Source organism: Lathyrus oleraceus, chromosome 6 (genome assembly GCF_024323335.1).
Source record: "Lathyrus oleraceus cultivar Zhongwan6 chromosome 6, CAAS_Psat_ZW6_1.0, whole genome shotgun sequence".
Lineage (NCBI taxonomy): Eukaryota > Viridiplantae > Streptophyta > Magnoliopsida > Fabales > Fabaceae > Lathyrus > Lathyrus oleraceus.
The window spans coordinates 16,132,383-16,204,471 of record NC_066584.1 but is presented as its reverse complement, the minus strand read 5'-3'; the positions used below and the strand labels follow the sequence as shown (position 1 = coordinate 16,204,471).

The window sequence follows — 72,089 nt, the reverse complement described above, 5'->3', positions numbered from 1 at the left end:
TATATTATTTGCTTGAGATGAATCTGTTTATGCATGATAATTATTTAAGTTTGTTTAGCATGTCTGGCTAATTTATTTAGTATCGGTATGTAAAGTAAGCGGAATGAAGGAATCAAAACCAAATTGGTTTAATTAAGTTTAAAATTAAAATCACTCTTTTTACGGTCTCAATTTACAGGTTTAATAACAAGGTTTTTGTACGAAAGTAAAAGACATAAAGAAGTTAAAAGCAATAGAACGAGAGTTTGAATTTTTGACTGGACAGTGTAAATTGGACATTAATTCTAGATCAGGGCGAGAGCAATTTTTAGAGTTAATTAAATTCTAATATTTTTCAAAAAGTATTTTTAAAGATTGAATGTGAGGACGAGAGTTAAGCATTTGAATTTAATTATATAACCTAAGTCAACAGAGCGAGAGTTTGAGATAAGGGTGTTTAAACGATTAGTGTTTTCTTAAAAAGAGTTTCTACGGATTCTATTGTTTTCAAAAAGTGGTTTTTGACTTAACTATAAGTGACAGTTACGTTAATATAAAATCATAGTTTATTCAACAGAGCGAGAGTTTGAGATAAGACTTTTAATCAATAGTATCTACTGAAAAGATTTATTTTAAAAACCAAGAAACCAACGAAGATTTGATTCCCTAATTACGACGAACTACATACCGATATCCGCTTATTAGATATTTATTTTAGATCTTATTTTAGTTTTAGTTTTTCCCCCAAACAATCAAAGTATTACCTGCCTTAGCTTTACGAAGTAACCTTAGATAACGGTATATCGATTCATAAGTCCCTGTGGGATCGATATCTTTTAAAACTACGCGATAGAATTGTGCACTTGCAGTTTGTACCCCAATTCGACTCATAAAGTCGCGATCACTTTTGTAGTCTTTTAAATAGATTTTGAAGAATTGTGCAAAATATCTATTTATGTTGAGATCACTCTAACCACACAAATCTGCAGTATTTTTGTTATAGAAGTTATTGTGACGAGAACGGAGAATACTTAGACATAAGAATTGAAAGAAAGGAATAAAAATGAATAATTTGAAATTTTTCATGAAGCTGATCTAACTTATGAGTCATTCAAAAAAAAATTGCGCACCCTTTACTGCAACGCATCACGTTGTGGGAAAAGTTATAAAGCTACATAAGTAAAACCTCTATAACATGGTGTGATGGATGAGTAGCTAAACAAGTTTGCGCGAGTTTTGGATTTCTCTATAAATAGGAAAACTCATTCAATTATTAAAGTTCTAAATTTTATCACAAAAAATGTATGTTTTTAGAGCCTTGAGTCGGGAGTTAAATATCATTCATCAAGAGAGTCATTCATTTTGATTTTAATGTTATTTTGATTTATCTTTATCTCATTTGTCATGATTTATAATATAATGATTAACTAGTTTCTTTAGGTTAGGCCCATTTAGATGAACTTGCCCTAGATTAATGTAAGACATGTATATGGAGCTACCACACAAAGTGTTGGGTTTGAGCTCCCTTCTTATATGGAGAAATGCTCAAATATGATTAGTCTATTTTTCTCATTTATTTAAGTGGAGAATATTAATTTAGGGTTGAGAGAGATAGAGAGAAAATAAGGATTCAAAAGAGAGAAAAAGATGAGAGAAACTCATTTCTATTTTTCTGCAACAAGTCTCACTAAATCAATGATCTCCAATTTGTTAACTGTCGGATCGAGCTCAAATTTGGATGGAAGATTCGTAACACATATATCTAATTTTTCACGATTCAGAATTTCAAAACAACGTCTGAGGTGAGAGTTATCTACTACTCACTGAAGCTGTAGATTTGAAAATGTTTTCAGTTTTTTTATTCTTATTTGTGAGCTAGTTTTCTTTGTGATTTGCGGTTGTTAGTACTAGTTTATGAATCACTTTAAGACTCTCTTGTACCATTAATTGATTATAGCGGAGTCATTTATTTGGTCTGGATGACTCGTGGTTTTTACTCTCATATTGAGGGATTTTCCACGTTAAAAATATCGGTGTTTTTTAGCCTTTATTTGTTCGATTTGTCGTGTTATATTTGTTGTTGATCCTCATGGTTCCTACAAGTTTGGGGAATTTTATATCCACTGTGTATTGGTCTGTTATTGTGTCTTAATTTCTCATCAGTATGGTATCAGAGCGGTTGGTTAAGGGCTATTTTACTTGTTTGAATGATGGAGTCAAATACAAAGATGAATATGATATTGTTGGATGGTTATAATTACCATTTATGGAAGGTCAAGATGAAAAACTTACTATTTATGAAGAAATTGCATTTATCGGTTTTTAGTTCCGTAAAACCGGATTCTGTGTCTGATGAAGAATGGGAGTTTAAACATCAACAAGTATGTGGTTTTATTCGATAATATGTATAAGATAATGTTTATAATCATATTTCTAATAAGACACATAAAAAAATTTGTGGGAGAAGATAAAGTCCTTGTATCTAAATCAGGGAATAATAAATTGTTATTGTTGAATAATTTCATAAGTTTGAAGTATAAGGAGAGGACTTCTATTTCAGATCACTTAGGGAATTCCAAGGGCTCCTTGATCAGATGTCAAGAATGAGTATCAAATTTGATGATGAACTTTTGGGACTATTTCTATTGCTATCTTTACTAGAGTCTTGGGAGACATTTTGGGTTTCTATCACAAGTTCTGCTCCTAGAGGTGTTGTTTCTTTGGAAACGGCTAACAGTGGTATTCTTAATAAGGAGATGAGAAGGGAGGCACATGGTTCTTCATCTCAATCTGGGGTAATTGTCATTGAAAATAGTGGGAGAAGTCATAAAAAGGAACCAAATGATGGTAGATAGAATAGCATAAGCAAGTTCAAGTCACGATACAAGGATCTGGAGTGTCATTATTGTCACAAAATAGGACGCACGTAGAAGTATTCACTACTATAGAAAACACCTATTACAACGGTTGGAAAAGGGATGTCACCATGTTGGACTAACCGTTGTGAGGTAAGGTGTGATTGTATATATGACGCTTTCCATCATGGTCGTACGATCGTGATTATAAGTCAAGTAGCACACTACCTACCACAACAATTACTTTAAATAATCGTTATTGTATGTCTTTTAATAAAAAATGCAGTAGTAGAACAACAACAACAAGAATAAGAAGAACATAAACAAGAACGACAAGAACTATGACAAGAACAACAAGAAAAAGAACAACAACAATAACAACAACAAGAACAATAAGAACAACAACAACAAAAATAAGAACAATAAGAACAACAATAAAAACAACAAGAGTAACAACATGAACAACAACAACAACAACAACAACAAAAAGAACAAAAACAACTAACGTTTCTAACTTGAATCCATATTTTCCTTGTCTCATTCAAGTTGGAGAAGAGGTGATGGAGTTCTGGAATTTGTTAATGAAAGAAATGGTGTTTTTCAGTTTTGTTCATGAAAGAAATTATGTTTTTGAGTTTGGTTTAGTGGAGAAATAGAGAGTCGTAAATGGAAGAAGATGTTTGGAGGTAGAAGATGAAGTTCGTCTAATTTGGAAGTTCATCTAAGTTTTAGGTTTCACGCAGATCACTAATAGTAGTGTCTTGAGCATAGATACTCACTAAATGGACGTAAAAAATTTGTTTAAGAACGATGAAGAAACTCAATAAACACACTTACTTTAATAAATGAAAACTTGTACTTATCACAACGGTTACTTTAAACAACCTTTTTTGTATGTCTTTTAATAAATAAATAAAAATAAAATTGTAGGTTCTAGGATTCGAACTAATGACCAGGCTCCACTTTTCACGACGATTGGAAGTTCCAACCGTGGTGAAAAGTGGCTTAAAGATAAATAAAAACAAAACTGTAGGTGCTAGGATTCGAACTCATGAAGACTGTTAACAGGAAGACTGTTGTAAAATGAGTGTTATGAAAGGTCTATTTTGTAGTAGTGATTGTTATCAGTAGAAAAGAGATAACAAAGGCAAGAAGGTTAAGTATAAACAAAGAGACCATAAATATTATGATGATAATCATGTTACTACTGCTACTAATTATGATCTTGTTATTCTTCATGATCATAAGTTTGTTAATCTTGTATCAAACGAGAGCATGTGGATAGTTGACAGTGGTGTTTCATTGCATGTTACACCAAGGAAGGATTTCTTCATATATTATACTTTTGGTGATTTTGGAGTGTTGAATACGGGTAATGATGGTGTATCTAAGGTAATTGGTGTTGGTGATGTTTGCTTACAAATCAACATGGGAATGCAATTGTTGCTTAGAGGTGTCAAAATGCTCCAAATGATCGCTTTAATTTGATCTCTATGCATATGCTAGATGATTGTGGTTATGATAATCACTTTGGTTTTTGAAAGTGGAAACTAAACAAAGGTAAATTGGTTGTGGCTAGAGGGGAAAATCTTTCTAAACTATAATCTACAAAAGTTTTGGTTGCTAGGGACAGTGTGAATGCTATCGACATTGAAGCATCTTTATGGCACCGAAGACTTGGTCATATTAGTGAAAAGGGGCTGAATATTTTGGCTAAAAAGGATGTTATTCCTAGATTAAAGAATGTAGATTTGGAGAAGTATTCTCATTGCATGGCTGGTAAATAGACAAGAGTATCTTTCAAGAGACATATTCCCTAAAGGAAGTTAAAGTTGCTTCAATTGGTACATTCTGATGTTTGCGGTTCATTAAAGGTAAAAATCCTTTAATGGTGTACTTTATTTTGTTACCTTTATTAATGATTGCTCTAAGAAACTATGGTTTTATTCCTTGAAGACAAAATACCAAGTGTTGGAAAAGTTGAAAGAATTCAATGCTTTGGTTGAGAGGCATACAGGCGAGAAGCTGAAATGTGTTTGTTCAGACAATGGTGAAGAGTATTGTGGATCATTTGATTCCTATTGTGAGCAGCATGGTATTGCACATGAAAAGACTCCTCTTAAAACTCATCAATTGAATGGTTTAGTAGAGAGGATGAATCAAACACTAGTTGAGAGAGTAAGATGTATGCTCTAAGAAGTTAAGTTGCCTAATCATTATTAGGAAGAGGCACTTTACACGATAATGCATGTTCTTAATCTCACTCCTTTTGTTGCTTTGAACAATGAAGTTCGAGATAAAATTTGGTTTGGAAAGAATGTCAAGTATGATCATTTGAGAGTCTTTGGCTGTAAGGCTTTTGTGCATATTCTAAAGGATGAAAGATCCAAGTTGGATGCAAAGTCAAAATAATGTATCTTCATCAGTTGTAGGCAAGATGAGTTTGGTTATAGGTTGTATGATCCCGTAGGGAATAAGCTTTTTCGAAGTCGCGATGTGGTGTTTATGAAAGACAAAACTATTGAAGACATTGATAAGGTAGAGAAGGCTACACCCAAGAAAGATATTAGTTTGTATAATGTTGATCAAGTTCAGTTACCTAGTCATAATATGGATGTTATTGATGGTGATGATAACAATGGTGAGCCATATAATTATGTTGATGATCAACAACTTGGAGATGAGGTAAATATTCCAACTAATGATGGTGAAGGGGAGAGCGATATATCACAGGATGAGAATCTTGGTGAAAATCCAGATTCATCTCAAGTTCAACTTATGAGGTCTAACAGGCAGAGACAACCTTCTACAAAGTATAATTCTGATGAGTATGTGACCTTGACTAATGAGGGGGAACCCGAGTGTTTTCAAGAGGCCATGGAAAGTGATGAAAATAAAAAGTAGATGGATACAATACATGATGAGATGAAATCATTGCATGATAATCACACTTATGGTTTAGTGAAGCTGCCTACAGGTAAAAGGGATTTGGAAAACAAATGGATTTATAGAGTTAAACATGAGAGCAATTATAAGTCTCCAAGATATAAAGCCAGATTAGTTGTGAAAGGGTTCCGTTAAAGAAAGAGTGTTGATTTTAAAGATATTTTCTCACTTGTTGTAAAGATGTCATTAATTAGAGCAATATTGAGTTTGGCTGCTAGTCTTGATTTAGAGGTTGAGCAAATGGATGTGAAAACAAATTTCCTTCATGGTGATTTAGAGGAATAGATCTACATGAAACAACCCGATGGTTTTAAAGTAAAAGGTAAATAAGATCATGTGTGTAGATTGAGAAAGAGTTTATATGGGATGAAGCAAGCTCCAACACAATGGTAAAAGAAGTTTGAGTTTGCTATGTTTGGTCAAGGATACCAGAAGACTACTTCAGATCATTGTGTCTTTGCTAAAAAATTCTAACGATGACTTCATTATCCTGTTGTTATATGTTGATGATATGCTTATTATAGGGAAAAGTATTTCTAACATTAACAAGTTAAAGAAGCAATTGGGAGAGTCATTTTCCATGAAAGACATGGGATCAACTAAACAAATTCTTGGCATTAGAATCATGCATGAAAAAATAGAGAAGAAGCTTTGGATGTCACAAGAATATTATATCGAAAGAGTGTTGCAAAGATTTAAAATGGAAAGTTCTAAGGCGGTAAGCACTCCTCTCGCTACTCATTTTAAGTTTAGTTATAATCAAAGTCCTTCAAGTGAAGATGAATCATTTGATATGAAACATGTTCCTTATGCGTCTGTTGTGAGTAGTTTGATGTATGCAATGGTGTGTACAAGACAAGATATAACACATATTGTTGGTACAGTCAGTAGATTTTTGTCAAATCCAAGTAGAGACCATTGGAATGTTGTAAAATGGATTTTAAGGTATCTTCGCGGTACTACTTCTGCGAGGCTTTATTTTTTAGGAGATAAACCCACTCTAATGGGGTACTCTGACTCTGATATGGCTGTAGACATTGATTCCAAAAATTCCACTTCGAGGTACATGATTAAATTTGTAGGGGGAAATGTGGCTTGACAATCGAAATTGCAAAAGTGTATACTACTATCTACTACAGAGGTTGAGTTCATTGTAACTATCGAAGCATGCAAAGAGTTACTATGGTTGAAGAATTTTTTGCAGGAGCTTGGTTTTGTTTAAGAAAAATATGTGTTATTTGTTGATAGTCAAAGCGCTATTCATCTTGGTAAGAATCTGACTTTTTATAATAGGTCCAAATACATCTATGTGAGATATCACTGGATACATGATATTTTGGATGCTAAGTTGTTGGAGTTAATTAAAGTTCATACATCTGATATTGGTTATGATATGATGACTAAAGCATTACCAAGAGGGAAATTTGAAATTTGTTGTGATATTGTCAGTTTGGTGATTTCCTCCATATAGTTGTGAGAGGGAAATTTGTTGGGTTTGTGCTCCTTTCCTATGTGGAGAAAGGCCTAAATATGATTAGATCACTTGTCTCACTTGTTTAAATGGAGAGGATCACTTTAGGTTGAGAGATATTGAGAGAAAATAAGGATTCAAAAGAGAGAAAATGGGAGAGAAACTCATTCTCTTTTTTCTGCAATCAGTCTCGCTAAATCGATGATTCCCGATTTGTCAACCATCAGATCGAGCTCAAATTTGGAGGGTAGGTTCATAACACATATATCTAACTTTTGGATGTTCAGAATTTCAAAACAATGTCTGAGATTAGAGTTATCGGCTTCACACTGAAGCTGCATGTTTGATAAATTTTTGAGTTTTTTTATTCTTATTTGTAAGCTAGTTTGCTTTGTGAATTGCGGTTGTTAACACTAATTTGTGAATTGCGGTTGTTAACACTAATTTGTGAATCACATTAAGACTCTCTTTTACCATTAATTGATTATAGTGGAGTCATTTCTTTGGTCTTGACGACTCGTGGTTTTTACTCTCATATTGAGGGGTTCTCCACGTTAAAAATATCGGTGTTCTTTTGTGCATTTATTTGTTCAATTTATCGTCTTATATTTGTTGTTGATCCTCAAGATTCCTACAAATATAAAAAAATTTATATCTATTGCGTATTAATTTGTTATTGTATCTTAATTTTCTATCACAAAGATGGACAAATGATCCAAAATGGGACCTAATCATTTTTCTCATTAGATTTTATAAACGTGTTAGTTTTTAACTTTATGCAATTTTACGCATTCTTTCACAAACCAATCAATTTGCTACGCATGCCCCTCCCCCTTTCTTTTTTTTCATGAAACACAAGTATGATTCCCTTAGTTATTTTGAAATTATAACAATCACTGCCGAGACGATAAGTATGATTCCCTTAGTCATTCTAAAGTACCATTTCTTACTCTAAAAAGGGACTTAATTTACAATAAGTAATGTACACTTTTTAACAACTTATACCCATACAGTAGAAAATAAGAGGGGTCAACATTTCCAAGGCTTATTTATCATTGAAATTATCAGCAAAACCCAAATCAATAATTTATATAATTTGTTCCAACTTATCACTCATGACAGACAATTATTAAATCATTTACCAATATTTAAACTTGTCTTCTTAAGGTGAAGTCTTAGAATCACCTCCAGAGATAACTTATCCAACACCCCATATTTTTTAACAAGAACTTTGAACCAAAAAACTTTTGGACTAAACCTTAAGATCGAACACTATTTAATAAAAATAGAAATTTTAAACTCTTTCACCGTACAAACACCTAAACCATTGTTATTGAAGATGGACATATCTTGTGTTATTGCCACTAATGAACCTTGAAAACCTCACCATCAATCTCCTAAAAAAATATTTGAAAACATATTTGATCAAAGAAATAATAGATGAAGTATACTTAAAAAAAAGAAACTAAACAAGATGATGGGACAAGGAAGATTTTTATAAGGAGAAGTCTCTCATGTTTTCAATCAAAGAGCTTCTTGTTTATTCTTTCAACCAATGACCCCCAAAATGAATAACTTGAGTATTATCATCAATAGAAAGTCCAAAATGTTTAAACAGATATTTCCTAAACTTACATTGTAACATCGGGTGGATCCCTCTAACAAATAACTAGTCACATTGTCACAATGAATAAACTATTATAAAAATCCATTTTTAGACTTTATATCAATACACACAAAATAAAAAAAATATTCAAAGGCATGAATGTTGTATAAACTTTCCTTGCCCGTTATTAAGGTGACGTCTGGAAATAACAAATCGATCACCTAAAATCAGGATTATCATCAAATTTAAAAATAAATATTATAAAAATAAATCTTTAAAATACACATTTTTTTCTAAATGAGACCTAATCTGATCTCATGACCTTAGAGGTTGAAAAAAAGTAGTTTACCACTTAACCAACACAAATACTTTACTAACATTTCACATGACATATATTTAAATATAACTTTTAATCAAAAAAAAATTGTATAGTATATGATAAGTGTAAATATTACGTAAAATACATAAACACTTATTAACTTGATTCGCAAGTAACCAGTGGAAACCCCTCAAATTATCATTAAAACAAGATAAAACACTTGTATAAATTTTTTAATTGTGTATTCTCTAAGTACAGGTAAAAAGAACCAAGAAAACAACAAAACAGTAATCAAAGATCTCTCCAAAGCACTTTCCAAGAAGATATGCTCTCTAAGCGAAGAACAGTTTAAGCAAAACGGGCAATGACGGAACAAATATGTCTTTAGATCCAAGTTACATCAAAGTTAAGCATAAAACTCGATAAGTGAAGTATAAAACTTGCTAAGTGATTTATAGTGGACGATGTTTTTAGATCCAAGTTACTACTATCTCCAATGTTATGTTAGTTGAAGGTCTTAAACATAATCTCCTTAGCATTAGTCAACTATGTGACAAGGGATTTAAAGTTACTTTTACAAATATTTGTTGCTTGTTTGAACATAATCTAAAAGAAAGATTATATGTTTAAAGGCTTGAGGGTTAATAACACCTATATGATTAACTTAGATGATGTATTCTTGATAGGAAGTAAGTGTCTAGTGGCCATGAATGAAGACTTTTGATTATGGCATAGACGCCTAGCTCATGTCAACTTTGATTTACTAAACAAAGTGACTTCAAAATATTTAGTAATCGGTCTACCAAAAATAAAGTTTTCAAAATACCATATATGCGATGCATGCCAAATGGGTAAGCAAATAAGAGTCTTGTTTAAATCGAAAAACATTGTTTCAACTTCGAAACTTCTTGAGCTTCTTCATATGGATATATTTGGTCCCTCAAGGACCAAAAGAATAGGTGGTAATTACTATGGTTTTGTGATAGTAGACGATTACTCGAGATTTTGTTGGGTCACATTTTTATATAGCAAAGATCATACTTTTTCAGCTTTCACACAATTTGCAAAGTTATCCCAAAATAAGACGAATTTAAAAATAGTTGTTATCCGAAGCGATCATGGAGGTGAATTTGAAAACCGTCTCTTTGAGAATTATTGTGATCAACATGGCGTTGAGCATAATTTTTCCGCTCCAAGAACTCCACAATAAAACGATGTTGTGGAGCGCAAAAATCGTGTTTTAGAGGAGTTGGCCAGAACTAGGCTCAATAAGGGCAATCTACCTAAGTATTTCTGGGCCGATGCCATTACCACGACATGTTATGTATTAGATAAGATGCTAATACATCTTGTTTTAGACAAAACTCCCTATGAACTACTAAAGGGTAGAAAACCAAATTCATCGCATTTTCACGTTTTCGGATGCAAATTTTTTATTTTAAACAATGGAAATGATAATCTTAGAAAGTTTGATGTGAAAGCCGATGAAGGTAACTTCCTTTGATACTCTCAATTGAGAAAATCTTATAGGGTTTATAACAAAAGTTTACTTATTGTTGAAGAGTCGGTACACGTCACTTTTGATGAATCTCATCCGAGAAATGTCGGGAAAGGTGTTTCTTTTCATGATGTAGGTGTATCTTCACAAGACATTCTCAAAGTATCCGAAAAAGGAATTGATCAGCCTAAAACAATGGAACATTAGAAATAATAAGATAATGATTGTAAAAAAGAGAATGATGAAAATCCAGCTACAGTGGACGATCTTCCTTTGGCTTGGAGAACCTCCAAAGATCATCCAATCGACAACATACTTTGAGACATCACCAAAGGCATGACAACACGCTCCAAGATAAGTAATTTTTGTTATCACTTTGCATTTGTTTCACAAGTTGAACCTAAAAACGCAAAAGATGCCTTACTTGATGAGCATTGGATTATGGTCATGCAATATAAATTAAACTAGTTTAAAAGAAATGATGTTTGGGACCTTGTCCCTCATCCAAGAAATCATCAAGTTATTGGCACCAAATGGGATTTTAGAAATAAACTCGGTGAAAAATAGAGTGATAACTAGGAACAAATCTCGACTAGTGGATCAAGTTTATAACCAAGAAGAGGGCATTGATTATGAGGAAATTTATGCTTTGGTTGTTCGCCTCGAGGCTATACGCCTTTTACTAGATTATGCTTGCTCCAAAGATCGCAAGTTATTTCAAATGGATGTGAAAAGTGTTTTCTTTAATGGATATATTAATGAGGAAGTGTATGTTTCTCAACCTTCTGATTTTGAAAATCATGAGTATCTTAATCATGTTTATAAACTAAAACAAGCATTGTATGGTCTCAAACAAGCCCCTAGGGCTTGGTATGAGCGGCTTAGTAAGTTTTTAATCGATCAAGAATACTCTAGAGGGAAGATAGATACTACACTTTTCATTAAACATTGAGTAAAACATACTCTTCTTGGTCAAGTTTATGTTGATGATATCATATTTGGTTCCACTAACATGCAATTAGTCAAGGAGTTTTCTAAGCTAATGCAGGGTGAGTTTGAGATGAGTCTCATGAGGGAGTTGAACTACTTCCTTGGTCTTCAAATCAAGCAACTCAATAAAGGGACGTTCGTGTGTCAAACAAAATATTGCAGCGAATTGCTAAAGAAATCTGGTATGGAAGATGTAAAATCGATTGACACTCCAATACCCACAAATGGAAACTTGGAAAAAGATGAAAATGGTAAGGATGTTTATGTCAAAAAAGTATAGAGATATGATTGGATCTATTTTATATCTTATTGCATCTAACTCGTATATTATGTTTAATGTATGTATGTGCGCTTGTTATCAATCGGCTCATACGAAATCACATTTAAAAGCCATAAAACGCATCCTTAGATACCTTCATGGTACATAAAAGTATAGACTTTGGTATTCCAAGGGAAGAAATTGTAATTTGGTTGGTTATATCGATTTCGATTTTTCCGATTGCAAATCGGATAGGAAAAGTACTAGTAGAACTTGCCTCATGTTTTCAAACTCCTTAGTAAGTTGGCATAGCAAGAAACAGGTTTTCATTTCTTTGTCAACTACTGAGACGGAATACATCCTAGCCGATAGTTTTTATGCTCAAATATTGTGGCTCAAACAACAATTACTTGATTTTAATATTAAACTACAATGTATTTCTATCATGTGCGACAACACTAGTGTTATTAATCTAACCAAAAATCCGATGTTACACTCTCTCACTAAACATATTGAGATACGTTACCACCTCCTACGTGACCATGTTGAAAAAGGAGATGTCGTATTTGAGCATGTTGATAGCAAAAATCAACTTGCAAATATCTTTACAAAACCTCTTGCGACTTAATCGTTTTTCAACATTCTAAGGGAATTAGGTATACTAGATATCTTAAATCTTGCCTAAATATGATTTGTTGCATGCACTTTATATATTTTTTCTCTAACTTTCCTTGGAAGTTCAATCACATATGAGTGCATCCCTCATCAATTCATACACGAGGTAATATTGTTCATTTTTTCCTCTTTGAAAATAAGCCTTTTACTTTTGCATGTTGTTTATGTTCCAAATGCTTGATATGCTTGATGTATGAAATATTTCATGAATGTTCACTTCCAAAAAGTTTAATTGATGTATTTTAATTTATATGCTTATAGTGACTTCATGTTATTCTTCTTCCATACTTGAAATATGTTCTTTGTGTATAAGCATGTTATCTATTATTAGTTCTTGCGTGATATATGTGAGATTGTTATTTATCTATTCCGGCATGAAATATGTTTGAACATGTTATAATGTCAATAAAATTCTTGTAGTGTGTCATGGTTATGATAACATTTCCGTTTTTGGTTCGAGTGGTGATAAATCTAAATAATCTCCTTGCTAAATCACATGCATGTGCAACATTCGGGAGCACCAAAGGTATATGTCACATAAATGTGTCGCTTTTATAGCAACTCAAGAGTTTTTATTGCATTGTATCCTTCATCTTTCATGTTTATTGTTATGTTATTTGGAATGATTTGTGGCAACTATGTCATATTGTTGCTTAAATTGCTTTTATTTACGTTTAGGCATTTTCAATATTTACATCATTTTATATGAATGTGTGTTATACTGGTTTATGTGTGATATAAGATACTTCTCATGGATTGCTTTGTCTCTTTTTGATATTGTCAAAGGGGGAGAAGCATCTGCAAGATGAAGTTGGGATGCATACATTCAGGGGGAGCCTTCATGAAGACATGAATGCATCATCTAAAGTTTTGTCATCATTAAAAAGGGGGAGTATGCGAGTGCAACTTTCAGCTAGATATATTTTGTATGATGTCAAAACTAGGATACTTTAGCGTTTATATATATTGGACGGTATCTCTTTGAGTCTTAATGTGCATCTTAACATTATGAAACATAAAAACATTTTGAAATAATTTAGAAAAGGTTTCATGCATTAAAAACACGTTTTTATGGGAAAAACAATCTATGTTCAGACACATACATGCTATAGGTAGACACATAAAAGAAAACATTTCCTATGAGTTGACACATACAAACTCTTAAATCTTTAATAAATGGCATTAAATAAATATTTATTTCGTTCCCTGGTCGTTTTGGACCTGAAATCATCATTGATAACAACATATATTTGCGCTTCATGCACAACCACGAAGATAGGTTGTAAATAATGACAAGAATTGGCTATGAAGTATGATTAGTACTCATATTACCAAACATGTTCATTTTGTTAGTGGCAAGTCCAGGCCTAAGGTTCCTTGGCTCAAGGGGAAAATCTGGAAACAACAAATCAATTTTCTTTCATTGCAATGAATCAGCTACATGACAAAATTTTCCATCACATACTCTTTCATCTACATGCCATCTAGCATTCTTTGTGTCATTTACATTAGCCAACAATTTCTTGAACCTTTGAATTATCGGTATGTACCACATCACCTATGTAGGAACACCCTTTATAGTTACACCATCATTCTTTTCAACACCATTGTCCTTCTTCTTATAGTGTGACTCCCCACACTTTGGGCTCTCCTTCAAGTTTTCATACTCTTTCTTGTATAATATGTAATCATTACGACATGCATGTATTTTGACATGGTATAAACTCATTGGACACAACATCTTTTTTGACTTATAACCACGATTTGGCAACGTGTTACCTTCTGGAAGCATTTCTTGCAACAATTCAAGCAATTAAATTAAACTTTAATATGTCCACACACCTCATGCCTTAAGATTAAATAGTCTTAACACAGCTGACAATCTTGTAAATTTTCTGCATCTCGCATATAATTAATCTTCCATGTCTCTTTGCAAAGTATCTTCCACATGGGCTTTCTTAAAATCATCTACTCCAATACCACAAATCATATATTCTAGAGTATCATTCATAAATTCATCAACTTCAACTTTATGTGACGCATGTCTTTTTTTGTCACTTCACTATGTCATACCCATTTCGTGTAATTTTGAATAATTTCATCACAACCTAGACGATTGAATATATTATCATTTTAATGTTTTTGCATATTTCGACATTTTTTACAATGACAAAAAAATATAATTATTGTTAGGAATGTCTTTCCCACGAATTCAATAAATTGAATCACTCATTCTCATACTCTTTACTTAATCTATTGGCTTTCATCCAATTACGATCCATAATCATATACAACTTCTGAAAATAAAATAAAAATTATACACAACCAAAAAAAATGAATATTTCGTCTCAATAAAACAACAAATACAATAAACAACAACTACTACAAATAACTGAAAAACAACACTACATTATACCCTAAGTCTCAAAAACCATAACAATAACAACAACAACAACGACAACGACAACAACAACAACAACAATAACATTATTGGTATATTCATAGAGAAATTTTTACATACTGGAAACTTGACGAGAGAGTCAAAGAAAAGTGTTGGTTTGAGGTTTGAGCTTCTTTCCTCCTTGGAGAAGATGAAGAATGATGTTTCAGTTTGTTAGGTGGAGAAGATGAAAAATGAGGTTTCAGTATGTTAGGTGGAGAATATGAAGAATGGCGTTTGTTTTGTTTGCTAGGGCACAAAAAGTTTATGAGACATAATGAAAAGTGAATGGGACTTAACATTCTGATGATTGAATAAAATATTGCTTAAAGTTTATATCTCAGTTTTTAGAAAAAACCGAGGGAACACAATTGATGTAAAAGTTGAGTTCAATTTAATCAAATAAAACATTAATCAACATTTTATGTCAGTTTTCTAAAAAACCGAGGAATAAGAAAATTTATAAAATAAGGGTGTCATTTTGATTCTTAATAAAGCAAAAAATTACAGGAGCTTGGAATCGAAACTCAAACCTTGATTTTCTGTCAGTTTTCTAAAAAACAGAGAGATGAGATTTATTAGGCATAATTAGTCACCAAATCCTTTAACTTAATTTAATATTTCGCTTTAGTAGTTTAACTACAAATGTTACACTTTAGTCCCTTAAAATCACTTATGTTAGCCGATTTGGTTCTTTCCGTTAAATTTTGTCAAAGATCATTAAGTTTTGTTGACGTGACTTTAAGGATCAAGGTACAAATCTGACCCAGCGTATCTATTATAAATTTGATTTAAACTACATGGATTTTGCTTTCGGAGGTTAAAAGTTCATGTAAATCATTAATAATGTGTTAAAAATATATATAACTCAACCAAAGTTTACATTTTTTGAGATATCTTCTCCATTAGCAATATACTGGTGCAAGGTTAACAGAATAAATCAGTCACTGCACCAAATTCTTTAATGTTATTAAGTACTTCAGATGCTACAGTTGTCGAAGTGTCATCATGTAAAGAAAGTGATGTCCTAGAAACCATTCTAGTGCCTACAAAGATTAATTCATACTTAATGTTAAAACAAAGACAATCATACACGAATACAAAAAATTATAGTAGGAAAAAGATAATGGTTGAAGCATTTTGATGTATTAAAATTCTATTGCATAATTCACCAAACTTCAAACCAATCTATAAAAAAAAGGAAACAATCACAAGTTTATCTTTTCTCCTACAAGTAAAAAAAGAAGACAAATTATATTCTTTATCTAAACTTCCTCCTCCTTGGATTTTAGGGTTGATTTTTCAAAGAAGCTAGATTAAAAACATTATTGATGGGAGTACATATATGTGGATTTCTATATGATAACATGTAAATGAGAATGAGTTTGCAACGAAAAGATATTCTATAGAATTTATATTTTAAGGTTATTAAGTTCTTATTGGAGGAAACTTAACATTCTCAAGTGGTAAGAAGTAAGGTGTGACAAGTCAAGTGCAAAAGAGAAATATCAAACTATGGTATTGGAAATTGTGACCTCCTTGTATCCTTGGAAAAGAAAAATAGAAGCAAATTTTTTCAAGTGAAAATTTCAACCTAATCTTCTGTGAGATTTTTGAATACATGTACATAGAGTATCATTTCATCCAAGAGAATATTTTATCTAATTATGCCACTACTAATTAGTCAACTCACATGACCAACTATTATGTATTGACCAATTCATTTCAAAAATCTATCATAATTGAATACAAAAAATCCATTTGATATTAGAAAGCTAACAGACAGCGTTCCAGTTCACAACAGGCAAATGAAAAAAGATGATGTTATTACTGATTAACAAGTCAGCCAACAAGAAATATCCCAATTTCTTAACATCTACTAAGAAAACAAAAAGACGATTTTTGAATTTAGACATGTAATTTTCTAACTTGTAATATTCTAGAAGGTATCAGATCTTTTCCACAATGATGATCAAAATATAACTGCAAAGTTCCTGAATACCTCCAGATCTAGATCTAGAACCATAGCTTTGAGAAGATACGAAACTATGTCTTTAAGATTGAGTTCGCTCGTTTTTTGGGCTTTGGCTAGGGCTTCGTTAGCGAGGTTGTTGATGGCGGATCTGGATTTGTTTTTGAAAGATCTAGCTTGCATGAGAAGTTGAACACCTCTTATGAGTATTAGGTTGAAGACAAAAGTTAAGAGATAGAAGATGAAGGAGGTGAAGAAATGGATGAAATGATTCAGAAAAGTTATCAAAGGTGAATGTGGAGAGTTCATGGATGAGGAGAAAGAGAAAGAAGGTGGCAGATAGGGTTTTAGGAAGGGAGGAGAGAAAGAGATGAATGATATAAAAAAAGTCACATAGATAATAGTTTAAAAAATTTCATAGGTAAAAATAAATCCAACTAGATTGTCATGTGGGTAAAAGTTAACATATTTTTTAACAAAATTTAATAAAAATAATCAATTAAACTAACATAACCATATTTAAATGATATGTAATATTTTTTAGTTAAACAACTAAAAATACATTAAATTAAATTAAATTAAATGATTAAAAGATGTAATAACCTTGGTTTTTAATTAATTGAGATAAAAGTTGTATCAATGTATTATCCGTGGTGAGAACAAACTCAAACATCAATTGAAATAAAAGTCACAAAGTTGTATCAATGTATTACAACGCATCAAAAATTGTCAAAGGCCATTAGATTCTCTAAAATTCTCGAACTAATAACCTATTTTTAGCCAAAAGAAATTGCCAAAATTTATGCAACCGACAAGTGAAGATGTAAATGAAGTTAAAAAATAATATCTTAAAATTGATCTTTAATTTTATTTTCATTTTATATTTTGGTTAATTTGGGTTCATCTATATGTATGTATGCATTGTATCACATCAGTTTTAAGTCTCATACATATATTGAATATATTTTATAAAAGGTATATAATGATTAGTCAAGACAAAACAAAGAAGAAAAAACATAATTAGTGACTATAGTTAATTTTGTGCAGCCTTATATGAACAATATCCCTTATTTTTGTCTATATTGATTAGATAATATATATACATTACTTCAAACAGAATGTCCCAATTTTCTTATTCATAAAAATACGGCCTGCTTTGACAAAACTTAATTATTTAATTATTTAAACTTTGATTTGCTAATAAAATACATACACGACTAATGGAGGAGGCATTTCTATAGTCTATACAATACAAAACTAATAGACGTGAAATATTGAAAAAATTTCACTATGAAAATGACATAAAATATATTAATATGTATTAACAATTATAAATTTTTTTTATCTTAAGTGGATCTAAACTTTATTTAATTAAGTTTAATGATCAAATTAATTTTTTTATCAAGATTATAGTGGTGTTTGATTATTTATATTTTTTTAAAGTAGGTTAGGTTCTTATTTTAATGAAGATATAGATTATGTGGTTGATGACTTAAGACCAAGTCATCCATTATAAGGTCTTGTTTTATATTCCAACTCAACATCATTGGTTTCTTTCTATTCATCCAAATGGCAAAGTGACCAAGTCAACCATTATAACATAGCCTTAATTTTCCAACTCCTTTGTTTTCTTCCAACAAATTTTCTATACTCATGTTTTATGTGTTTGTCCAATACTAAAAGATAGTATATAATTTAATTTGGAATTATTATAAAGTGGAACAAATGTATATAAAGGCTAAGGTAGCTAGTACTATGTAGAATGATATAACTAAAACTCTAAGAGGATGATGAGTCAACCACTAGCAAGAAAGATATCATTCTCATGGGAAAAGAAACCAGGTATCTCCAAGGAAAGTTTTAGTACTCAAAGAGAGAAAGAATCTTTGGCTAAGTTACCACTTCCTCCAATTTCATTAGATGGATCAACTACTCCTAGGAATCATGTTCATGATATTCAAATTCCACTTCCTCCTTGTGCTTTTCAACCTCCTTATTATAGAACTTGTTCTAAAAAGGGGCTTGATGATGATCCTTTTTTGGCAGCTTATAAAGAGTGTACCAAGAGTAAGAAAAGTGGTAAGAGGGACAAAAAGTTGAGTAAAGGTGGTGGTAGTTTTTGTGAATTTAGGTTGGTGAAAAACTTGTCTTTTTTCTCATGTAAGAGATCTTGCAATGTTTATGACAATAATTTGGGTAGGATCTCTCATCACTCCCCACAAAACATAGATTAAGGTTGACATGTGTGGTTTATTTGTTCACATATTTAGAACTAGTCAAACTATAGTGTTATGTTCTAAGTGTGTCAATAATACTACTTTCTCCTTATGTAATTAATCTTCATCAAAGTGAGAACAAAGGGGTGGGATATTTGGAGTTAGGCCAATTTAAGCCCTTATAGACAAAAAGGTGTGAAATTTCTTTCCATACATTTCTCACAAAAAGAAATTGCTGTTTGGATTCTAAAATTTAGGACGTAGTTTTAATTTTTAGATGATAAAATTTCAGTATACTATAAATCTAGAAAATAATATATATATATATATATATATATATATATATATATATATATATATATATATATATATATATATATATATATATATATATATATATATATATATATATATATATATATATATATATATATATATATATCAAAGATAATAATTAAACACAAAAAAAAAAATAATATTAACCAAACTATATTATTATAGGATTTAATCATGCACGACTTTATCAAATGTCATGAGACAAATTAAATTGAACATATAGCATGAACAAATTTCATTAGAGTAACATCTAATTCCATAGTTTTCTTAAAATAATACTCACTAAATATAGAAAACATGATTTTTCCATCATTATTGTTAAAATTTACATGTTAAAGACCCATCATCAAACAAACATATTATTTTATAAGGTTGGTGAGGGACTTTTTTCTGTTCTTCTCTGATATTGAATAATATTTGGATTATATTTAAATTTCATTTTTTTAAAATTTATTTGTTCAAATTTTAAAATCTAAAAAATAATTAAAGTGATACATAAAATCGACAGGCATGCACTTTTAAGGTTAGTCAAAAATATCACACTTGAGATAAGGTTAAGCAAATATAAACACAACTAAACATGAGTCAACATAATCTTTCTCAACTCTACCTATGTATATTGTGGTCCGAAAGACTATATACTAAATCAAAATTATAATAGAAGTAGATAATTTGATTTTATGGTCAAGTTCCATATTTGTATAACCATTAACCAAGAGGGAGAAGATTATGGAACCATGATATGAAAAAGGTTCTCTTATATGGACAAAGCCAATGGGATATACTAAAAAGTATAAGACACAAAGTCGAACGCGGGACACTACATGTCTTGAAATAGAAGGGTCACCACACATTACTTGTGTAAATAGCCATCACAATGTTATGAACTATAAGATAGTTTTCTCTCTAAATACCACACTTTTAACATTATTTACACATCCAATCAATCAAGTTATTTTATGAACTTATTTATTATTTATCTTAATTTTTTATGCAATTTTTAGTCTAATAGTTCAACTTCTCACGTCAGTACTTAATGTTATTTGGAGTAGTTAAGGAATCCACAACTAAGGGATTGAGTTCCTTCCTCGGCGTAATCGCTTAAAGAAAAAGAGAATCATTGTTAAGAGATATAATTTGAATCTTGTTTAAACTTTATTAGTTCAACAAACATTTGACATGTTTAATGTGACACTACAACCAATACCACTAGAAGTTTTAAATCACTGGGTCACGACTATCCTTGGCATTCCACCTACGATGTGGAAAAAACCTCGACAACATGTGTTATAGGTGGGATAAAGATGCACTAAGAGTGTCTCAATTTATAGGCTTGGCCTGAAAAAGGGTGTGCACAAGCATGTCCTCCTTCTTCTTCATCTCGATTGTTGACTACATCCAATGATAAAGGCTGCACACAAGCCCGAAAAAAGATGGATAAAGGTTCACTTATTGGCACTGCATAAAAGCATGTCCTCCTTCTTCATATTGATTGTTGATTACATCCAACGACTATCTTCACACCATGTCATAAAATTCATAGATGGTTCTAAACATCTCTTTTATATAAGTGTACCAAGTTCAACAGCCATATTTGATATATGATCAAAGATTATATCTAACAGCTGAGATAAAATCTCAACCCCATAACTGCTCATGAGTACACCTATGTGTATCACCTTCTTACCTTGTGTATAAGGTGCATGTGGAGTCCTCTTCCATAATAATGTTACGTCTACATAATGAGTATTTAATGTACATGTTCCAAATAACAATTACCCTCACTCGGTGCCAATACAAAGATCTTTATTCTTGGAGAAACTTCTCAGCAGACAAAGATCTCTCAATTATACATATTCTCATAACGGTCTCAGTGATTCCTACTTCAACACTTCTTGCTTTAAAGATGATAGCAAGAACTTGAGGGAAAATTTTTGAGTTGGTCAAATACCCATTAAGATCTGCATTATTCATAGGCCTAAATAAAAAAAAGTGTTCCATTCACTAACACACAGGTGGATCTTCACTTATAGACACTACATAGGAGCACAACCTCCTCCTTCGTATCAAATGTTGATTACATCCAACAATTGTCTGCACTCCATACTAAATAAATCGTGGATAGCTCTAATTGTCTCCATTATATAAGTATGACCCAAAGTCAAGCACATGTATTCCTTTTATACATATTTTCACAATTTCACATTATTAAAACACTAACTTGAGTGTTGGAGTACTAATATTTTATAAGCATGCTCTCTGTTCACTATCGCGATGCAAAAAATAACCATGGGCGTTAGCACGCTCGAGATGATAATAGAGTCACCATCGAACTTTATTTATTCTAAACGAAAAGGGAAAATATCAATAAACTCTTAAAAGAAAAAGAAAATGGGTGTCGCAACCAAATTTGGGTTCAGGAATCAATTATGAAAAAGGAAGGTATTAACACCCCTTGCATCCGTTGTACTCAACGAGAACCATTTAGTTATATTTGCAAATAGAATCTTAGCTTTCGTTATTTGTTTTCTTCTGTTTATTTAAAGTTTAAAAGGAAAAGGGAAAAGGTCGCAAAAAAGTTTTTGTTATGGTGTTTGACGAGATTGTGAGTCTTGCTCATGTGTATTCTCACGTGCGATGAGGAATTCAAAGTTACGTAGTTCTGGTCAGATATTTTTGAGTTTTTTGTTTTAGTGCTTGACTAGACATTGAGTCTCACTCTTACGTATCCCCATGTGCTATGGAGAACTCAAAGTTACGGAGTTCTTGGTAGAAACCCACGTATTTGTTGGTTGATTTCATTGAATGAATGTTTAGGTTTAGTTTTAGCAATTTAAACGTTGCTTATATGCTCGCGCATGGGAGACTTAAGTGTTTATTTGTATCGCGTTAGAAAGGATCATGTTTGATCGCATTCTAGCAGTTAAACGTTGCTTGTATGCTCGTGCATGAGAGACTTAAAAGTTTATTTGTATCGTGGTAGAACAAAAAAAACATTATTCGTTTGTGAAAAGGTTTTCGATCGCGCGGGGGAGAGAAAATATAAGTTTGATTGGTTGAGTATGTTTTGAGTGGATGATGAGTGCTCGGATAGTCAAACTATACACCAGATATCAAAATACTCGGGGAAAAGAGGGGTATAAGCCTAACTAGTCCTTTTTCATCCAAATTATTTGTGAAAATCATTTAATTATAAATTATAATCCTTTAATGATGACAAGTACTTTGACGACAAGTTATACAATAGGCGCCCAAGCACTCGGGGAAAAGGGAAGCATACGCCAAACTATTCCTTTTTCAACTGATTTATTGCAAAAATATTTTGGCGTGAAACAAATGAGAATATTTTGAGGATGACGAGTACTCGGATAGTCAAGCTATACAACAGGTATCCAAATACTCGGGTAAAAGAGAAGCATACATCAAACTATTCCTTTTTCATCTTATTTATGAAAAAATGTTTGAAATGATTAAGTTTTTTTTATTTTATTTAGAAATGAACTTGATAAGATTAAGCGTTTGATTGGTATTTGTAATGCAAAAAGGTTTTTATTAAATATGGAACAATTAATGTACACGAAAGCATAACGCAAGTGCGCGAATTGAGTTGGCATGCATGAATTGTAACACAAGTTCGCGAGTTCTGATGCTAGGTAGAGAATTGTAACGCGATGACGTAAATTCTAACACGGGGTGTGAATTCTAACGTCACGAAACTTAACTCCCGAATTGAGATAATGCAATAAAATTTTAATGAGCGAATAAAGACGAAAAGCAAGTATGTGTGACGAAACGTGAAACAAATGCAACATTACATAACGAAAACGCAAAGTGAATACACGAAACGCAACACACGAAAACAATGCAACGAAATGTAAAAAAAAATCAACATGCATACCATAATCATAATTGGCATGCATAGATAGAATTCAAATCAAGAAACATATAAAATGTAATGCGCATATTGAGTTAATGTAACAAAGAGAAAGTTAACGTAACGTAACGAAAAGTAACGCGGTGACACGAAAGTTAACACGCGAATTGTAATGTAACACAACTTTACTGTTAAATATAATGCCTAACGCAACCAAACAACATGCATATGCATCATATATCCCATCAAAAATAGAAATCCAGCAAAGTTACAACATACAAATCATGTCGAATGTACAGGACAATCTGGATTCGATCTCAATACAATGAAAATAAAAACAACACACACAGTCCCAAATTATTTACATGATTACAAAGTTATAATCAAAATAGTTCAACAAAGATATTAAACGAACACAATCGAAATTCTTTACATCACTTAAATCCGCATTATAGAATCAAAAAATTCTAGCAGATCCACAATAAACATAATTGCATGCAAACAACATATGAATTTAAAAACACAATAAACATCAGATACACGAAAACACCTCAAAATGTTCGATTCAGATTGTTACCAAACATTGTATTACAATGTTGTTGTCGGTTCTATTATAGTGTTGAACTGAGAGTACCCGTTGTGCGTGATTTATCAATACTATTGGTGGACGAGAATAAGGATATAGTGGATGAGATGATGATGAAAGAGTGACCGGAGTGACATTTATTTTGTTGCGAAAGTGAGATTGTTTTTCGTTGTGGTGGAGGAACAAATTTTAATAGGAATGGAAGTTGTGTGCTGGTGAGTGTGGTTGTGTCATCGGAGTTGGTTTCACGGTAGGGGTTTAAAGGTGATACAACGGATGGAAAATTGAGAGATGGAGGTGATATATAGGTTTTATGGTGAACCAAGAAGTTGGCGCAAAAGTGGTGGCCGGAGGGAGTAAATTTGTCAGAGGTATGGAGGGGTGGATGGAGGAAGGAGATCGAAGAAGTTCTTTTAGGTGAGGTCGGTTAGATGGTTGTGAGTTTTGTTATGGAGGTTGACGATCATGGCTAAGGTGATTAGAACAGAGGGATGAGCAAGGAGTGGGAAAATGTTCTGGCCGGAAATTCTGAAAAGGTGGTTGAAGGTACTTTGTCGGTGGTTATTTGATCGGGTCACCGGAAGTGGTGGTTGTGAAGGAAAGAGGGTGGAGCAAGGAGGAAGTATGAAGGAGGTGAGATTTTTTCTTTGGAGGGAGTTAAAGAAGTTTGGAGATACAGGGGTCGGTGGTGAATGGTGGCGTCGAGGGAGGTTTTATGAGAGAGACAGGGAGTAAAGGTTTGGAGTGAAAAAACGGTGTGATGCTGAGTGAAGGTAAAGAAACAGCGAAGTCACTAAGAGAATAAGAAGATGAACTTCTTCATATCTTCTTTTATTTTTGTGGTTGTTGAATACAATCATGTTGTGTTCTATATAGTCATGTAATCAGAAGCAACCATATTATTGTGTCGTCCCAAGTTGTGATACTTATATAAAATAAGAATTGGGATGTACACACTGATACTTCACTCAACCAAATGGGTTAGAGAGCCATAAAGCGGTGGACCTCAAAGTGGGTTAGAGTCTCATACGAGGAAAAGGATCGAAATGGGTTTGGAGTCCCATAGGGAGCGATGATTCTTGAAGCAGGTTGTTATCACTTAGAATATGAAATCCATAAGAAAGTTGAAGTGTTATACAAGGATTTGTGACCCGGGTGGATAATCCTAGACGTAGGTTTGTCCGGGTAAAGTTACCTTGGTATGGTTTTCGATTAATGATTGTTTGAGTTAGATGAACTCAAAAGGCATGTTTCCATACATTGCAAGAACTTCTTGTTACTTAAGTCTTATTTTTTTCCCTTTTTGACTTGAGTTAGGATTTGATTAGAAACCCTGTAGAGCCGAGTGGACCCATAAGATAGAGAATCCATTTTGATTATTATCTCACCCAATATTTGTTGATATTTTTTCAGGAAGTTTTATGCATGTAAAGGATAAGGACGAGATGACTTGATGTCCTTGATGACTCGATGTTTTGGATGGCATCTCCGTTGTGTAGATATCTATTTTGAGATCATTCAGAGAATGATCTAGCTCTTAGTTTTTTTTGGCACCTTTATATATATTGTGCCAAAGTTGTAGTTCTTTTTGGGCATATAAATATGTACGATGTTACCAATATGTGCTTATGTATTCCAGTATCAGTATTACACTATGTACAATATGCCTTTCTATGAATATATTATATGAGGGTGTTACAATTGGTATCAGAGCGGGTTAAATCCTCGACCTAGCCATGAAATATTATGAGTTATTCTTTCTGCCTCATTTGTGTATTGTCATCAGTATTCTCAATGTCATATTCATATTATTGAGCCTAATCAACTTAATTCTATTTGTATGACATTTAAGATCATGGCTGACAGACGCAGAGGTCCTGGTAGGCCCAGAACTCGGTATTCAGACCCAGAACCAGCAGTTAGGAGTGATGGTGTTTAGTGGCCTCAATTTGTGCAACAGATGCAACAACAACAAAAATAATTCATGCAGCAGATGATGCAACAATTAAATGGTGCTCTTCACCCTTAAGTGATTCCACAAGAACATACAAATGGTAATTTTCGAGACTTCTTTCGTATGAATCCTCCCGAGTTTCATGGTGGATTGGATTCTGTGAAAGCCCATGAGTGGATAACCAACTTAGAGAGAATCTTTTAGATAATGCACTGTGGTGAAGAGAATAAGGTGGTGTTTGCTTCTCACATGATGATGGGTCCTGCTGTTAGATGGTGGGAAAGTGCTTCAACTTTTATGACTAATCAAGGAGTTCCCAAGGATTGGGAACATTTTAAGACTACCTTCCTAGACAAGTATTTTCCTAGCACTTTGAGAACTCAAAAAGAGTTTGAATTCTAGAAGCTTAGGAAGGGTGTTATGTATGCTAAAAAGTTTAAAGACATGGCTGCTTACTCTAGGCGGGCTATGTATGCACTAGACGAGAAATGGAAAATTGATCAGTTTATATTTGTTTTAAGGGGTGAAATATATCATAGTGTCTCTTGGAGGGAGTTCACTTCTTATGTAGAATTGTTGAGACAATGTTATGTGACTGAGAATAGTTTGAAGAAAGTTTAAGAGGAAAGGGATCGGTATAGAGTTGGCCAAAAGTACCACGGAAGACCAAGTCATCAGTTTAGGCATAGACCTCGACCTTTTAAAGGGAAACAAGTGCAAAATGCAAAATCTACCCCTCATCCTTTTTGCCAAAGGTGTAAGAAGACTCATCATGGAAGATGTGTCTTCAGAGGGTTGAGATGTTATCAGTGTTAGGGAGAAGGTCATATGGCTAAGTATTATCCTCATAATAAGATTCAGATGCAGGGGAAGAGTATTGGTCAAGTTTATACCTCGGATGCAAAGAAGGCTAGGGGTAACAATGCTTTGATTGCTGGTATGTGTCACGTAAATGATCATCCTAGTTTTGTATTCTTTGATTGTGTAATAACACAATCTTTTGTATCGATTGAATGTATGAAGCATTTTGGTTTGAAAGCAATTCCCTTGTCTCCTCCTATGGTGGTAACTACCGTCATGGATAACATTGTAGAGACACCGTTAATTTGTGAAAATTGTTCATGGTCGGTGAATGGTAGAGTTTTTTAGATTAATTTTATATCTTTATCACTTAAGAAGGTTGATATAGTCTTGGGGTTGGATTGGATTTCTGCCGATTTGGTGTTTATTGGGTGTGAAGAGAAGTTAATTATCATCACATCTAGTGAAGCTATTCTAAAGGATGTACTAACCTACGTTGTCAAAAGCGACCCCCATAAAACTTGGGAAAGTATTCGCATTAGACAAAGGTTTTATGGTGCACAAATGAAAATACTATTTTACTAAATGCAGTTACCCAATAAACTGATCACCAAGTAACATGCTTTGTCTGAAGCGACCTTCTAGAGAATCTCAGGAAATATAATCATAACTGAAAAATGTTTTATGACGCATAAAACTAGACTAATTACCAAAATTAATTATGTCATGTTGCTATCAATAATAACGATCCCACAATATTATTTATCGAATGTGCAAATCTTCAGTTAGATCTCAGCTATCATATAAATAAATTTTACCAATTTCATAAATATGAGAAAATATTAAACTCATATAAACTCATAATTTATCAAACAAAGATTCATTACATAGACAATCAAGAAAGATTATATTGTTTCACATTATAAGGATAAAATTATCTAAGGGAAATAGAAATCTAATCTAAGAAAACTAGTCACTTATCCTTAAGGAATTCATGTCTATTACAAGTGAAAAAAACAAGAAGTATAACTTACAAGGATTATGGATGGTTCCCTAATGATTTTTAATTGATTTTTACCATAGTGTCTCATTGAGCATTTTGAATTTGTTGTCAAACATAAAGGTTAGTTAAAATATCGACTAATAACTCTCAATTGTGATTCTCTTTCGATTCAAGCAATTAAGTAGAGGAAGAAACTCCGTCCTCAAAATGTAGGTTCCTTAACTTCTCTAAAGAATGTTAATTACAAAGTTGAGTAATTTTTGAGCTGCCGAAGTAAGAAATACATAAGTGTAAAGTAAGCATAAAGATAAACGAATAGTATTCATAAATAATTTGTTTGACCAAGCATATTATGAAGAAAAAATACAAGTGTGATATTTATAGACAAACACTCATCCGATTAAGAAAAATATCACGCTTTACATAATATAGCCTTGTCTGATTATTAACACAGGAAGTGCATGATTCTTTTATTATAGGGAATACATGATATACGATGTTTGACTTGATATTCTCCTTTGTGACACTTTTCATTTAATCTATTCACACATGCATTTTCTCCTTAGAACACGCCTCTTTGTAACATATACAAACACCTAAATAATTACAAAAAGATTGGAACACAAAAATTGATAAACAAAGTTTGTATTCGAAAATGAAAGAGAAACAAAAAAAATTAATATTGTATTAAGGATGAACATCAAGGTAAAAAATAAAGGAAGACGAGAAAGAAAGACTATCGTAAACATATGTAATTATTAAATATTTGAAAAATGAGTAAATATATTTTAGTCAATTCTAACTATAACTAAAAATGAGAAATGTAAGAACATGATACCTGTTTGAATTTTTAAAATAGATTTAATTTAACTTTTATGTTATTGTATTTTTCAATTATTTACATAACTCAACTATATCTTTTAAATATTCATATAATTCATAAAAAAACTTTAAAATAGACACTATTAGATATTATAATATATACAAAAAAAAATTTTATATATATATATATACATTACAATAATTTTGAAAAAAAAAAGACATAATTTCTTAAATTATTACCTTCAGTGTGAAGAGTGAATCTCTCATGTTTTATTTCTATATGCATATGGAGTTACTAACTTGTAAGAACGTTTCCAAAACAAGATCAAATGAAGAATTGTATAACCCTATTATTTTCAGAGAGCAAGACAAGAGAAGAATCTCATCAATAGTAAAAGAAATAGAAAAACACGAACCCTTATATAATTGTTTCATACACACGAACCAGAACTAGCAAAACACACAAAAATAACAATGGATTCTTCGAAATGGAGACATTACCTTTGATGAATCAAAAACCCTTGAACTCCTTCGAAATGAAGTTCAAGGGTTTCATGTATTCAATTTATTCTGGGTTCGATTTGAAACGGACACATAAACAACTCAAAAGAGTCCGTTAATGGAGTCATAAACCCTTGGAGCAATGGAAAGAGTTTGAAACATAAATGTATTCAATTGATTCTGGGTTCGATTTGAAAGGGAAACATAAACAGATTAGGGTTTGTTAGGAAACATGAACACAATTGATTATGGGTTTTGATTGAACTCGATTTTACACATAGGTAGGGTTTTGGATGAAATCAGTTTTACTTGTCTTTTGGATTAAATCCATTACACATACATGTAGGATTTTGGATGAAACTCTTTAGAGGAAATGTGTTTTAGCGTAAAATGAAAATAGGGAAGCTGAAAAGTAACGAGGGAAAAGGGGAAAAAAGAAGGGGATAAATGAAAAGTATCAAAAATCTTTTTAAATATAATAAGATAACAACAATTTTCACCTATATTGTTGTAATTTAGTGGTTAACAAAAATTTGGAGAATCTCTAGTCTGACTCTACTTAAATAAATAAATATTATGTAAAGAAAATAAAAATCGTAGCCTCGACTAGGCTAGTTTTAAATAAATAAAAAATTAATAAAACATGTATATTATTAGATAGAGTCAGTCCAACTCTAAATAATCAAACAATATTTATTTAAAGATAATATGTAGCCTTAGCTAGGCCGACTCTAATACTATTTTAATTATACATTATGACAAAATGTCTTGTAGTGTGGGCTTAGCCAACACTATTTAGTGTCAGTGGCCGACACTAAAATAGAAGGCTAAAATGCATTTTTTTCTCTTGACAACACATTAGTATTTTTTAACACATTAATTTTGACTTTCTAATATTTGTGAAAAAATTAAGTAAATTTTATTTTTGTAATTTATTGTTAAAATTTAATTTATTGGTTAACTCTTATTTACATAAATATCATCAAATATAAATTATTTTATTTTCAATAAAACTAAGTTTAAAAAATTATTTTTTTATCATAATAATAAAACATAAATATAAAAGAAAGAAGACAATTGTGAGTAAAAAAAACACACACTTGAAAGGATATGTTTGACTATTATTTCATAACATAGTGGAATGAAACAAATGAGAAAAATATTTCATTTTAGAAATTTTTGGATGGAATCAAATAAGTTGTCATTTTTATTCGATCGGAAGAGAAGGAATTGTTAGAGGAGTTTTTCACTAAGGAGCATTGAACATTGTGTGACTTCTTCTTTTAGAGCAACACATTTGTAAGAGACACACCACTTATTCACCTAAAACCTTAAGGTGATAGGTGCGTGAGTTCTCTCACTCACTTATAAGTCTCTATATTTTCAACAAATGTGTGACTATTACCCATAATACTCACACTTGACACATTCTCAACAGAAATATGATGATAATTGATAAGGGTGTTCAAATCCAAAACAATCCAAATAAAAATCATAAATTAATTTTAAAAAATTAAAAATTCCAAAAACTGAATATTATTGGATGTTATTTTGTAAATATCACTCAGTTCAGATCAATTTTTGAATTGAGTTTTCAAAATCCATCCAAAACGAATCGAACCATATATATATATATATATATATATATATATATATATATATATATATATATATATATTATTTTAATATGATACAATGTCATTTATTTTTTTAATACTATTTATTAGCTTAATTTAATCTATTTTTTTATATTATTTTATTTGTTTCAACGATAACTGATCATTCTTATTTTGTAATATTAATTTTTGATATATTATAATTTATATATTATATCAAATATATTATTTATCAGCATTTTTATAATCTTAATAAAAAATATAATTTGTAACTTGAATAATAAAAAATCGATCAAAATTAAAGCCCATGAAATTGGATTGGATGAGATCAAATTTTTTAATTAATCATCCAAAACTGAACCGAACCGCGAGTAAAATTGTATTTGGATCAGATGAGTTTTTTCTTCAAAATCTATCCAAACCGCACCGCGAACACCATATAGCAATTGATGGAATAAAATGGAATACATACCGCTTCATTATGCTTCGCTCCATCCAATTTTAAATGAACATACTTGTTGTACCCCTAAATTTGCCCTCCCTTTTCTCGCCTGTGCATCCAATCCCTTGATCGGGAGAAGACTTGTATACATTCATAATTCATCCACATGCATCATTCATCATGGATTCAGAAGAAACTTGGACTCATAAAGCTAGGGTTTGCATAAATATCAAAGTTCTAGGGCATGGTCTAATCACAACATCAGCACAGGGGATGAGAAACCCTAATGATGGTGGTGAAGGTTGATTTCAATAAAGGGATGGCCAGACAGTCTAGGGCCTTCAAAGCCCTAATTCCTCAAGGCATGACTTTATGGAGCTTCCCCCAGGCCTTATCTTGGTCTCCAAAGCCCTAATAAGAAGATGAGAATCAAATGGACTTGGTGACTCCATTGTGCATTCATGACCCTTCAATCTTTACCCTTTGTCAGTTTTGCTTGGCCTAACCCTTCTTAGAGCATTGGTCTTGGTCCCAAGTCAATGATGTTATCCATATGGTTGGGGATATGCCTTTGGTCCTGACCATCTGAATATTCAAATTCCTTGTGTTTCAAGCCACTTGTTGGTCATGCCATTGGTGCATGGGCATTATGTCAAAACCTTAATCTTATGGTCTCAGTCAGGTTATTTTTCAAAATTCCAAGTCATAAAACAAAACAATTTGGAAATCAATTTCAAACCATTTGTCAATCCATTTCATGTCATTTTAAACCATTACATGTGATTTTACATAAGAAAATACAAAAATTGACCAATTGTTGACTTTGGTCAACAGTTGACTTTTTGGTCAACTTTGACCAAAGTCAACCCAAGACCCTAATACCCTAAATTCCATCATGATCATCAATCCATTGTCCATTTACAAAGAAAATACCAAAAAAATGAAGTTTTGACCTATTGTTGACTTTGGTCAACAGTTGACTTTTTGGTCAACATTTGACTTTTTGGTCAACTTTGACCAAAGTCAACCTCCCTTTTTTTTACCATTAAAAACCTAACCTAACCTAATTTGCCTTGATTCTTCATCCAATCTTCATGCTTGGTAGTGTTTTCTCTTGATTGCTTCTATTACAAGTAAGTGACTTTGTGCACACCATGTTATTTGGACATTTTGGAATCAATAACCATTGGTCTTGGTCTGTCCCAAACCAGTTCCAAAGAGTTCTCTAACAACACAACATTATCCCTTGCTTATCACTCATGGCTCTAACCAAACAAACAATACACCAAACCATGTGACCTAGCCAATGGAAACCCTATGCCAGCCCTGCTACTGCAGCAGCTCATATTACAACATGTTGCACACACTTTGCCTTGCCCAATATCTTGCAGCAGCACCATAAGCATATAACCAGCTGAACCTACACTTGGCCTTGAGTTTGTGATGGTGATAATGGCTCATGGAAGCTGCATGGAAATCTCCCTGCATAAATGGTCCAGCATAACCAAACTCAGGAAACTTCATACCAACCCAAGGCCAAATGTAGACCTTAGCCACCCTGCTGCACCAAGCCTAAAGGCAAATCTCCATCATGCTACAAACTAGCCTGTGCAAAATCACCATGCCTTGCAGCCTGTACAACATCAGACCATGACCTTGCAGTGAATGTACACCAACACAATAATTTGTCAGCATCATGGCCAAGCATTAATTCTGCAGTGAATATTATGGTTCAGAACAAGGACCAATTGCAGAACCCTCATGCAGCAGTTGGAAAACCATATCATTGCATCATCAGGTGATGGCCTTTTAATCATAAGCCTAACAATCCAATTCAGCTAACCAATGCTAACATACATTGGTGCAAAAGCCTAATAGGGAGTTAAGACGGTAAAGGTCCAAACACTCTTGCATCAAGCCAAGGCAACACAAATTACCCAACCTGCAGCAGGACACAAGCATGAGCCAAGTGAAAACCTATATCAAAACCAACAGCAGAGGCATACACAGTCAATTAGCAAGCAACATACTTCATTCATCAAACACCTGTAGGATCAAGCCAAGAGTTATGCCATGACACACCACACATATGAACACCTGCAGACACAAAACCAGCACCCATGTTCTCATCGACCAAGCACAAACATTGTCCAAACATCCTACAAGGGAAAGGCAAAAGCATCATCAGCACTAGCTAAACATAGGCCAACAGAATCATCAAGGCAACAAAACTGGAACTAAACCACACATCATTAACTCAACTCAACCTGCCAAAGCATTATGACTGAGCAAAACTAAAGTTGAACCTACCATTCACCATATCAATGTGACAAGCAATGTCAAAAACCATGCAAACTCTCACCTGCTACAGAGCCAAAGCATACACACCCACAGGATAAAACACCAAAACCTGTCATCAAGCAATGCATAACAATCATCATAACATGACCCAAGCTAATTCATTAACCCAGTTTTCATAACCAATGCTCATTGGTGAAGGTCCACTGATCAGTGCATTTTGATGCACGTTCTTCCATGTTTGTACTTAAGCATTTCTTCGGTTTGCTTTGATTATTTTTATGTTTTAATGTGTTTTCATAATTTATTTTATTTTTGCACTTATTTAATTTTCGTATTTAATTTTCAGCATTAGCAGCTTTCGCGAGAAAAATCATATCTTGAGCTAGGAGTATTGGATTGAGACGTGCTACCAGTCGATGAAAAGCTAAGAAAAAGATCTACAACTTTTGTTCAGAAGTCGAGAGCTGAATCAGCCTGTAGCAGGGCCAGAAAGTCTGTTGAAGTTGCATAATTTTATTTGTATTTTTGTTGGGTCATTTGTAGTGGGCTGGGTCGACCCAGTTGAGTTGTAAAACGGGTCTTTGTTTTCCTCTAGGTCTAGCAGCCGTACACCATTGGGAATTGGACGGGAAAATTACTATTCACGAAATACTTGAAAGCTTTGGCAAGAATTCTCATGAAGAACTAATCGATCCAAACAATTTGCTGTATTCGGGTTCCGATACCTTGAGATTTTAGTAATTCTTATTCAGGTTTTTTATTCCTTTCAATATTAATATATGTATTTTGTTTGCTTAATCCGATTTACATATGCTATATTGATTTAATCCGATTGATTGTGTGATCCTAACTATAGTCACGATTTCGTTTGCTTAATTCGTTATCGAGTTCGTTTAATTCATGTTTGCTTAATTCATGAAACTTAATCCCGTTTGCTTAATTCGGATAATAGGAACATACAACTTATACTATCAATTGCGCTTGTCAGTTGATATTATAATCGAATAGGAATAGTTAATCTGCGGTTGGAATTACGATAGTCAATGATAGGCAAAGACTGAATCAGTAAATTGTTGCTACAACTTATTTCAATAATCACTTATTTTAATCTAATTTGTAATTGAATCCTAAACCAACCAAAACCCCATTAATCGTTACTATCATTGGTTAATTCATTCAAGAACCCTTGTGAGAACGATAATCCGAGTAAATTTGTCGCTAAACTATATTTTTGTAAAAAATACTCGTTTTTGATCCGCGCGCGACAGCGGATTAAATTGACACCGTTGCCGGGGATTCTTGTCGAATTAGCCAATAGTCATAGGTGTTGTTTCCAAGCTAACATCAAAACATAAGCCCAAAATGGAGAAAGGCACACCATGATACTAGTACAAACACATGCTACACATTGCCAGCACGGATCAATACAAGAAAAGAGTTACCTACATGATGACACTCTCCAACACAACATGCACATCAGATTCCAGCTGGTGGATGAAAGATACATCTTGTTCCCTAGAAGCAACAACTATTAAGCCTCATGATCCATAGGACAAAAAGAATAAGAAATGGGGCAGAGGGCACAACAGACCAAGGAGAATGCAGTCATGTGCAAGGAAACATCTGGTATGAGGTATCTCACTTTCCTGCATCAACCATACATCATGCAGTCAAATGCAGTCCATGTTGAAATTAGAGTATGCATATTGAAGAAGGTGGAGACCTAAAAATCCATTAACAACCTAGCACATCAACCAACACATATCCACATCAGTGCAAGTAAGACCTGCAGTGAAAAAAACCAAGTTAAAACCATTCACCAAGCCATTGATCCACCTGCTGCACTATCCAACCAGATGAGCCATGAAATACACAATGCAATCTACAGCAAATCAATAGCTTCACAACATAACAAGTCACCAACTCAGTCAACCACATCACTAATCATAACTCAATTTAATAGAGGTTGATTCAGCTCACTAACCTAATGCCATGTTGTTTAACTGAAACTAACCCACTTATCAGTGTCACATACTAAAATGCCACCTGCAACAGTTTCAGCAGGTGACCAACCTAATTCCATGTAATGGCAGTTCAACATAACCCTGCATAAACCAACTCATTAATCACTAAGAGAAAAACCTGCTCAGCAGGTCATCAATCATATTAAGTTCAGCTCCACTTAAACCAACCTGTGATAACCAGTAAGAGGAAAACAAATTCAAGTCATTAACAACTCCTAACTAACTGAGTTAACTACTAACTCAGTGAGCCAATGCTAACCAACTCCGAGCCTCATCTAACTAACTCCAGACCTCAATCCAAAGCTACCAAATTCCCAAACCTAAGCTCTATTTAAGAAACTCACCTTTCTCATTTTCAGCACCCTTGGAACCTTGGCATTTGCGTGAATTCACTCTCTCTGCAATATTTTCCTCACCCTCACCAAAGCTCTCTCTCTCTCTCCCTCTTTCTCTCTCTCTTTCTCTCTCTCTCTCTCTCTCTCTCTCTCTCTCTCTCTCTCTCTCTCTCTCTCTCTCTCTCTCTCTCTCTCTCTCTCTCTCTCTCTCTCTCTCTCTCTCTCTCTCTCAAAAAGCCATTGAAGCTTCACATTGAAGCTTCAATTTAGCTTGAGCTTAACCACTGCTTTGCTCACCATTCTCAATCCAGAAGAAGAAGAAGAAAGAGGAAGAAGGAACGTGTAAAACGAGATCAAGAACTAACCTATTGAAGTTTCCGATCGTCTTCTCCGGTAAGTCCATCTATCTTCTGTAAGGTTTTCTTACATTGAGCATACCGGAGTGTAGCTTTGAGGCTAGGGAGTGAAAGCCCTGTGGTTGTGAGGTTTGGTTAGAGTCATTTGCTGTTTAATTTAGCTATTAGACTTTAGGGTTCTTCCCTTCAAAGGCGCGATATAGCCAGGGCAAGGAGTGTCTCTCTGATTCACATCCATTTTCGTATTCAGTGTGGCGTGAAGTTTCGAATGAGGTAGATTTTAAGGCCTTAGGCTGTCACCGTCGCCGGTGCGATGAGTCATGATGACCAGAGAAGGCGCGCGTTTGGCATAAGGTTTGAAACCTGATGACTTGTACAAGTCAACAGGGTTGAGTGTGTTGGCTCGACCTTGGAGGCCCATGACATTTTACTCCATATACCTCTGTGTTCCTAATGCACCCCTAACGGCTTTGGAATGAAATTGAAACGGGCTTCACTAAGCCCATTAACAACCTACTAATTCACCCTGTTTTTTAGTATAGACCCCCCTGTTTGGAGTGTTTATGGAGCTTTTGGGCTCAAGCAGCCCATTTCCTTGTTGCTATACGCACACCCCTGTCTGGAATTTTGTTGAAGCATTGGGCTCAGCAGCCCATTCCCATTTTTCTTCATGCACCATCCAATTTTTGGAATTTTTCTTCCTGCAAAAAGCAGCAGTGGGCTCACTTTACAACCGACGAATTATGGTTCAGTCTACACCACTCTTATTCATTTCACACCCCCCATTTAAATTGCTTTTTAATTCCTTTTAATTGTTTGTTTACAATTTAAATAGGTTAATTAGTAATATGATTATATCAATTAGGATATAAATTGACAATTAGAATTTAAATTTTGATTTTATTTAGCATATTATGATTAACTATTATTTCCTTTAAAATTTAATTAGGACTGTTCTTTAAAAATTTTAATTAGGGTTTAGATTCTAATTAGAAATGATTTAGCTTTTGATTAAATTGAGAATTACACCATTTTAACATTAGGTTAAGACTCACTTTAGGATTTGGTCAACTTTGGGCCATGAATAAAATTTGACATATTTTGATAAATGACCATTTTGCCCTTAATGAGCTTATTTTGGTATTGTTGCATGATCCCTTAGGGTAGTTTCTAACAATCACTAACTTCAATTAGATTCAAACTTAGTTCCCTAAAAACAAAACAAAACCCATGATTAAATTAATCAAAAGCAATTTTGATTAATTAAATCCTTTGAACTTGTATAATCCCACAGTCTAAATTGAATGACCAAAAGACCCTTGGTCACTTAATAAGATTTTTGTTCCAAGCTGTGGAGCTCAAGGCCTCAACTCAAGATCTTCAATCAAGGCATCCTCAGTCACACCAAGCAGCGGATTATACAAGACAAATCAAAGGTCAACACTTGGTAAATACGATTCAAATGGTACGAAACAAGCCTTAAGTAATGAGGAATGATAAGAGGGAGTCTCTCCTACCCTTGTCTAGAGCGACTTTGTGTATGGGGCGTATGCCCCAAATATTCAAAGTGTTCACCCTTATTCATAGACTTTAGTACAATACGAATCGATTAAACTACCAAGTCTTCTTCATACAAGTTCAACCTCAATACAAGGATCAACGACAAAGGTTCTTCACCAACAACTTGTCAGTCAAGAGAAGTATCATTCACTTCGAGTCTTAAGTAATGAGGAATGATGAGAGGGAGTCTCTCCTACCCTTGTTTATAGCGACTTTGCGTATGGGGCGTATGCCCCAAATATTCAAAGCGTTCGCCCTTATTCATAGACTTTAGTGTGATTCCCATCAATCGACTATCAAGTCTCTTGTCACTTCACTTTCCAAATCAATTCAATCTTAATCATTCATTTCTTTTGCCTCCATCATCTTGTTTTCAACCCTAGTGGGCTGAACTACGAAAGCTCTGATTTCCTTATTGCACTATAAGGATACGTAGGCAGGAGAACCCAGTTTCTTCACGAGCTATCTTATTTATCAATCTACCTTCTCTATCCCATGGATCACTCTCCATTCATGCAATCTATACCATCATTTTGAGATTGATCATATTGCTCATTGGACTCCTTGTCCATCCTTTTAGGACGTCCTGATGACAGTCCATCTCTTCAATCGAGAGTTGTTTGACTCTCACCCCAAACACTTAATTCAGTCTTTCTTTTTGGCTTTACCTTATAGTGGCGGCCTGCTAGTCCACGTATTGGTAAATGCCTACCTTGCTCTTCGATTGAGAGTCTATCCTTCTCTTGGATCCAAGCTATTATCCTGATTTGATCTCGAATTGTTGATTCCCCAGCAAGTGATACACTACTCCTTGCGTTCCAATACTACAATCCTTCACTGACTTGGTGTTTGTCTTGTGAGACCCTATTGCTTAGACAAACATCTCTCTCTCTATTCTCGTAGTTCCGAACTACGATTACTCTGATTTTCTCATTTCACAATAAGAATACGTAGGCACGAGGATGCGAATCCTTGACGAGGATACTTCTAATTATCCCTCCTTCGCCTTATGGCATCATTCATATCTTTCACTATTCATTACCTACCTTCGATCACAAATCGTTCATCTAGTGACATACTGTCTCTTTGACATCGAAATACACTCTCTTTGGAATTCCATATACGCCCTTTTAGGACACCTAATGTAGTCCATATTTCTGTTGGTGTAAGCCCTAAAGGCCAATACTTTTGGTACTTGTATCGAATTGTTTATTAATAATAAAAGGCTTTTTCTTTATTATGTTTGTTTAATAAAGTCTCTGGAATAGATAGTCCGTTTAATGTATCAAGTGTGACTTAATCATGAGATCACATTAAACATAAGGACATTATTCTTAAAGTATTCGTAGTCGAGCTTTATTGTGAAGTGGGATAACATTAAAGCATGAAGACTATTATGTTTATAGACTGATGATCACATCTCATGGATCATGGATAAGGAGTTATCAAGTCTCAAACATAGGTATGAATATTAAGAGTAATATTTATACTAGATTGACCCGCTATGAGAATACTATATAGAATGTTATGCAAAGTGTCATAAGTTATTCTCATGGTGATAATGGTGTATACCGCCCTTCGACCTGAAACCACTATGGACCCTAGATGTAGAGTCGAGTGCCTTATTGCTGATCAAACGTTGTCCGTAACTGGATGACCATAAAGACAGTTGATGGGTACTCCACGAAGCATGCTAAGGGACATGAGTGACCTAGATGGAATTTGCCCATCCTGCGTAACAGGATAAATGTTTATGGGCCCAATATTGAACTGGACAAGGATGACACAATATATGCCTTGTGTTCAATATAGACATAAGGGCAAAAGGATAATTATACACATAATTATTATCACAGAAGGATTTGTCAGATCACATGACATTTTCGTGTCTTGGGTAGCCGTGATGTGTTGCTAGATACCGCTCACTGTTTATTATGTTAAATACGTGATTTAATATAATTGTCAATGCCGCGAAAACCTATAGGGCCACACACAAAGGACGAATTGATGAGAGATAAAGTAATTAAGGAATATTGTAATGTACGGTGCCCTTAAGTGAATTATAGAACATCGTAAGGTACAATGTACTTAAGTAGAATATGAAATATGGTAAGGTACCACGCGCTTAAGTGATTTTGGCATATTATAAGATATGGGCCATATACACTTGAGTGGGCTTTTTAGCTTGCAGCCCACACAAGTGGTTCTATAAATAGAACCCTTGTGTAGAAGCATTGTCACACTTGCAATTTCGTTTCTCTCTCTCTCTCTCTCTCTCTCTCACACACACACACACTCAAAGCCTTCATTCGTAGCAGCTAGCACTGAGATTGAAGGAATCCGTTCGTGTGGACTGAGTAAAGGCGTTGCCATCGTTCAACATTCGTGATCGCCACAAGAGGTAACGATTCTATCACTGATCATGCCCATTCGTAAGGATCAATAAAGGAGAAATTTTAAATTCCGTTGCGTTTTGGATCGCAATTCTCCTTCAATTTCTACCTAAAGTTGTTTGGGCAAACAATCCCAAACACTTAATTCCTCCCTTTTTTAGCCAAAAACCTACAGTGGCGGCTTGCTAGTCCACGTATCGGTTAACGCTGTTTCCCTCTATGGTAGAAATCCCATTTCTCTTATGGATTCCAATACACTTTCACCTTTCGATTTCGAACAATACTTATTCAGTCACTTGTCACCAGATACTCTATTATGTAACTTCGGTCACTTCACTCCGTCCATCTCCATGATACACTCGTATACTACCTCCTTTCACTCCATGTGATATACTTATTCTTTGAGCCAAATACATTATACCTTTGCACTCCTTCTTGCACCACCTTGTGAACCAAGAAATGTTTGGGACCGCACCCAAACACTTATTTCTTCGTCTTTTCGACTTTATCTTATAGTGACGGCCTGCTAGTCCACATATTGGTAATAGCCACCTTACTCTTGGGTTCATCTTTTCACCTTTTTTGGAGTTCAAACAACAATATTCTTTGGTTCAGACCATACTTCTATCACACTCCTTTCCACCTATCACTTTTAGTTCCTTGAACTACGAAGCTCTGAATTCCTCATTGCACTATGAGGATACATAGGCATGAGGGCCCCAATCCTCACCGAGCACTCTATCTATTTCCTTTCCTTTCCCCTTATTCTTTTGCGAGTAATCTTTAGCTAACACCTATTCAAGCGAGAACAATCAAAACGATTCCCATGGAGTACCATGGATGTTTGGGGTGCTAATACCTTCCCCTTGCATAACCGTCTTCCTTACCCAGTATATCTCTTTCCCCCGGGTTTTATCGATGTTTTCCCTTCCCTTTGGGGATAAATAAAGTTCGATGGCGACTCTGTTGTATGTTCGAGCGTGCGATACGTTCGAGTATATTTCCGCTAGCTTCAATACTATCATTTCAATTCATCTCATTCCGCTCCACTCCATCTGAACTCATTAAGGCAATTTTTTAATGCACCATATGTATTACTAGGGCACCACGTAAAAATACAAAAATGCCCCCAAAATCCGGAGATGCATCTCCGAACGCACCCTAAGTCAATAGAAGTATGACTTAATGTGAAAAAACTACGCAGATGTATCTTTGTAAATATTACGGAGATGCATCTAAGTAAACATTACATAGATGCATCTCCGAGCGTTGCTTGTACATAACACACTCGAACCATTCTTCTTCCTCACTTGTTAAAAAAACTAATTTTTTCACTAAAACTCTCTCAAAATCACATTGTCTCAAAATCAATTAAGCAACATCAAAGCTTCTTCGATAATCACCGAACGACATAAAAAAGATCATTCATCTACATAAACTTTAAAGATTGTAAGTTTTTTATTATTGTAAATATTCTTGAGTTTTTGTATAAATTTATAGAAATTAATGATTAGGTGTTGAAATACATAGTTTATGCATGTTTGATAGTTGATATATTATGAGAAATGTGTTTCATAGTTAAAAATAATAATCAATGCCTTATTTTTGGGGTCTTGGTGGTCTACATTAGCGCCATTGATGAAAATAAAAGTTGCAGGAAAACTCAGAGATGCAGGACCATGATCTGCTAAAATTCATTAACCATGGACGAAAGACTACGGACTTGCGACATCCTACTAACGAGTGGTTTCAGACTGCTTTACAACTATATGGGATGAAAGACTTATCCAAGACCGATCATGTTACGGTGAACCACTGGATACTTAATGCATTTATAGAAAGATGGCATACTGAGACCTCATCATTTCATATACCACTCGGTGAGATGTCTATCACACTCGAGGATGTGTCATGTCTGTTGCATCTTTCGATTTAGGGGAATCTTTTAGATCATTAAAGGATTAATAAAGATAAGGCACGTGAGTTAATGGTAGGTTATCTGAGAGTTGAACGAGACAATGCCTTGAGGGAATTTGAAAAAACCAGAGGGGCTCATGCTTGGTTTGAATTCTTGAAAAAAAGGTATATACAAATGAGCTGGTTAGAGCAAAACATAATGCTGATAATGAGGAGTAGCTGGAGCAGCATAGAGCGTATGCTATGAGAGCATACATGCTATATTTGATTGGCACTACCATCTTTGGGGACAAAAGTGCCACTTATGTGGATGTCCCCTACCTAAGTTATCTGAGGGTTGTGGGTGAAAGACGAAGCACATGACATGAAGCTTCACACTTTTGACGGTAACATATATTTGTCTTTTAGTGTTTGTGTGTCATTTTGATTACATTTTTGCAACACCCTTACTAATGATTAGTGTTTCAACACTTTTCAGGCTTAGATCCTCCAGCACCTACCACGCATCTCCGACTGGTCGTATGTACCGACCTATATTGAGAATATGTCGCGTGCTTCCGCATATGCCCCGCTCAGAGGGAAATAAGCTATATAGTTGTTTCGAGTGTATATTGACTGCCTGGTAGCAGAGGATATGCACTTTAACACATATGTTGATCACCGTGAGACGCCATTTGCCGACATAGTCTTATACTCATGATGGTTGGCTTGCGGTTCACATCTGACATTTCCTCATTTGCCTGAGCGCGTCATGCGGAAGTTCGGCTACACCAGACTATTCCTAGACACCCTGTTGTCTTTTCTCCTCCCGCCATGACACGCAAAGATATGAGTGCCATATTTGATGATTATCTTAGTCATCTGGTACCAAAGGAGGCTGAGGATCACGAAGAGTTCGATTCTGACATACACAATAGTTGACAATATTTGTAGTTTGGATTTATGTTCAGTTGTATTTTATTTTTACTTATTTCGACTTCACTGTTTACTTTGACTTTATGAGTTGTATGATTTAATGCTCATCACATAATATAGACCTTAATATTTATAAATAGTCATATTCTTCCGAGTAACCATAAAATTAACTTAACTTGCATTATTTTGACTGATTACAAAGATGCATATCCGTAAACCCTAAATAGAGATGCATCTCCAAATTAATAAATATTTAAAATGGATATTCCATATAGGGTTACATTGGTGTATTTTGAAATATTTCAAAGATGTATCTCTGAATTCATGTTTATAGAATATGTTGGTGTAACTCAATGAGATGCGTGAAGTGTATTTTGAAATATTTCAAAAATATATTTTTGAATCAATTGAAACGTTTTAATTTTAGAGAAGAATGCGTTCGAAGATGTATCTCCAGAATTTGAATGACATTTTAACTATTTTAAGAAATCCCCTTCGTTAATCCAAACAAAGCCTAACAAATAAAACCCTTTTGAAAAATAAATTAAAAATCAAAACCCTAAAAAAAAAAAACTCATCAGCTTCATCAAATCAAAACCCTGATTGCATCAGAAACAAAGCTTGGATTCGACTCGCTTCATTTCAACTCAAAACCTCGCCGGGAAACGCCGCGGACTTGGTCGTCGTCCGCCTCAAACAGTGTGAATCTCGTCCAACTCTTTATTTTTATTTTCTTTCAATTTTTCTACAATTCTCTGTTGCATCTTGTCGTCTCCGCCTCTGCAAAAGAGAATTGCGTCCGCATCGAGATTGTGTGCTAACTGATGGATGCATCTTGTTGTTCATTTCAGGGATTGTTATATGGCCAATAATTCTCAACAACCCTCCGGCATTCAGGTAACCGATTTCGTTTTCAATTGTTATAACTTAATTGATGCAATATTGCGTCTTTTTGATTCTGTAATAACTGTGGTAGTGTTTGTTAACACTAAATCTTGATTATATTCAGAATACGCCGTTATTTTAGTTGATGAACTAATAGTTTTTCTCAAAAGTGTTCCCTAAGATATAGATTTGAGTGTTAGCAGGGCAGTTGACGCCATCCGAACTTCTCAAAGTGAGGGAGAGACTTAATAAACAGATTGGAGAATAGTTTAGTTATTAACAAGATGGGTGATTTGAAGAGTAGTTTGGCGATTGTTCATAGGTTTCTATAATTTAGGGATCAATTTGGAGAGAGTGATAGATAGTTAAGGGACCAAATTGACGGGTGATTACTTATTTTCTGCTCACAACATATATTTTTTATTCTTCTATTCATCTTATGCGAGTCAATGCAGTCCTGTTTCTACTTAATCTGCTGAATGTGGTAGAAGTGTGGTGACACCATAACATGTTCTGCTCATTCATTTAACGATGCGGGGCATTTCTGTTGTTAGACATTCATTTCTGGTATATAATCCACTATGCCATGTGTATTTTGAATGACAATATTAGGATATGCGCTCAGTGATCTGATTTTTTATTTTATACTTTTCATTATAAGTTACTATTAATTGTTGGTTGCCAACCATACAATTTTTTTTTTTGTATATGATTCATATGCATTACCACTTCTCACTTGTTTTTGGAGTCCTTGTGCTGGCTTCTATCTTCCGAACATGCTTCATCATCAATCATACCATCTTTTTTCACGTTGTTCTTTTTTGGTGCTCTCTCACCCAGTTCAATCTGTGCAAGTGTTCCCTCACTGAACTTGTCTTATCTTCACTCATGCCAGTGTTCCCTCACTCCCGAAAGCCCTTCAATCTGTCTGTTTCTATTAGCTCTAGCCCTCAGCCTTTCTGCTGCCAAACCCTCCCCTTTTTCTTTATGAAACTGAGCAGTTGGACTTTCCTTGGGCTTCCATGTGATATATATCCTACAGTCTTTGTCATCTCTATAAATTATGGACCAACCATTTTTTTCCTGTTTCATAAACACTATCAAATAGAAATTTCATATTTTCAACATTTCGTGTTCTTAGATTTTACATTTTCAGCAGGATCTTATGATCCGTGTTACAATCACTCAACTTGTGACCTTTATCTTAGGATACCATAATCTTCTTTTGATCTTAGCCACACAATTAAAGTCTAACGGCTATTATTTATTCTTTTTGTTCTCACATAAACAAGCCATTCTTACATATGCCCCCTATATTCTAGTATATGTTATTTATTTATCTTTGGATTTGGACTAATCTATAAGCTACGCTGTCAATAACACGCTAGCGGAATAACGTAGCAGTGGTAGTGGTCCGCGAGCTGCTGTCAACAATAGAAGATGTGCGGCAGCTAATTGAGGCCCCAAACTGCTATCGCAGCCGTTATTGCGCCCCCGATTAGAATTTTGTGGATAAATTCCTCAAATTTATTTTTTTAAATTGTTTTTTGTATGGGTATAAATTTCAATTTGAACCCCTTGAATAGTAATTTTATGTTCTTGTTCACAAATAATCATTATGTTCTTCCTACTTTTACTTCAGTTTTGTTTTAATCTTCTTCTCCTCTGCTTAAGTTTTATCACTCTATACTTTATGTTTACTTTGTGTATTATGTATGATGATCTTTAGTTTTGTGTACTAGTCTATTTTTGAGTATTTATGTTTACTTTGTTCACGGGTTGTTAGTCTCTGCTATACCGCCTATCCCACTATCCACTGTACCGCCATAGCATTTTTAAGAGTCGGTGTTACGCAACGTATCCGAGATCAACAACATAGTCTATATGGCCTCTTTTGACTTGATTGTTGGGTCCTGAAAAGTTTGGTTCTCCCTTATTTACGCAAGTTATTTCATTTTTCCCGTTCATGTTTTTTATTACTTTTTCATAGGCAATTACGGCCTCATCTGACTCATGTAGCTAACTCTACTTAGTAGGAGAGTGCTTGGTGGCGGTTGCTGTTGTATGTGCAATTCCCTCTGCCCCTAATAATAAGCCTCCATTGCAAATTTTACTTTATTAAGAAAAGTTGTTAGTGTAGTTAATGCGTTTATTTTGCATGTGAGTAATACTAAATTCTCCTTTGTTTAGAGATATATTCAATATTAACTTTTCTTATTCAAAGATAAATTAGCAATATTAGTTAGGGTTTTGTTTGGGAAAAAATAATAATGCATTATTTAGGGACAAATTATTTTCTAATGGGGGGTTATAGTTAGAGATAGAGGGAGTATTGACTATTCTTTCACTTGAATATTTTGCAATCACTCACCTCTTTCTATCTGCAGTTTCGGCCAGTCATTCATGCGCAGCAAGGGCAACCATTTGTTCCAATGACATCACAGCAATTTGGACATGCTGTTCCTTCGTCTAATGTCGGAATGCCTGTTATTCAGGGTCAGCAATTGCAGTATTCTCAACAAATGCAACAGTTGCCTCCAAGACAAATTCAGCCCGGCCATCCTGTTTCTTCACCACAGGGTATACCTATGCCATATATTCAAACAAACAGGCCGTTGACATCTGTTCCACAACATGCACAGCAAGCTGTTCCCCACCTAAACAATCATATGCCTGGTTTGGCTGTTTCAGGAGCACCTCCTCAATCTTCATATACTGTACGGGTTGCCTTACTTTTTGAACTTTTTTCTCCTGCTGTCGATTACTAGATTTGTCTTTGAATTATGTTTTACCTATATATACCTTTGCTTTGACACATCATTTACAATTTTTCAGTTCACACCATCTTATGGCCAGCAGCAAGACAATGCTAATGCTTTGCCCCAATACCAGCATCCACCTCAAATGCTTGCATCTCCTGCTGGTCAACCTTGGCTGTCCTCAGTACCTCAGAGTGCTGCAGCGGTTACATCAGTACAGCAGGCTGGAGTTCAATCATCTGGTACTGCATCAAGTGATACTGTAAGTGTTGTTCCCATACTTTTGGTTAAGGCATGTTTATATTGTTTTAATTCATCTTTTTGAAGTTTACATTGAAAGAGCTCTTGTTTATACAAACTGTAAATACAAGTTTGTTTCCTATGAAGTAATGTGTCTTAAATGCCAGAGTTCCTTTTTCCCTCATTATTTTTAAATTGAAAAGGGTTTATGTGATGCAAAGGTGCCATTCAAGTTGAAGGGAATGTTTTAGCGGACTGCGGTAAGACATGCGATTTTGTACGGGACATAATGTTAAGCGGTTAAAAATCAACACGAGAATAAAGTAAGTGTAGTAGAGATGAAGATGTTGTGGTGAATGTATGTTAAGACTTGACATGATAGAATTAGAAATGAAAATATTAGAGAGTGTCGGGGTAGCGCTTATAGTGGAGAAGATGGTGGAAAATAGACTTAGGTGGTTTGAGCATGTAGAGAGAAGACCGGTAAATTATGTAGTGAGGGTAGACCAGATGGAGAGAAGGCAGACAATTAGAGGAAGGGGAAGACCTAGAAAGTCTATCAGAGAAATTATTAAGAAAGATCTTGAGATTAATGATTTGGATAGAAATATGGTCCTTGATAGAACATTATGGCGGAAGTTGATCAATGTAGCCGATCCCACTTAGTGGGATAAGGCTTAGTTGTTGTTGTTGTAGTATTTTTAAATTGTAATTGTTTGATCATGGAATGAATATATTCCAATAGAATGGCCAAGATGGTGATTCTGTTGTATCATTATGGTTAATTTGTTTTGCCTTTTCAGGTTAATTTCACAAAAATTGTTAGGAATTTTTTAATCAGCCCTCAGTTTATTGCTTTGCTTGATTTTTGAAGGTTAAGCAAATCTGCCAATTTGATCCATATTCAACGCCTAGGGTCTCTGGACTTCCCAAATATATAGTGGTATCCACGGTTGTCAAGGATCTTATCAGGAAACTCATGAATTGTGTGAATAGATCACAATCATAATACCTTGCCCTTATAAATTATATTTAAATATACATACATATCTCTAAAGTAGCATTTAATTTAACAAACAAAAATTTCAAGGAAGGTTTCTTATAACTCACAAGTCTGTGGTCAAAACTTAAGCTAATGATAGAAATTAGCTGCTCATAGTTTAAAGTCATTAAAGTTAAAACATTAAAAACAAAGAGACTACTTTGAGTTTTCGGATTATTTATTAACTAAGTTATTTATTAGTTAGGAAAACTCACTAATTAAATTAAAGGATTAATTATTAATTAGGAAAAAAAATAGAAAGACACCGAAAAAGAGACTGAGTTCACACTGCACAAACTAAAATTTGAGGGAGGGCTCCTGCAGGTCTGTGACTGAAGCATTATGAGTCAATTGGGAGGAAGAGTTTTAAATGTGTGAGATCGGAGGGTATTTGACGGAAACGAGATTGATTGGTCGGATATGTTAGAGTCAGTGGAGGACTAAATTTGGTGAAAAGAGAGTTACAGTTTGTGTGGATAGGGATAATTGCGTGAGTGTGAGAGTTTGAGTTTCATAGGTTGCGTAGCACAAATAGAGGGTCTGTCTTTTCCACAGATGTTGCATGAACAAGGGAATGGGAAGATAGGAAAAATTAGGGTTCACTTTGGCGAGGATTCCTGGGTTTTTTCAGAACCCCAGCTTCATTGCATGTTTCTGGCTTGAAAAAACATAGATCCATGTTTTCTGTGATGTTTCATGGTGATCTTATCATTATCCTACTTAGATGCGATCACTCCTTGACCTGGGATTGAACACAGTGAGGACAGAGAAACTTCTAGTATAATTGTGATTGAACCACTGTTGTGAGATGATGAACAGAAATTGACTGAGGATTGAGGTTGAGAAAATTGATTCACCTTGAAGGGGACAGTGACATGCAGCCGCAGGTCGCCCAACTCATCTTATTAGTGTTGTGGGTTCCCAACTAGTGAATGATTATCAATACCAATATAACGAGTTTTCTTAGTGACCCCACTAGAAAACAAGTATACAAGCAATTTTGACAAACTTGGTAGCATCAATTAGAGGTTATGTAAAGTTAATTTTGCTATTATTGTCTTTCCTTAGGGGTATGTGGAAGGATTATTTAGTTGTCATGCATATATCTTGGTAGAATGAAAGTGTAAAAGAATTGGTGACTTTGTTGTTAAGGTAATGATGTAGTTTGATGCAAATTCCTTAAGAGTAGCTATTTCAATCTTAATAGCTCATTAGTTTCATTTTTGCAATACTTCACATTATATGGGATTCAATGTGGATTAAAGCGAGGGTTGCCACTCTTTATAAACTTTTTTTCAGGCCTTATCTATTTTCAATGTGAGACTCGAGTTTTCTCCAATACAATGAATTAAATTTATTCAATTGTGATGATACAATTCTGTTTTATATTATCTTTTCTGAAATATTTGAGATTGAATAATTGTTGTTTTTTTGTTCTGACAAATTTTAGGCAGCTAATACCACTAACCCGAACTCTGCATCTGATTGGGCAGAGCATGCTGCTGGTGATGGGAGAAGGTATTGGTTAATATAATTATATCTTGTTTTCTTAGCAAAAACAAAATACCTTGTACGGTATTTCAATTTTTGTTGATGATTTGACAAACTACTGCTCTCATAATTTTGCATTATTTTGAGGCGTAATAATTTTTTTGTTCTTTACCGAACTGAGCCAGATACTACTACAACAAGACTACAAGGCAATCTAGTTGGGAAAAACCTTTGGAGTTGATGTCACCTCTTGAGGTGGGTTAAAATTTCATGTTGTCACTGTAATCGGATGTCATTTTTTTTATCTGTTGGACATGCTTTGAAAATTGTGTTCAATCCAACTGGTATCTAGTATGGATTTTGACCATTTCTACTATTTTTCCAATGATCATGAAAGGTTTACAATGTGGATATCCTTTTATTGTATGTACTTCCACTGATTTGTAGATATCATCGCAATTCAGGAGAAATTTTAACAACTGCTCTATATGGTCACTGTGAAGGCTGGGGTTGCACTTTCTCAAGTCAGGCAACAGTTTGCTTTTTATGTTTTTTGTTTATTTAAACCTAAAATGTGAGATTGGTGTATAACTTTGGTTCTGCAATGCCTTGATTGATGGCTGACTGCACCCTTCCATTACCCTTCCTCTAGTGATTTTGTAGGGTGATCTAATTAGGGTGGGTGGGTGTAAGATATAAGGTGTGCTGCTGTGCATTTCTCTATGCTTATTTTGTTCCTTTATTTTCATTTATCCATCTATTAGTTTCTTTTTTGCTTTGCCCCTCTTACAAATGCAGTGTTTACATATTTTTAATTATTTATGCGCAGGGATTTATAAATTATTGTTTGTTGTATCATTCTTATTAGTTTTGACTTTTGACAATATTATTGTATATCAATAGTTAGCTCTTTAGGTACATTATCTTCTTTCTTTTATTAGCTTGTTGTTACTTATTACTAATATAATAATCTTTCTTGAGTGGTTTACTTTTAGCATTTTCAAAACCTACTAATTCTACTGGATGTTACAGAGGGCTGATGCATCAACTGTCTGGAAAGAGTTCACTGCTTCAGATGGAAGAAAGTATGTTTTGTCTAGTTATTATATAATATTATTTACAAAATGTACCATATCTTTTTTTTGTACCCTTCCTATTAGAGTTATATCTTAGGATATGAAAAATCAGCACTATAGAATAATTAAGACCAGCCTTAATTTAATAGAATAAGAAAAGTTCAGCACTATAGAATAATTAAGGTCATCCTTAAATGTAGAGCTTGAATGATTCAACTCTTGAATGTTCAACTCCTCTTGTATAAATAGAGCATCATGCTCCATTCCAATAATATACATAAAAACAAACTGAATTAGTTTCTCTCTTTTCTCTTTTAGCTTTCTATCTCTTCTCTCTCATATCTCACTCTAATATGGTATCATAGAGCTTCGGTTCTATCCATGGCAGCGACTCCGGTAACTACAGCTCCGGCCACCGCAACATCTATGTCATTCCAACTCAAAATCACAGAAAAACTTGATGAGAAGAATTTCCTACTTTGGCGCCAACAAGTAGATCCTTTCGTTAACGCGAATAATCTTCAAAACTACCTTTACCTTCGTGACATACCGAATCAATATCTAACTGATGAAGATCGTGAAGCTGCTCGTGAGAATCCTGCGTATCGCACCTGGATTACGCAAGATCAGTGGCTTATGACGTGGCTTCAATCCACGCTTTCACCTTCGATTCTTTCACGTGTTCTTGGATGCGTTCATTCCTACGAGCTCTGGGAACGTATTCTTGCGCATTTTCAAAAGCTTACACGTGCGAAAGCAAGACAACTACGAGCGGAACTTAGATCTACAACACTTGAAGACAAATCTGTTGGTGATTACCTGGTTCGCATCAAAGTTCTTGTTGATGCGCTTGCTTCAGTCGGAGATCCAGTTCCAGATCAGCAGCACATTGATGTGATTCTTGAAGGTCTTCCTCAAGACTTTGCCTCTGTTATTTCAGTCATTGAAAGCAAGTTTGATTCAGTAGAACTTGAAGAAGTTGAAGCTCTTCTTCTTGCTCATGAGATGAGATTCAACAAGTATAAGAAACACTCTCAAATGGAGGTGGCTGCCACAGTGAATCTCACTCAAGCTAATTCTCAACCTGAAACTGATAACTCCAATAACAAGAACAGTGAACAAGCTGTGAATTCAACCTTTAATCCAACCTATTCAAGAGGAGGTCGTGCATCTGGCCGTGGTGGTGGACGCGGCCGTGGGAGAGGTAGGTTCAGCAACATTCAATGTCAAGTTTGCTTCAAATATGGTCACCTTGCTGCTAACTGCTATCACAGGTTCAATCAACAGTTTCAACCTAACATACCTGCTGATTTTCAAACAATGAACCTACAAAATTTCTACAATCCGTATCAACCAATTGGTGGACCTCAGTTTGCTCAGCCCATGGTTAACACTTGGTCACGCCCAAACTATCAACCAAGACTTGCTCCTCTCCCTGTTCCTCAATCACAGATCACTCCCAATGCTATGATTGCTAACACAGCTTCAGTTCCAAGCAGTGCCTGGTTCCCAGACTCAGGAGCTTCTTATCATGTTACCAATGCCTCTCAAAACATACAGCAGACCACACCTTTTGAAGGTCCTGATCAGATCTTCATTGGTAATGGTCAAGGTTTGCACATTCACTCTTCAGGATCTTCTTATTTTCCCTCTCATTCTAAACCCAACACTCCATTAGCTCTTCATAATTTACTGCTTGTTCCTTCTATTACAAAGAACCTGATAAGTGTCAGCAAATTCTGTCTTGATAATAAAGTTTTCTTTGAGTTTCATGCTGATATGTGTTATGTCAAATCTCAGGCTACCAATGAAATTCTGCTCCAAGGTCGTGTAGGAAGTGATGGCCTGTACCAATTTTCCCACCTTCAGCTTCTTAAGTCTCCTTCAACAAGTCAAGTCTCATGTCTCACCTTAGACTCTAATGCTCCTGTTTCAAGATCTGATTCCAGCACTAGTGATAAGGTTTCAGTTTCTAATCAAAATGTATCAGCTAATAACTCATATAATTCTCAACATACTTGGCATTTACGCCTTGGTCATCCAAATCCTAATACTATGAGACTTGTTTTAGCTCAATGTAATATTCCTTATTCTAATAAAGCTGAATCGGTCTTTTGTTCTGCCTGCTGTATGGGAAAGGCACATAGGCTGCACTCCCCTCAATCACAAACTCAATATCACTCTCCTCTTGAATTAATTTTCAGTGACCTATGGGGTCCTGCCCCAGTCAAATCCTCTCAAAACTTTACCTACTACATCACCTTTGTTGATGCATACACTAGATTTACTTGGATCTATTTGCTCAAAAATAAATCTGAAGCCTTAACTATCTTTAAACAATTCAAAGTCATGGCTGAATTACAATTTGGATTTCCTATTAAATCTGTCCAAACTGATTGGGGTGGTGAATTTCGCCCATTTACAAAATTTCTTTCTGATCTTGGCATTATTCATCGTCTAATTTGCCCTCACACTCATCACCAAAATGGTGTAGTGGAGAGGAAGCATAGACACATTGTTGATCTTGGTTTAACTCTCTTGAGTCATGCCTCTTTACCTCTCAAATTTTGGGATCATGCCTTTTTAACTGCTGTCTACCTAATAAATAGGTTACCAACCATGTCTCTCAATCAGCATATACCATATGCTGTCCTTTTCAATCAAAATCCTGATTATAAATTCCTCAAAGTCTTTGGGTGTGCTTGTTTTCCTCTCCTTCGCCCATACAACTCTCAGAAATTTGATTTTAGATCCCATGAATGCCTTTTTCTAGGGTACTCTACAGCTCACAAAGGTTACAAATGTCTCTCCCCAAGTGGTAGAATATTCATCTCTAAAGATGTTCTTTTCAATGAGTCCAAATTTCCTTACAATGATATTTTCTCTCCTAATGTTTCTCTCCCCTCATCAACCATTCCATCCTCTTCTTCATCTAAAGTAACCCTTAACACACAAGCTCTCCCTAATGTTTTTCCCGTTCCTACTGCTTCCACTACCTCACACTCCTCTTCTTCTTCTCAATTCAATTCCAGCCACACACCTACTGCCTCTGTGTCAGCCAACCCTATAACCCAAACAGCCAGCACTAATCCTACTCCTTCACCCTCTTCAAATGCCAACAATCAGCCCACTACTACCACTTCACCATCCTCCTCCTCTATTTCTACTCCTAGGGATCCTAACCTTCAACCTCTCCCCACCAATACTCATCCTATGACTACTAGAACTAAATCTGGTGTACCCTTACCTCGTCTAAATCCTTCCATTTTTCTTGTCAATTCTGAGCCTAAGAGTGTTAAAACTGCTCTCCAAGATCCTAAGTGGTTTGCTGCTATGCAAGATGAGTATGGTGCCTTGATAAGGAACAACACTTGGTCTTTGGTACCACTGCCTGCTAACAGGAAAGCAATAGGCTGCAAGTGGGTTTTTCGTGTAAAGGAAAATGCTGATGGGACAGTAAATAAGTACAAAGCTAGGCTTGTTGCTAAGGGGTTCCATCAAGTCCATGGATTTGACTTTAATGAAACTTTCTCCCCTGTTATTAAACCGGTCACAATTAGAATTATTTTGACTCTTGCTCTTACTTATAATTGGCCTCTACAGCAATTGGATATAAACAATGCCTTTTTGAATGGCATTCTTGAAGAGGAGGTCTATATGATGCAACCCCCTGGATTTACTGCCCCTAATTCATCTCTGGTTTGTCACTTGCACAAGGCCTTGTATGGCCTCAAACAGGCCCCAAGGCAATGGTTTGAAAGACTGAAAACCACTCTTTTATCCTTTGGATTTCTGAACAGCAAGTGTGATACTTCATTGTTCATCTACAAGCATCACAGTGCTGTCATTTATATGCTAGTTTATGTTGATGATATAATCATCACAGGAAACTCTCCTCCTCTCATCAAGCAAATTACTCAACAACTAAATCATGTGTTTTCTCTCAAACAACTTGGTGACTTGGATTATTTTCTGGGCCTTGAGGTGAAGAAACTGTCCAATGGTAATCTCCTTCTCACTCAATCTAAGTACCTAAGGGACTTGCTAATCAAAACTGATATGGAGAATTCCAATCCAGTTGCTACTCCTATGGCATCCACCACCAAACTCATCAAAACAGGGTCTACTGCCTTGTCTGATGCCTCTCACTACAGGTCCATTGTAGGGGCCCTGCAGTATGCAACAATTACACGCCCAGAAATCTGCTATGCTGTTAACAAAGTATGTCAGTTCATGGCACACCCCTTGGAGTCCCATTGGCTAGCTGTCAAGCGTATTCTACGCTACCTAAAAGGCACTATCACCTCGGGTTTATTGTTCACTCCTGCCTCCACTGTTCCGTTCTCTCTGCAGGCCTACTGTGATGCTGACTGGGCTGCTGACCCAGATGATAGAAGATCCACCTCTGGGTCAGCTGTGTACTTAGGCTCTAATTTGATCTCTTGGTGGTCTAAAAAGCAAACTGTTGTTGCTCGTTCTAGTGCCGAGGCAGAATATCGCAGCTTGGCGCACACCACAGCTGAAGTTTTATGGGTTCAAACTTTGCTAGCTGAACTAAAAATTCCCTTGACAACTCCAGCCATCTATTGTGACAACCAGAGCACAGTTGCTATGGCTCATAACCCTGTTCTTCATGCGAGAACAAAGCATATGGAAATTGATCTCTTTTTTGTAAGAGAAAAGGTCCTTAATAAGTCTCTCACTGTCTGCCACATTCCTGGTGTTGACCAGACGGCTGACATCCTCACCAAGCCTCTCTCAAGTTCAAGATTTATGGAGCTCAGCAGCAAGCTCAACCTGTCTGCCTCAAGTCAGCCTTTGCAGCCACCTTGAGCTTGTGGGGGAGTATTAGAGTTATATCTTAGGATATGAAAAATCAGCACTATAGAATAATTAAGACCAGCCTTAATTTAATAGAATAAGAAAAGTTCAGCACTATAGAATAATTAAGGTCATCCTTAAATGTAGAGCTTGAATGATTCAACTCTTGAATGTTCAACTCCTCTTGTATAAATAGAGCATCATGCTCCATTCCAATAATATACATAAAAACAAACTGAATTAGTTTCTCTCTTTTCTCTTTTAGCTTTCTATCTCTTCTCTCTCATATCTCACTCTAATACTTCCCATGTCATTAGTTTGTAATAGTTAAATTAACGGTTTTATGTTTTGGCTGTGACTTGCTGCAGGTATTACTTCAATAAGATTACTCAGCAATCAACATGGACAATACCAGAAGAACTCAAGGTTTATGGTTAATGATGATGTTTGTAATTGTTTTCCATTATTTGCCCGGCAATTTCTTACCTATTTGTAAAATTTCCATTCAGCTGGCTCGTGAGCAAGCACAGAAAACTATTAGCCAGGGAATGGTGTCAAATGCAAGTGATACATCCAATGCTGCTGCCTCCTCTGCTGCAACACCAACACCAGCTAATGCAGCTAATGCCAACACTTTGACATCTAATGGTCTTGCTTCAAGCCCATCTTCTATTACACCAATTATAGCCACTGATCATCAACGGTTGGTTTCTGGTTTGTCGGGTACCCCTGTTTCCAATTCGGTAGTTACTTCAAACACCACAGGAGTTGAACCAAGCACTGTTGTAACTGTGAGTACTGCACCCACAACAGTCACAGGAAGCTCAGGAATAGCAGCCAACTCACTTGATTCAAAAATTCCATCCATGTATAGATTTATGTTCCGCGAGTTCAATGTTTTCTTATAACTTCATTTCTCTCTTATGTCTGGTTGTTTTTCAACGCTAACTTATATATTGAAAATTTTGTTGTATAGTGCTGAAAATCAGGCAACTCATGATTCTACTTCTTCTGTCAATGGAGCTCCTCTTCAAGATGTGGAGGTATTTTCTTTCTATTATTTAGGATTATTGAAATTGTAATCACTCTAAAAGTATGGCCTGTTTGGAGATAGATACCTGCAGTATATATTAATCCTAGCATACAAATTCACACAAGCCTGTAAAAGCGAAGCTATTGATGAATAAAAAAAATGAATACTAGAATAAAATTCTATCGGTAGTATTTTAATCCATAATTCTCCACTTTTGCAACTTCTTTCGATCATATAACACTAGGAGAATCTTAAATTTTTTATCCAATCCAGAATCTTTTTAATTTATTTACGAATTAGTCAATTTTATTGAACGATATTATAGGCATATTTGAACCATGTAGCTGTGGATAAGGCCTTAATTGGTTGTTGTTTATAATTCAAATTACCTTGCAACTCTTGTAGGAAGCCAAAAGAGGATTTTCTGTAGTTGGACAAACTAATGCGACTCCTTCAGAGGAGAAAACCAACGATGGTGAAACTTTTGTATATGCAAATAAGCTGGTAAGGATTCTTTATGTCATGGATAATCTCCACTATTAAAAAACTTGGTCTATGAAGCACGGATTCCGACACGGACACCGGGACACAACACGGACATGGATACTCCGACACCGATAATGTAAAAATATAGGACACCAACACAGCTATATATGAGTTTATTTTTCCATCTATTATTTAAAGAGTTAAAAATATATTAATCAAAATTAACGTCTTTAATTGTTCATTGGTAACATTCCTTTAGTATATGTTTAACCTTTTTGATCCATGGGAAATTTGTTCAAAAAATGTGTGTTGAAATAAAGAATTTTTTATTTTTATTTTTATAAAACAATTGTATGAATTGTTAGGCACGTGTTGTATGAGTGTCATATGAGTGTCGGACATCGATTTAAAGAGTGTCGAATCAAAGAAAATAACTATATTTATGGAGGACACTTGTCTGACTTTTCTGACACTTGTTTGACTTTGCTGACACGTGTTGTACGAGTGTCATACAAGTGTCTGGACACCGCGACACACCTACTCCTAGAGGTGTCCGTGCTTCGTAGCTTGGTAGGTCTGTATGTTATCATTCTTCTCTATCATCTTTATCACCACTTTACATTACTCTTTCAGGAAGCAAAAAATGCATTTAAAGCGCTTCTGGAATCTGCGAATGTTCATTCTGATTGGACGTGGGAACAGGTAGATGACACACCTTCAGTTTTTCCACTCATTCTTTTGTGTTTCAAATGATAATTATTATTTTGAATTGTAATTCAGGCAATGAGAGAAATCATCAGTGATAAAAGATATAATGCCCTGAAAACACTTGGTGAGCGAAAACAAGCATTCAATGAGGTGAGAGTCAGGCCTCTTATGGGACTTTGCATATCTGACCTTACATAATACCCTTCAGTTTGCATCAAGTGAAACATTTCAGTCTCATACTATTTGACCGGGTTTTTGACATTGATCAATTTTATCATTCATTCAGTATTTGGGCCAAAGGAAGAAGCTAGAGGCTGAAGAGAGGCGCATAAAGCAGAAAAAGGCCCGTGAAGAATTCACAAAGATGTTAGAAGTATGTTGAACAAAATACATGATTAATTTGTGCCTTTACTAGTTACTCATTACAAACATTCTCTTTTCAGGAGTGCAAGGAGCTAAAATCGTCCACTAGATGGAGGTATAATTTTGCATGTCTGATGAATGATTTGTTTATTGTGTTCCCTTTAGACTGAACTGATCCGTCTTAACATTTCTAATTAACCATTTTCTGAAATCAGCAAAGCTATAAGTATGCTTGAAAATGATGAACGATTCAATGCCGTTGAAAGACCTAGAGACCGGGAAGATTTATTTGAAAGCTACATGGTGGAACTTGAGAGAAAGGTAATACTAATGTTACTATACTTTTACACATGAGCCTTTGTCAGCATGTCATGTCATTTAGGTCTGTTGTTGGTACCCAAGGAGGCACTGCATAAACATTTTTCAATTTGGGTATATATATATATATATATATATATATATATATATATATATATATATCCGTAGTCATCCGAGTTTTAAGTCTTAGAACTTGGAATACTCGATTTGCCAAACCTTTTAGTATTTGCATAAATAAAATCATGTCTTTTAGTCTCTTAAACAATACTTCCGCATTTACTTTCTCTTATTTACCATTATCTCCACGGTTATGTTTATTATTATTATTATTATTATTATTATTATTGTTATTATTATTATTATTAATTTTATTAACAAGAAATCCCAACTGTCCAACAAAAACGAAAGCAACTTGCTCTACTATATTTTAAGTCACAATATATAAGAATCATTCGTATAGCTAGATTAATCAGATAGCCCAGTCATAAGCCTTACTGGTAAAACAAAGTCCAAATATTGCCAAAATAAAAAAAGCAGTAAATCATAATGGCAAAAAGGGCAGCTTCTCTGATGTTATGCAGCTTAAATTTTCTATTTCCTTGTTGTTTGAGTTCAGATGGCACCTAGAGTAGCTTGATTGTCATTATTCTTTCAATTGTTGAGAAGTTGTCTAAAGTACTATAGCTCAATATCCAAAGTCAACCTCCCATTCAATCTATGGTGTCAGTTGGGGTGTGAGTCGACTGCAGGGAAAAAAGTCATACTACGTTTTTTGAGTTTAAGCTTACTGTTTGAAACTATTTTTACTGATTTGTGGAGGGCTGATGAGTCTGCCACTGATGTTTTAGGATTTCAGCGTCTTACCTAGTTAGTGTTTAATTCCGAGCATTCATCTATTACCCAAAATTCCTATGATGGCTGCTTATAAAGTTAATGACTGACCAGTGACTACTTGATCCGGTTTACTCTTTATTCCAAAGAGTGAATAACAGGGAAGCCTGGCACCGCATATTGGGGGTGGAAAATCCCTGTTTTGATTAAAACCATATAATGAGCATTGGCTGATTTAAATTCAAATTGCTCATTACATTTAAGTAGCTAAAATTTGCAATTAATAATGTGTCAACTTGTCTACTCTTACTATTATCCTTTCTGTGTGAACTTTAGGAAAAGGAAAATGCCGCAGAGGAACACCGGCGGAATTTAGCAGAATATAGGAAGTTTCTGGAATCCTGTGATTTTGTGAAGGTACATTTGAAAAAAATTGAAAAGGTGCACTTCTGTTGTAATTGTTGCCTTGTTCTTGAACCCTTTTTTTATTATTTCCATTTTGTTTTAGGTGAATAGTCATTGGCGAAAAATCCAAGATCGGCTAGAGGATGATGATAGACACTTACTACTTGAAAAAATTGACCGCTTGCTTGTTTACCAGGTATATATGTTCTTTTAGTTGTTCATTATTGGAAAATATTCAAGTCCAACATTGGCTAGAGATATGGCAATTCTCAACTTACAAGTTGATTTTGTGGGCTCGACCCGCTTGAGTTTTAACTAAAACCTAATAGTCATGTATGAGGAATCTATGCGCTGATATAAACTTTGGCAGGATTATATTCGTGACTTGGAGAAGGAGGAAGAGGAACAGAAAAGGATACAGAAGGTAGAGCATAAGTGTAGGACTATCAGTTGTTTTACAGGTCAAATTTTGTTTGTGTATTCGTTCTAATGGGTATGATATAGGAACGACTCCGTCGGGGTGAAAGGAAAAACCGTGATGCATTTCGCAAGTTGCTGGAAGAACATATTGCTGATGGAGTTCTTACTGCTAAAACACAATGGCGAGATTATTGCTTGAAGGTAGTAAAACATTTAGTTGGTCCCAATGAAAGCTGGCAAAACTTGGAAAGGAAACATTTTTTATGCTCTCTATTTTGTAGGTGAAAGAGTTGCCTCAATATCAAGCTGTTGCATCAAATACATCTGGTTCTACCCCGAGAGATTTATATGAGGATGTCTTTGAAGATCTTGAAAAGAAGGTTATCAAAATTCTGTTTCAAGTTTTTTCTTTAATGTTGTGAATGAGTTTGTTATACTTCCTCCGTTTCAAAATGAGTTTTTTTGTACATAGATTAAAATACAATAAAGTTGTCAAAAGACTACGCATTTACTAAATTAATCTTGTTAATATGTTGGAAGTAGTGTACACAGTAGTAATTAAAGGGCACAAATGGAAAAATAACAATCATATAACAATCATTTCTAAGTAAGAATGTCATTCATTTTGAAACAAATGTTATTTGCTAAAAAGACACTCGTTTTGAAACAGAGGGAGAACTAGGATGATCTTATTAGTTTATTACACTCTATGCAATTAAGTCACTCGTTTACTGTTTGGAAACAACCTTTCACCACAACCAAAAATGCTCTTTCTTTGGAGTGACATCTATGCAATTATGTCCTGATTTCTTCTGAGTCCTGATGAGTTGCTCAATGGTCAAACAGAATGAAAGCGATTCCGACAGTTTGTAATTAATGGTCACTGTTAGTTGCCTTGATTTTAACTTATTTAGAAGTTCAAGAAAACAAGACTACTGTTGTATTTTTCCTTTAGTGTCTTGATTTAGTATTGTTGATCAGGAGTAATATAGTGATTTGCTAGATATGTTTTACTAGATAATGATATAATGCGGTAGTATTAAAATGGCTGCTGATATCTATTTTTCACATGACTTGTTGATAGTATCATGAAGACAAGACACTCATAAAAGATACACTTAAGTCAGGCAAGGTAGGCATAAAAAAAACTTCCTTACGTTTTAATCTTTAGCTTATATTTAATGACAAACTCTGCTAACCCAGCTTCCTTTCCTATTCGAGTAGATCACAGTAGTTACCACATCAGTATATGAGGACTTCAAGTCTGCTGTATTAGAAGAAGCTGCTTGCCAAACGATATCAGAGATCAATTTGAAGGTAATAAATTTTGGTTGCAATCTGTCCATTTCGATTATTATTATTTTTTTTTGCTTTGAAAACATAAACTGTCCCAAAAAATAAATAAATCATTCTAGGCAAAAAATTACTATCTTGTTTATGTGTCATTTTATAATACAATGAAGTATTAATGTTATTTTTCTATTATACTTCTTACTATTTATTACTCTTTTTCTTAAGTCCTGTAATTTCTCTATCTCATCCCATTAATGAATATTTTTTAATTCTTGTAATTCTTTTAATTCCTTTACAAAATTAACTATCTTTCTTAATTCGTGTGTCATTTGCTAAAGTGACAAATTTTGATAGGGAGTACAAGGCAAAACAGTGCAGGGCAATTATTACTATTTGTCTTGATGTCTCTAATTAACTTTCTCAGCAACAAATAATTGAAATCTGCAATTTACTAAGCTCAAATGATATATATCAAGAAAGAAGAAGTGAGGAACAAGTGCATTTACTTTTGACTTCTGTTGGTTTATTTTACATACAATTGTTGATGCATTTTTACATGTTATTGATATAAACCCAAATCTATTGTAGAACATACAATCAATAGTTATTTTTTTTTGAGTTTGAAACTTCAATATGATAGTCATGTTCTCGTTCTATCAATTGTTGTCTGTGTGTCCTTATAATGTCATTGTCAGCCAGTTGGCTTATTTAATATTGCTTATTTCCTTGCAACATGGATTATCAGAAGTTGATACTTTGCTTTTCTTTTAAAGCTTTTATATGAAGAGTTATTAGAGAGAGCCAGGGAGAAGGAGGAGAAAGAAGCTAAGAAACGCCAACGCCTTGCTGACGACTTTACTAACCTGTTATATTCGCTCAAGGTAGATGAAGATTCGACCAATGATCTGATTCATCTTTCACAATATTTGGCTATATAGTTTGTTGCTAAGCATAATACAACATCATATCTTATTTTTGTAGGATATAACTACTACTTCAATATGGGAGGATTGCAAGCCCCTTTTTGAGGAGACACAAGAGTACAAGTATAATTATTACAATTTTTTTTTAAAAATGGAACAGTTGTAGGACGTTATGTCTCCATGATGGAAGAATTTCTGCTTGATGTTTTTTACCCTGCATTTCCTTTTATAGGTCAGTTGGGGATGAAAGCTACAGTAGAGAAATTTTTGAGGAATACATTGCGTACTTAAAGGAAAAAGTTAAAGAGAAGGAACGCAAGCGTGAAGAGGAAAAGGTGCATAAATCTGTTTGTTTTGGCTTTTGACTTCGTAACATCTATATATGTTTGATATGCTTGAATTTGCAATTTTTAAGTTTTATTGCAATATAACTATCTGGTTCAGACAGTGGGATGGATTAGTTGTTATTGTAAATGGCTGTATTTTTTTTATCTGATTTCTCTTCTTTGGACAATAAGAATCCAGTAGAGGTTGTGATAGGATACGTAGACACATAGGCATATTCAAAAGGTTGTAGAAGAAGTGAAATAAAAGAGTGAGGGGAAATTGAGAGGCGTTCAGAAATATTGTTAGAAAGTTTGTCAGCAGAGTTATCTTTGGTTAGGATCTTTTCTCTAGAATAGGAGTTTTTGAACTCTGAATTATCATTTCATTTTCCATATCCACAAATGTTGAGCTCTTGTGCTCATCTTTTCCATTGATAATATACAATTTCTTTACCTTGATTTGACGGCTCTATCCGGTTGTGTAGCGTGCATGATGACCTAGCAATATTTTTCTGCATTCGGTTTATCTTATTTGGGGAATAATGTTTTGCAGGCCAAGAAGGAGAAAGAAAGAGAAGAGAAAGAGAAACGTAAAGAGAAGGAGAAAAAAGAGAAGGAAAGAGATCGTGAGAAAGAGAAATCTAAGGAACGGCATAAGAAAGATGACACAGATAGTGATAATCCAGACATAAGTGACAGCCATGGTTATAGAGAGGAGAAGAAAAAAGAAAAGGACAAGGATAAGGAAAGAAAACATCGGAGAAGACATCAGAGTAGTTTAGAAGATGTGGATTCTGAAAAAGACGAGAAGGAAGAATCTAGAAAATCACGAAGACATGGAAGTGATCGAAAGAAATCTAGGAAGGTATGAATATTACCGCATCTTGCAAAATCCCGATTCTAAGTCTTACAATTTATAATATGTATCTGAAATGACTATGTTCTTGCAGCATGCAAACTCTCCTGAGTCAGACAATGAAACTCGGCATAAAAAACACAAGAGGGAGCACGGGGATGGTTCCAGAAGAACTGGATGGAATGAGGAACTTGAAGATGGGGAGCTCGGCGATGATGGAGAGGTTTAGCATTGCGTCCCTAACGTTTTTGTAGTGATGAATCTAATCTTTTTGCAATGATGAGATATATAACTTCATCTGCATGTTTTAGAGAATATTGATTTTCATTGTCCAACAACCTTGTTACTTTTCATCTCAGGAAACACCTGTCAATTTAGAATTATGTAAAAATGAAATGTTTTGGTTTCTGTTGTAGATTTATCAATTTTATGTACACTATTTATGTAGCAAGAGGACCGAGGACTACATATCTTCATATTATGTACACTTTTTACACAATATTTGTAGATTATGTTCTGACAAATGCTGAATCGGTGAACTGTTGCCATTTTAACAGAAAAACTTTTATGTTTGTTCATTTGTCCAAGGAGGAGTAACTTAGTGATGTGTTGAGACACCGAAAGAGTATTATGTAGGGCTCAACCTTGGTAAAAATCATTGTACTCCAAAATCATAAACACGGGCTATGTTCGTCACATTTTCATCAGACTCTTAACTTCTATAATTGCTCACCAGACCTGTGAATTTTATTTATTTAGTATTGATAATTGTTGTAGTAAAAGAAATGATTTATAATATATTGGTATAATGTTTTTTAATCCTGTGTTTCTTATTTATTTTGTTAAATTTTTTATATAACTTTTGTTTAATAAAATAAAATAGTTAAAATATAATATAGATATATTGTTAAGAAAAAGTAAAGGGTCTCTCAATACAAATATTTTACACTCTCAATCAATCATAAAATCACAAACATGTATTATGTCAAGTTACACATATATGATATTGCAGAATTATGGATGATGATAGAAAGTTAATTTATGATGGTATGTACTATCTTTAATTTTTTTAAAAAATATTAAGAAAAGAAAAAGATTGTTAAGAAAAAGTATAGGATCTCAATAAAAAATAGTAATATTTTATAATAAAAAAAATAGTTAGTACAAGGTCTCTCTCACTCTCTATATATATATATATATATATTAGGTTTAAAAAGTATTAAGAAAAGGAGAACAAATAGATTAAAATAAGTGGAATAAATTGATTTTTTTTACTATTTAGTAAGAGAAATATTAATTTTTACTAAGTAGTAAAAAAAATAGTTAAACAAAATTATTAATTCAACCTTGAATTATATAAAAATTAATTAACCTTGATTTATATAAATTAATTAATTTTGATAGAGACGTCAGAATTTCTTTCAATATAACAATTTTTTTTATATAAAATGTTGAATTTCTAATAATAATGTGCACAATACTAAATTGTCAATAAATTTGATTTTACAACTAAATTTTTAGAATATAATTTTTTTCAATACATGGGAGGATTTGAAAGGTCAAAAGACAAACTAGATTAAAAGAACATGGAGCAATTGATTCTCCAATAAGATCAACATTAATCACATGATAAACCTCTCAGGGGGCAATCCGATTGTTATAGTTAAATGCATCTCCCAATCTTGATTCAACATGTTTCTGATTTCCTGTAAAGGATCATTCATATCATAATGGAACTGTGCTTGATAACCTCTGCAAATTCTTTGACTTTCTGCTTCCTCTCATTTCTCCAGGTGGGTGGTGGCCCAAACATCCCTCCAATTCTTGTACAACTATAAAACAAACAACTCTATGTTATGTTGATGTGTCGTAACTGATTCTTCCTTGTCAGAACACTCTTCACATTATGCTTGTCCTGTACCTCTTTTTGAAACCCATTCATTGCTGATTAACTATCAGGCACAGATTTTCCAGATGAGTTTCATAGACTCAACCAACTCAATTATGTGCATAAGTATTTACATGAATACAGATAAAAAAATTAAAATTACAGAACTCAATCATAAAATTTGAAATTAAGGTGCTAAACTTCCAATCATTTCTAATACAATTTCAGTGTTGATAATATCCAAAATTGCATCACTAATCTCAAAGCTAATGTCCTTAACTTGTTCTTCAAACCTGCTCCATTCCACTATTGAATCCAAGTAATCAACATTCAATAATGCCATTAAACCATCTTCACTAAATTGTCTCCATTCTCTTGTTCCTTGACAACTGACCTTCTTAATCTCTATAGGCCCCATGGATTCTCTGCAAACTTGCTTTCTTATAGAAGCTTCTTTTGTTGGAACTGTTATTGTAATATCTTCAACGCAATCAAATAGAAGCTTCTTTATCTTATGTGATACCCTTTTGGATTTTAATACTTGGGAAACATGAGGCTTAGGAATATACTCATGCAACTGGTTAGTGCAATCTTCTTTCTTCATTGAGACACCAAGTATATTCAATATAGCAGTTGATAATAGTGACTCCTCTGTGATTTTCTTAGGCATTTTCTCAACATCCTCATTCACTGTTTCATAACAAAACACTAATGATTCCATGTTCAATCATAAAACCATGATGGATCTATGTTAATAAAAAGTTAATTATAGACTGAAATTAGAAAACTGCTTACACAAATGCTGATCTTTATGTGATGATATGGAAGCTCCTTCTTCATCAACATTTGAGCATGAATTCAACATAGTAGAGTTGGTACTAGCTGATGAAATTTGAACATTGCAACTTGCATGCTTTTTTCTTTGACCATTGTCCCTAAAAGTTTCTAGAGTATTCCCTTGGCTATGAAAAGCTAGCTTGTTAACTATAGATGCTAGAACTTTGGAAAATGGTAATAAAACTTTTTTCTTTCTCTTTTTGAGTGAATCTTCGTTAAAGCTGCTCCAACTTTTTGAGTACCCTTTTTCTAGAAGATATAGCTCTAGCATGAAAGGTTCTTGTTGCTCATTTAGAAATTCTCCTAGTCTTTTTTGGGGTGAAGCCATTTGAATTGAGGAAACTATGTTGAAGGGTTAGGAGTTCAAAATAAAAGATGATAGTTATAGGACAACACATTTGAAAGCACCATAAAGGATGTTTTGATAGTTTTTTTTTTAGAAGATCCTTCACACACGACTGCTGAGATTAATCTCTCAAATCGAGGAAGACTACAATAAACAACAAAGTTCTATATAAAAAAATTTAAAACGGTCGCGCATCCAGATCTGAGTTCGTCTTTATAGTTTATGACTTTATTTTTTTATAGATAAAAAATCATAAAATTTAATTCTGTTAAATCAACTCAGTTGATAGTTATGCAGTGATAAGAACTCTATTAAATTACTTGAAAAAAAATATAAAATTGTAAGATTGATAAAAACTCCCATCCTAAAATAAAAAATCAACATCTCAAAGTAACTTGTTTTATGAAGACAAAGTAACTTTTTTCTATTGTTTATGATTGTGGTAGTTTACCAAATAAGTGTAGTAGATGGTTAAATTGAAATAGATATTTGTATGATGCATAGCCAAAATTTAAACATTATTTTATAATGGCAACAAGATAGGAACTAAATTGATGTAACCATATAAGATGAAACACCAAATTAGGTATATTTATTTGAAAAATAATTTGTTCATGTGCGACTTGTGAGTTAGTTTAGATTTGGTTGTCAGCTAATTGTACAATTGTACAGTTTGGTTGTTGAATTTTATTTTAACTCTCTTCTTCAATAAATAATATGGACCCAACACATACCTCTCTATCTTTCCTATCTACTTTCAAATATTTCATTGTTTCGTCTAAGATTTTTACTTCAATAATCATGCAATCAAAATTAAATAAAATTTATTCCATTAAATCAGTTCGGTAGTTCGTTAGTAGTTGTAAAAAAAAAATATAAATATAGATGCACAAATTTGAATCCGTGATATTCTATTTATTCACCTTTAAAAAGTGAGTTTCAATCAATAAATTACCTAATAAAAATAAAATTAAACAAAACTTTTTACGTCTTTATGATTGACCCGAGCCAACATATACATATATGTAGGTCTAAGATAAATAATAAAATGTGGTCTTTCAAAAAATAAAATAAAAGTATAAATAATACGTATTATATTATATATTGCAGATGAACTCTATTAGAAAATGTGGTTGAGTCTAATTCAATTATACAAAACCGATTTGTAGGGTGAAGATTGCCTCTATTTATAAAGACATGTTCAAATCATATATTCTCCGATGTGAGACTCTTAACACACCATTCACGTTCAGAATTGGACATTTGAAGCGTGAAAATAAATGGTGGATGACTCGATAGCGGAAACCTAATAGTAGGTGGCCTATCAGATCTTAAACGAGACTCTTGATTCCATGTTAAGAAATGTGGTTGGACCTAACTCAATCATACAAAACTGACTTGTAGTGTGAAGATTATTCCATTTATAAAGACATGTTCAAACCATATATTGTCCGATATGTGGCTCTTAACTCAACAACCTTCTACTCATAAAGTTTCAGATTTGCGATTGGATTATATATATATATATATATATATATATATATATATATATATATATATATATATTTCATTATATTTCTATAAAATTTAATATAAAATTAGAGCCAATAATTATTTGATATCCTATGCTATAGGTCTCTTTGCCCATGAAGAGAACCGGCTCTACCTTAAAATTTTGCATGACATCTTTATTAACTAGTGAAGGTTTAATTCTATTTTTGTGTATTAACATCCCATGTGACCTTTTATGTTTTCAACAATAATATTAATATGTTAGAGTTAGAATACTAAATGTAAAAAAAGTGTTCCTATCATTGCTTTAATTTCAATTACGTGTGATATGGGTTTAGTTATTTATTACGAAAAATTTTAAAAATGAGGAGTGAACTTGTTTAGTTAAAAGTGGCACCTAGACAAAAGACAAAGCAAGTTTAAAGATAGATACATCCACTAATTTTGTATTATCTCCCTAATTATCTAACCCTAATCTTAGACCTTTATATCTCTACCATAATCTATCATTATTGTCACTTTTCTTTGTATAGTTCATCCACACTTGACAACACTTCAAGAGGTGTCATGAATCAAAATATCAAAGCTAGCACATTTTCTTGAAAGGTTATTTATGTTACATTTGTTGTAAGGTTTATTTTGAAAAAAAAGTGTAGAAAAAACATATTAATATCATGTCATCAATTAGGTTCCAAGTACAAGTACCATAGCCAGGGGGCTGAGCTAAGGGAGAGTTTTCGGGGCTGAGCTAAGGGAGACCCCTACCAAGTTTTTAATTTTTATTCAATTCCAATTTAATCAATACAATATAGTTTTACTTTCATCTATTTTCCAAAAGTTTTAACACATCATTCTCATAACTAGAAGTATTGGGGGGTCGAGGAAGCAAAAAATTTAAGGATGTCATAAAATTGTACGTATGAAGTTAATTTTAGTGGAACACTTATCACAACTCATGATACACTTTAGGACGGACAAATTTGAACGGTCCGATTGAAACCGATCGATCAATTATTTTTTTTGGGCAAATGAATTAGGTCGGATCGGATGTCAGATTAATAGAGTTATTTAATTTGAATAGTATATAATTGTTTCGGTCGAACTCGAATAATTATTTTGACTCGACGAAAACTGAAATCGATCGGAAATTAATTAATATTTATTTTTATTACTATATGGCTGTCACTCAAAAATACAAGACATCCATTATAAAATTTTGAGTATTGTTTAATTTATGATTTAAAGTATGATAATGATCAAATTGATGTCGAATGATAGATGAAATATTATCACGTAATAATAATTTTTTTAATAATAAAAAATAGTTCTTTAGACTATTCTAAATTAAAAAAAAAAAGTAAATGTGTGAATTTTATAAAAATAGTCATTTTTATAGGTTTATTCTAATAAATATCAATCCGACCCGATTTATCCATTAAACCGATTTAATAGAATCCAACGAAAATCAAAATTTTATATGTCGAAATTGGACACATAAAAATAAAACTCTAGTTTGCGTCGGATTTAAGTTTTGGGCTCGAAACCGATAAAAACTGACCGATTGTCCAACACTAGTTCACTCTACACATCTGAAAATCCAAAAATGCATTTATTTGAGTATGAAGATACATTTTTGGAAGTATCTAAAATCAAATCAATCCATGTATTTCAGTCAGCCACCCCATTTTAACAAAAATTCGATTCGAAAATACATCTCTGTATATTTTCAGGAGTGAATCTAGAGATGCATAACCGTAAAACCCCTTGTACTCATTTATGATGTTTTTATTCACTAAGATGGTTTATTTAACAACTCAGTGACGATTTCGGAGATGCATATCCGAAAATGTCAAGTGGGAAATTGAATAAAATACCATCTTGCATGTTCTTCTTCCTCACGATCAAACTCAAATTCACTCTCAAAATCCTTAAAAAAGTTTCTTCCATTCTCAATCAACTTTTTAACACCAAAATATCATTCTTCTATTTTATCACACAAAGGGAGCAAAAGAAGCTGAAATTTAAGGTAAAGTTCATTCATTTCATCCCTCGTTCATTGCATTAATATGGTTTTTGAGCCGAAAAAAGAACGTTAAGTCCGAATATGAATTTCTGGACAAAAATTCATCTGTTCCAGAGATGCATATCTGAATTTTCCTGATACTTTGAGTTTTTAATCTGTTTTCTATTAGTATTCGATATGGTGCATCCAAATATGTTTCTCAAAGTTATTGTGAGGATGAATGTTAAACTCGATGAAGTGAATGATGATGTTAAAGCGAATGTTAAACCAGATGAAGTGAATGATGATGTTAAATCTAGTACTAGACTAGTTATTGTCGAGGTAGATACTCGTGAACAATTTATAAATAAACAAAAGTTTATTGTTCGTGAACATATGCTACAATGGGTCCGCATGGAGGCCGAGAAATTGGAGTTTAACATTGTAATCAGAAGGTCTGAAAATGGTTCTAATATATAGCAAACATTTGTAATAATGAGATGCAAAAGAAATGTCATGTACCAACCAACAATTCAGAAGTTGAAACATGATGACACTTGATCTAGAAAATGTAAGTGTCTGTTTAAGTTTCATGGATACCATAAGGCAAATGATACATGGAAATTTAATATGGTTTTTGGTATATATAATTATGCCTTATGTCACAAGCTAGCCAATCATCCCATTGTAAGTTACCTTATTCCAGAGGAGAAAGAACTTGTTTAGGACATGACATTAAACACGGTGGCACCGAGAAACATACTTGCAACTTTGAAACGGAAAAGACCTCAAAAAGTTTCAAATATCAAGCAACTATACGATGTGTGTGCCCGAAATAACAAGTAGGTAAGATGTCTAATATCTAAAATGCAATATTAAAATTTTTGGATGATGATCACTATGTTTCTAGGTACAAAGATTGTGAGGATAAAGTCACTGTTCGAGATATATTTTGGACTCATCCTGATTCTATCAAGTTGTTCACCATATTTCCCACTGTGCTCATAATGGATTCAACATATAAGAACAACAAGTATATGCTTCACTTTTGGAAATTATTGGTGTTACTTCGACGAAGAAGACTTTTTCAACGGGTTTTGCAATTTTGGAACCCGAAAAAGAGGACAATGTTATATGGGATTTAAAAATGTGTAAGACAATTAAAAAAGATTTGAAACCACCTTCAGAACCAGTTAAAATGAAGGGTTCCCCTAAAAAGGTCAACCCGGCCGAGAATGACAACTTTACGAGATAGTCTCCTTCTTACTTTGAACATGTTGACTCATATTTTATGGATTCTCCACCTCCTAAATTTAAAATAATTATTTTTAAGGGTGCTCGTATGAGCAAACCATCTCCCTCCCACCTCTACCCAAAATCATCCATATTGAAGAGATGTAACTTTTATGCACAATTACATTTAGTGGATGGTAGATGCTAAAGGTGACGAAAACTATGGTTTTTGAACTGTTTTGGGTTTGCTTGGTAAAGGAAATGATGACCACCAATTTGTTCGCCATCAACAAATACAAGAATTGACAACACATATGAAATCATACACATCACTATACGGTAAAAAAAAGAAAATTACGATGCAATTCTGAACGCTCTTATTCCTTGTGTTAGCGGCCCGACATTGTTTGCGCTTCTCTGAAATGAGACATCTTACAGAAAATTCTTATGATAAAATATGTATCGATCTGACAAGATATGGTTTCTCAAAAATATTTTTTCCACTTCGGAGTAGGCCACCTCAAAATCCATCCGGATGCATCATATGTATTGGGTAACATTCAAAAACACAACATTTTGTTCAACTTTATTTGAAACCGAGATGACCTATACCAAAGACATCACCACAGTAGATGATACATTTCACTAAAGAGGATGAAACTTGGCCATATAACTTTTCGGGAAGGATGGAAGAGTTCACCAAGTTGATCGATATTGAAAAAAAATCAAATAAGGAGAGGTCAAAGAAAGAACCATCAATAGATATAGATTTATGTGGTGACACATATTTTGATACATTTTAGTTTTTATCTAACAATGTGATTTATTTTTTTGTATGTAATGTTTTCAATGGTGTAATCTCGATAAAATTTTAGACATACGTAATGTATTTTCTACATTAATGTTATAGAATTTGGGGGTAGTTTTGAGAAACTTTTTTATTTTCAAACTTTGGCCACACATATATACTGGATTTGTATGAATAATGTTTTGGGTGATTCCAAATATGCATCTCTGAACTCACTAATTTTAA

At 34.0% G+C, this 72,089-nt stretch overlaps 2 protein-coding genes across 3 annotated transcripts; one reads left to right on the top strand and one right to left on the bottom strand.

The window, feature by feature from the left end:
* The first annotated feature begins 43,493 nt into the window (after window positions 1-43,493).
* LOC127098164 (pre-mRNA-processing protein 40A) lies at window positions 43,494-63,762 on the top strand. 2 transcript variants are annotated; one of them, XM_051036672.1, is made up of 28 exons: window positions 43,494-43,661; window positions 43,814-43,859; window positions 46,235-46,564; window positions 46,683-46,868; window positions 49,339-49,406; window positions 49,565-49,634; window positions 50,412-50,464; window positions 55,645-55,702; window positions 55,786-56,144; window positions 56,253-56,319; window positions 56,715-56,813; window positions 57,429-57,497; window positions 57,576-57,653; window positions 57,790-57,876; window positions 57,947-57,981; window positions 58,082-58,187; window positions 59,352-59,432; window positions 59,524-59,616; window positions 59,791-59,844; window positions 59,925-60,041; window positions 60,122-60,220; window positions 60,925-60,972; window positions 61,065-61,157; window positions 61,907-62,014; window positions 62,115-62,179; window positions 62,289-62,391; window positions 62,936-63,247; window positions 63,333-63,762. In XM_051036672.1, exons 2-28 carry the CDS (start codon window positions 43,824-43,826, stop codon window positions 63,465-63,467), a joined length of 3,009 nt encoding a protein of 1,002 aa, XP_050892629.1. In that variant the 5' UTR covers window positions 43,494-43,661; window positions 43,814-43,823; the 3' UTR covers window positions 63,468-63,762. The 2 variants fall into 2 exon arrangements, with proteins under 2 accessions (XP_050892629.1, XP_050892630.1); XM_051036673.1 differs by lacking the exons at window positions 56,715-56,813; window positions 57,429-57,497; window positions 57,576-57,653; ... (2 more) ...; window positions 58,082-58,187; window positions 59,352-59,432.
* Window positions 63,763-64,723: 961 nt separating this feature from the next.
* Window positions 64,724-66,521, bottom strand: LOC127097401 (uncharacterized). The gene is made up of 2 exons (XM_051035898.1): window positions 65,922-66,521; window positions 64,724-65,816 (listed from the first exon to the last, which is right to left on the bottom strand). Exons 1-2 carry the CDS (start codon window positions 66,289-66,291, stop codon window positions 65,314-65,316), a joined length of 873 nt encoding a protein of 290 aa, XP_050891855.1. The 5' UTR covers window positions 66,292-66,521; the 3' UTR covers window positions 64,724-65,313.
* Between the last annotated feature and the right edge of the window lie 5,568 nt (window positions 66,522-72,089).

Coding starts and splice junctions, on each gene's coding strand:
- LOC127098164 (XM_051036672.1), top strand. CDS start 43,824: ATGGCCAATAATTCTCAACAACCCTCCGGCATTCAG. Junction 49,635..50,411: donor AGTTGATGTCACCTCTTGAG/GTGGGTTAAAAT, acceptor TGGATGTTACAG/AGGGCTGATGCATCAACTGT. Junction 56,320..56,714: donor CTCCTCTTCAAGATGTGGAG/GTATTTTCTTTC, acceptor CAACTCTTGTAG/GAAGCCAAAAGAGGATTTTC.
- LOC127097401 (XM_051035898.1), bottom strand. CDS start 66,291: ATGGCTTCACCCCAAAAAAGACTAGGAGAATTTCTAAATGAGCAACAA. Junction 65,817..65,921: donor ACATAAAGATCAGCATTTGT/GTAAGCAGTTTT, acceptor GTTATGAAACAG/TGAATGAGGATGTTGAGAAA.